At 36.9% G+C, this 72,089-nt stretch overlaps 3 protein-coding genes and 2 long non-coding RNA genes across 8 annotated transcripts; 2 read left to right on the top strand and 3 right to left on the bottom strand.

The window, feature by feature from the left end:
• The first annotated feature begins 28,684 nt into the window (after positions 1 to 28,684).
• LOC137743294 (NAC transcription factor 56-like) lies at positions 28,685 to 30,707 on the top strand. The gene is made up of 3 exons (XM_068483162.2): positions 28,685 to 29,007; positions 29,149 to 29,456; positions 29,607 to 30,707. The coding sequence occupies exons 1-3, from the start codon at positions 28,785 to 28,787 to the stop codon at positions 30,180 to 30,182; spliced, it is 1,107 nt and encodes a 368-aa protein (XP_068339263.1). The 5' UTR covers positions 28,685 to 28,784; the 3' UTR covers positions 30,183 to 30,707.
• A 3,312-nt stretch (positions 30,708 to 34,019) lies between these two features.
• Positions 34,020 to 35,207, bottom strand: LOC148693205 (uncharacterized). Its single transcript, XR_015953510.1, has 2 exons — positions 34,906 to 35,207; positions 34,020 to 34,734 (listed from the first exon to the last, which is right to left on the bottom strand). It is a non-coding gene; the product is annotated as an uncharacterized LOC148693205 (long non-coding RNA).
• Positions 35,208 to 36,778: 1,571 nt separating this feature from the next.
• LOC148693204 (uncharacterized) lies at positions 36,779 to 43,296 on the bottom strand. Of its 4 annotated transcripts, none has more exons than XR_015953508.1 (4): positions 43,050 to 43,296; positions 42,675 to 42,799; positions 42,274 to 42,388; positions 36,779 to 40,190 (listed from the first exon to the last, which is right to left on the bottom strand). It is a non-coding gene; the product is annotated as an uncharacterized LOC148693204 (long non-coding RNA). The 4 variants fall into 4 exon arrangements; XR_015953509.1 differs by lacking the exon at positions 43,050 to 43,296 and adding an exon at positions 42,881 to 43,043; XR_015953507.1 differs by lacking the exon at positions 43,050 to 43,296 and adding an exon at positions 41,154 to 41,283 and having other exon boundaries at positions 42,675 to 42,868.
• Positions 43,297 to 60,126: 16,830 nt separating this feature from the next.
• LOC137742707 (uncharacterized) lies at positions 60,127 to 60,743 on the top strand. Its single transcript, XM_068482647.2, has one exon. It carries the CDS (start codon positions 60,206 to 60,208, stop codon positions 60,536 to 60,538), a length of 333 nt encoding a protein of 110 aa, XP_068338748.2. The 5' UTR covers positions 60,127 to 60,205; the 3' UTR covers positions 60,539 to 60,743.
• Positions 60,744 to 60,855: 112 nt separating this feature from the next.
• Positions 60,856 to 64,867, bottom strand: LOC137742706 (uncharacterized). The gene is made up of 7 exons (XM_068482646.2): positions 64,129 to 64,867; positions 62,967 to 63,107; positions 62,760 to 62,873; positions 62,476 to 62,649; positions 61,878 to 61,993; positions 61,226 to 61,310; positions 60,856 to 61,123 (listed from the first exon to the last, which is right to left on the bottom strand). The coding sequence occupies exons 1-7, from the start codon at positions 64,756 to 64,758 to the stop codon at positions 61,118 to 61,120; spliced, it is 1,266 nt and encodes a 421-aa protein (XP_068338747.2). The 5' UTR covers positions 64,759 to 64,867; the 3' UTR covers positions 60,856 to 61,117.
• Between the last annotated feature and the right edge of the window lie 7,222 nt (positions 64,868 to 72,089).

Raw genomic sequence — 72,089 nt, 5'->3', positions numbered from 1 at the left:
TATTACATGTCGGTTGGGGTTGAAGTTGAACATCCAGTACCCTATGTTCACACCAGAACGGCCTAGCAGAGGCATTCATTATGTGCTTATAAAAGATTGCTCGATCGTTGGTCATATGTACCAAGCTCCCAATCACTGCTTGGGGCCATGCAATATTGTACACAGCCATGTTGGTCTGCCTAAGGCCTATTGCGACCCAACCATATATCACCCTTAAGTTGGTTATCGAATACGAACCCGACATATCGCATCTGCATGTTTTGTGCGGTCTATATGCCGATTTCGCCGCCCTTACATAAAAAATAGGGCATCAACGAAGGATGGGAATCTATGTCGGATATGATTCTCCTTCAATCATTCATTACTTAGAACCTTTGACATGTGATTTGTTTACTGCTCGTTTCACGGATTGTCACTTCTATGAGACAATCTTCCTGTCGTTAGGGGGAGATAAGAACGTCAATGTTCATGATAAATGACGCAAATTATCGTGGATGAGTCCCACTTGTCTTATTTAGATCCCTGTATTGCTCAGTCTGGAACTGAAGTGCAATGTATATAAGATCCTCAGAGCATGCCAAATGCTTTCACCGATCTAGCGTGAGTGACAAAATCACATATTCCAGCTGCGAATGTGCCTACAAAGATGGATGTACCAAATGTACGATGGACTTCTTTCCTGGAGGCCCGGGACACCACTTTGGCCGATCCACGTACATTAGCAGCTAGCCAATCCTCTGCCCTTACACAAAAGCTTAGCAGACCTATTGGTTCAAAGGATTCACACCCTCGAAAGAGGAAACCCATGACACAGACCCTTGAAAAGCCTATTGTGAATTCGACTGTCGCCTACTTATTCTATCCAACTCATGAGGAAATTCTAGATTACAAAAGCGTCATTGAAGAGACGAATCCACCTCACCATAATCGTGAGATTTCGGTCCATTATGCTAGCTTGGATGATGTTTGGTGTAGAAATGATATGGTTGTCAACGATGCGTTAACATATGCAGTAACTACTAAGATTATGTTCAGTGATGACATTGAACCATGTTCCGTTGATGAATGTTAACGTAGAACCCATTGGTCCAATTGAAAAATTAGTAATCTAAATCGAACTCGATTCGTTTGCGAAATGTAAGGTGTTTGGACTTATAGCTCCTACTTCTCCACATGTGAAGCCTGTTGGCTACAAGTGGGTTTTCGTTCAGAAACGTAATGAAAAGATCAAAATTATGCGTTACTGTAAACACGAAAATTTTGTTACGAACGAAACGAGAACATGTGTACAAAATAGATTTGTATTGATTTGAATTTGTAGGTTACAATCTCTGTTTACAATTTTCCTCTGATTCAGTCATCAAATTTAATGTAGATGCATAGGTTGTTGATCCAAGGTTCGCGATGCTTAGATGGTCTTCACCATAAAGATGCAGCAACGGTGATGTTGATGTATGACTTCGTTGATTTAAGGGTCTTGGTGACTTGATCTTGAATCAAACGTCATTACAAGTTTTGAGCTTGCAACAAAGTCTTGAACGAATCGGCACAAGTGCTTGTTGATTCTTCAAGGGAGTGCTTCGACTTCGGTCAAATGAAAGCTTCAACTTTGGTTATGTGTTCTTCGAAGAGAGCTTTCAGCCTTGAATGTAGAAATTGTCGGCCTTATGCTTGTCTTGGGACCTTGTATTTATAGACTTCTTAAAGCTTGCCTTTGGATTGATTTGGCTTTGATTTGTGTCTTGATTCGTCCATGGAAGAATTTAGGCCTGTTTTGTGTCTTAATTTCAGCCACTTTCCCTTGCCTTGGCTGAATTATAGGGCATGTTACCTATTTTGTGAGCAATCGTCAATTCTTGCTTGTTTTATGAAGATGCTTTAGCTTTCTTTCCGGTTTTGGGAGCAATTAGGGCCCCTTACTGATTTTAAGGAGAGATTCCCCCCTTTGCCGAAATTTGGGGAAGTTTTATTCTTCATTTGCTTGATTTGTGCCACATGTCATTGATGACTTGTCTATTTGTGATGAGTCATATACCACGTGGAGCTTTGTGATGTATTATTTGCATGCAACATAATTTACATGTCTACAAATGCCCCCACTTCAAGGTGCGTTGTAGGCATGTCCTTATCACATGTAGGAAACGTGTTTTGAAGTCCCACATTGTGAATGTTCTAACTCAAGGGTTGTCGAGACTTGATCTTGAATTAGTTTTCTTCTTCAAGAGCTATAGAGGCGTATTTCTTGAACGAGACATTTCTTCAAGGGCCATTGAGGTGTATTTCTTGAATTGTCATGATGAATTTTGTCAAGGGCCGTTGAGGGTTGATCTTGAATGAAATAATTCTTCAAGGGTCGTAGATGCTTGATCTTGAATGAAAATTTGGAAATGGATAAATCGGCACATACTTATTGTGTGTATTTATTTTCCATAATTTTGACAAAATACATTTCGTGTATTTTGAATTTTTTTTTCTTGTGGTTGTAGGAAAAAAATGTTTTCCCTTCCTTAAGTAGGAACCTCCTTCAATTTTGGTCATGAAGGTGATTTCCTTCAAAATGTTGGAAAGCTTTGGTGATTTCCTTCAAGGTTTTGGAAAGACTTAATGCTTGTCCCTGGGTAAGTAGGATTTGCATTTTGTTTCCTTTCCCTTTTTCTTTTCCACGGCAAAGAGGGTATTTTCCCTTTTGGTTTGGGAAACTTGAAGACTTGTCATTGGTTTCAGAAACACGTCATCTGACTTGTATCCCAAGTTTAAGGTCGATTTCTCTTCTGGAAAATTCTATAAAAATATGAAAACATATCTTTATCTCTTATCTTTTCAGGCATATATCGCACACCACAAGAAAAAATCGGGAAAGCCTTCAACCCGTCATTTTCCCACAGCTGCGCAGTTCTAACGGGAAAACACTTCTGCGGGATTAACTTTGAAAATTGGAACATTTGCCTTTAGGGAAAATTATGAAATTTGGACACAACGATCATCGGCCTCTTAGCTTCCTTGCTCAATTGGCCTTGTATCAAAACTCCTCTGGAAAGTTGAATTATCATCAAAAACATCCTGCTTGCGCAGATTGGCTGAAACTTGCCATTTTTTGCTTGGAATTTGCTTCTTTCTTTTGGTTGGAATGTACTTCCTTTTGCTATTTGGTATGTACTGTGCCTTATAACATTATGAAGTAATTGACCCCTATTTATAGGATAATTGGGTGTGTGTTTTTGCCACAAAACACCTTTGATGTGTGCTTGCTGCTGTTGTTGTCGTGGCTGCTTGCTGCTGTTGTTGCCATGGTTACTTGAAGCTTATTACAGTGCGTTACTTTTTACCACGTGGTGCTGTGCAAAAGACTACAGCGAGGTTACGATGTGCAATGCCTTTTGGTCATAGTTTTTCCTTCAGTGGTGACATTGCCGTGCAGTGCAAGAAACTGCTTGCGTAATCGCTGCGGGGTTGTGTAGTGCGATTGCGTAGCATTTTGGTTTTCTTTGCTATTGTTTGAAGGATCTCTTGTAGTTGACCTCTTGATGTGCTGCTTAAGCTTTGTGGTTGATTTCTTTTCATTGTTATGACTTTGTCATCATCAGCCTTCAAAGCTCACGAGGTTTGTCTCGCATGTTTTTTGCTTTAGTGAAGCGATCTTCTTTTCTTTCTTTTTTCTTTCTTGCCGTCCCACCTGGTGCTTATGTTGTCTTTTTTGTTTGTTGTAGCCATGGTATTTTTCAAATGCTTTAAGAGCAATACCATCATTATTCTTATGAAAGAAGGCAATTCGCAAGATTGGGGAATGACATTGAAATTTTATGCGCCGTTGACTGGCCCTAAGGCATTTGTTCTTCCTGCAAAAGACAACTCAATGCATATCAAGTCGTGGTCTTCTGACGTGTCTTGGAAGATGACAGATTTTGGTCATCCGAATACGAAGAAGAAGGCATGCACGTCGAGGATTCTTATTTTGAATCCTTCACACCATGTTCATGACAATCCACCTGCTTTGTTTGAGCTTCTTGGCGATCATATCCGTAGCGGAGCTATGACTTGGAATAGCATCTTGTCGACTACTGGAGAAGCCGTCTTTGTTTTTTGCTTATTTTGTAATACGGCTTTGTAGCCAAATTCTTCTTTTAAAGAAATAAAGTATTCACATTTTTGAATTTGCTATTTATTCTTCAAAATGTTTGTGTTTTTGTTGATGATGTGACTGTACTTAAAGTTTTGAAGTTTCAAGTTGCCTACGTGCCCTAGTTTAAGGAGATATCAAGTCATGATGTAGTTCAAAGGGGTGATGGATTGTTTTTTATGGTTTTGGCAGTGATTTTGATTTGTTTTGCCGTACATAGTTTATGCTCTTGCTAGCCAAGAGCATTGGGTGTCGCCTTTTAAGCTTGTGCAAACAATGAGCATTGGGTGTCGCCTTTTAAGCTCATGTGAACAAGGAGTATTGTTGTCGTGTGCAGTTTAGGCTCATGCTAGCAAGGAGCTTTGTGTTGTGTGCAATTTAGGCTTGTGCAGACAAGGGGCATTGTGCCATTTACAGTTTAGGCTTGTTCAGGCGAGAAGCATTGTGCCTTGTGCAGTGTGCAGTTGAGGCTCATGGAGGCAATGAGCTTTGTGTCGTGTACAGTTTAGGCTTGTGTAGGTGAAAAGCATTTGTTTGGTTTAAGGGTAGTAGCGCTTCAAGAATCTACCATTGATGGGTCCGAACTTTAAGCTGTTGGTGTAGACCCCTTGTATTACGTAAGGTTCATCCCACTTTGATGTGAACTTGCTTTTTGTTTTGTGAGTTGTGATGATAAGCCTTCTTAATGCCAAGACAAGATCTCCAATTTGGAAAGACCTTGGGCGAACCTTCTTATTGAATGTTTTGGATAACCGTGCTTGGTAACATTCCAAGTGTTGTTGAGCTTTGAGCCTCATTTCGTCAAGTGCTTCCAACTCTTGAAGTCGTAGCTTTGCGTTTTCCTTTTCAGTCAAGCCTTATTGTATACCCATCCTTAGTGAGAAGATTTCATTTTCGAGCGGCAGAACAACTTCCACGCCATATACGAAAGAATAAGGTGTAGCTTGGGTAGAAGTCTTATGTGTCATCCTATATGCCCAAAGTGCTTCGCTTATTCTTTCATGCCAGTCTCTCTCTGTTCGGCTGATCACCTTCTTCAGGAGGTTGCACATCATTTTTTTGAATGCTTTCGCAAGACCGTTAGCCGAAGCATGACACATGGAAGACTTGTACTACTTGAACTTGTATTTCTTGCAAAGCACGTCCATAAGTCGATTGGAGAACTGTTTTCCATTGTCGATGATGATGTAGCGAGGCACACCATATCGATGGATGATATGTTCTTTGATGAAATAGATGATAGTTTTCTTCTTGACTTCCCTTAGGGGTATGGCTTCAGCCCACTTGGAAAAGTAATCATTTACGGCTAGGATGTAGGTTTCTCGTGCAGATGACTTTGGTGTGATTGGTGATACGATGTCCGATCCCCATGCATCAAACGGCCATGAAGTAACTGTAGGGTGTAATGGTTCAAGCGGTTGATGTATGAAGTTGGTGTGGAATTGGTAGGCTTTGAACCTTTTGGTGTATTCCAGGCAATCATTCATCATGCTTAGCCAGTAGTAGCTCATTCTTTTCAGCTAGAACTGTAGCTTCGGTCCAGATTGATGCGCCCCGCATACATCTGAGTGTGCTTTTTCCATGGCTTAATTAGCTTATTCCTCACCTAGGCATCTTAGAAGTACTCCTTCAAAAGAGCGTCGGTAGAGTGTTCCTTTGTAGTAGAAGAAGCGAGGTGCTCGTCGACATATTTTAGAACGGTGTATAGGATCGTCTGAAAACTTTCTATGCTCCAAGTAGTCAATTAGTGGTTATCATCACTCTTCAGTGTCGATTGGAAGTACTGAGATGACGTTTGTATCATCCAGTAACATTTCAATGACGAGCAGGATCACTCATCTTTGGCAAACTGGCACGTTCCTAGCTTTGTCTTCTCCTAGCGCTATATTTGAGGCTAAGTTAGCGAGAACGTCTGCCATTTGATTTTCTTTTCTTAGCACATATTCCAGCATCATGGCTTCAAATTTTTGTAGCAGTTATGTTGCTAGCCAGAAGTATGGGATGAGATCATCTTTCCTTACTTTATATTCAGTCAAGAGTTGATTGATTATGAGTTTGAAGTCGCCATACACTTCTAACATTGTGATTTCCATGTCGATCGCCATTTAGAGTCCAATAATCAATGCTTGGTACTCAACAATGTTTTTGGAGCATAGCTTGCTTAATCGGAAATAATAGGTTAGTATTTGTCTTTGTGGTGACATAAATATTACTCATGCCCCCGCTTCGTCTGCTCGTGCTAATCCGTCGAAGAACATTGTCCACGTCACGAAGATGTCAATGTAGAACCCTTGTCAGGCAAGTCGTCCGAGATTTTCCAATCGGCTAGGATTGGATGATCATCAAGGAAGTTCGATAGGGCTTGTCCCTTGGCAGCTTTAGCTAAGACGTAGATGATTTCGTGTTGGTTGAAAAGCAATGCCCATTTAGCTAGTCGCCTTGTCAGAACCGGTTTGGACATAATGTACTTTGACCAAGTCGGCTTTAGCACCCAAGTGGATGGTGTAAGCATACATGTAGTGTTTAAGCTTTTGGACAGCAAAGACTAAGGCAAGGCACATCTTCTCGATTGGTAAGTAGTTAAGCTCGGCACCAGTGAGAGTTCTACTTAGGTAGTAGAGTGTTATTTCCTTTTGGTCTTCATTTTCTTGTGCCAAGAATGTTTTAATGGAACCTTCTTGTGGAGCAATGTATAGGATGAACGACTTTTTAGGTACAGGTGCTCCTAAGACATGTGGGCTTACTAGGTACCGTTTTATGCTTTTGAAGGCATTGCAGCAGACGTCATCCCATATGAATTGAGCGTCATTCTTCATAAGTTGACTCAAGGGTTGACAGCGTCCAGCAAGATTAGAGATGAAACGCCTAATGAAGGCTAGCCGTCCTTGTAGACTTTTCAGCTCGTGTAAATTCCTTGGCTCGGGCATTCTTTAAATAGCCTTAATCTTCGAATGGTCCACTTCAATGCCATGGTGCTTGACAATGAAGACGAGGAACTTCCCAAAAGTGATGCCAAATGCACACTTCAATGGGTTCATTTTGAGGTTGTAGTGTCGTAGTTTGTCGAACACCATTCGTAGATCCTTCAAGTGATCGGATCTCTTCTTGGTCTTGACAACTACGTCGTGTACGTAACATTCTACGTTTTTGTGTAGCATGTCATTGAAGATCTTCTAGATTGCATGTTGATATGTAGCCCCAACATTATGCAAGCCAAAGGGCATTACCTTGTAGTAGCAGATACCTTTTGGAGTGTGGAAGGCTATTAGTTCCTCGTCTTCGGGAGGTATGTGGATTTGATTGTACCCAGAGGAGCTATGCATGAATAACAGTGCCTCGTGGGCCTATGGTTATGTCCACCATGATTTTGATGATTGGCAAGGGAAAGTCTTTATTCCGGCAAGCATCGTTAAGGTCGCGGAAATCTACGCAAACACGTATTTGTCCAGATTTCTTAAGGACAATGATGATGTTGGAGATCCATTTAAGGTATTGTACCTCTTGAATAAAGCCTGCTTCGATTAGCTTGTCAATAAAGCCTGCTTCGATTAGCTTGTCAATCTCAACCTTAATTTGTGGGATAAGCTCGAATTAATAGCTCCTTTAAGTTTACTTTATCAATCGCATTCCAGGCTTAACTGTAAGACGATGCACGACGATGTTAGGGTCAAGCCCGGGCATTTCCTTGTAAGTCCAAACAAAGACGTCTTTGTACTCTAATAGTAGTTAGTAGTACTCCTCGATCTCGTCCGCACTTAGTAGTGCACTTATGAAGATAGGCTTCAATTCCTTGCTTGTGCCTAAGTTGAGCTCCTTGAGATCATCAACCGTGGCATGCCCCTATCCTCGAGCTATGGTGGCGCAGCAGTGACGTCTTGCTCTTCTTGGATTGTGATGTGGATGACTTTTTGGACCTCCTCTTCAGTGCCGTCATTTTGGGCTTGTTGGCGTGAAGATTGGCCAATGTAGATGATGGTACACCTTTTTACCTTCAGTTGTCCTTTTGTATCAACTTCAAGGTTTCTTAGCGCTTTATCCTTGAAGGAATCGAGTTTTGAACGTCGTTTTTACTGCTAGACGGTCGGGCTTTTCTTTCTTTAACATTGTTTTCCTCTTCCTAGAATGCTTCTTGGTTGCTTCAAATCTTTCCAAGGTTGACCATCGTGGAGGAGAGCTAGCTGTGTTGCTTTGTTTCTTAGGTTTCGATAACCTTTCGAAAACAGAGCTTCGAGGTCTTGGCGTGTTAAGCCGTTTGAAGATGGAAGTTCGGTATTGACTACCAATGCGATCAAATGCTAAAATTCTGGGTTTTGAATGATTCAACCCATCGAAGACTGATGTTCAAGGGTTGGGTTTAAGCTCCTCTTAATTTTGTTCAACACTCACGATGATGTGTTGAGCACTAACGTTTTTCGCTTTGCTTGAAATCTCAGTGTATTTGGTGTGAAGCCAAGTCCAGCTTAGTTATTGTCAACTCCGTAACCATGCTCTTTCAACTTCTTTTAAGTCTCGGTAAGGTTACGTTCTTTGTTGTTGACAATGTTTGTATTCTTCTTTCCAAGATTTGAAGAAGAGGCCATATCGTACCTAGCCTTTGACATAAGTTTGTAGGCGTTTGGGTTGAAACCTTCTTCGATCCTCTTTGTTAGAAAAGACCTTGGTTCCGCCCCCTTTGGCAGGGGTTTTACAAAACCTTGTGGTGGTTTTGAAACTTTAGCATGGCCTAGCTGTGTGTCGGTTTTGTCTTAAGTAATTTTATATCGTCCTTGTGCAGCTATGTGTCGGCTTTGCTTGTTCCAGTTTCGAATGGGGATTGCCCATTCTTTCTTCTTAATATGGGGACGTACCAGAAGACAGGTTTATTCGGTCATGTTGAAGGCACCACGCTCTTTTTGGTTATTATGGGTTTGGTATACTCATCATCATCTTTGCTTGAAGATGGCACGGCTTCCCCTTCTTGCTTCTTGGGCATGGCTTGCCATTCTTATTTCTTAAATGTGGCTTTGTCTGTGGATTTGATCTCATTTGGAAGAGCTTCTGGTACCATGTCTACATCCATGTAGAACCGCGAAGTGTGATTCAGCTTCGATGAATGGCTTGGTGTCGCCTTGTATCATATTTACCCCTTCTCAGTAGAGCTTTAGGCATTGGTGGAGGGTGGACGACACTACTCTATTCTCATGGATCCAAAGCCTTTCTAAGAGCAAGCTATAGGAAGTGTTTGCATGAATCACGTGGAATAATGTGCTTGACTTGAGTTCACCAATGGTCATCTCCACTCGGATCATGTCATCGTTCTTTGTCCCCCTTGGTCAAAACCTTAGATTAGGAGATGGCTTTGGGATAGTTCATCCACCTTGATGCTGATTATGGTCATTGTTGACTTTGGTATATATTTATGGCTGACCCACTATTCACAAGCATGCGGTTGATTTGTTCTCTCTCATGTACCCCGAAAAGAAGACAAGACGATTGTGAGGCTTTGATCCCAGCAGCAAGTCTTCGTCAATGAAGTTGATTGCATCATGGGTGGCATAACATATGGCATATTCATGTGGTCGAAGCTTTAAACCTTCGTCCTTGCTTTCTTGCACGTTGTGGTCGTCTGGACTCGCCAAGATTGCTACTAGTGCTTTTCGCATCTCCTTAGGTAATCGTTGTGCCTTATCGACGCTAAAGTGTGCCGGTATGCTTTCTTTGGGAGTGGGAGTTTTCTCTTTCATGATGTCGATAACTTTACCTTTTGAGGGCTCTTCTATCTCTATTTTAACTATGTGGCAGACAGCGGTAATGCAATGTCGAAAGAAGTTATTCGGGAAGTACTCGTGCAAGGAGATGGGAATGCGTGGCTCTTGCTCCATAGGTTCCCCAACGTATGTTGGCTTAGTAGCTCTTACGTTTCTTTTAAGCTTCCTATTGTTGCTATGGCAGTGCTTTCTCCCTTGCTCCATATTTAGTTGTGTGGCTTGTGGTTTTGGTTCTTTTTGTAGGTCACCAATGTCCACCCTTCTTCATCGTCGATAGGTGCATCTTGGTCGTTTGCCCCCAGCAATGGTTGTGCAGAAGGTGTCGTGTGGCTTGAGCGTGGACTGGAGTGGTCATGCGTCACTTGGAAAGGCACGAAATTGAATGGTCCAAACATAATCGTAGTAGTGTGCTTTACGGTCGTGTCTTCAAGGTCAAGCTCAATCTGTCTTTATTGTGCTAGCTTCATAAGGACCAAGCACTTGCCAACAGGATGGCTTACGATACGATGGTATTTGCAGTACCTAGGATCGTTAACGCGATTCATCTCTTCGGGGCGTTTTTATTCAGGTAGTTCGATTACCTTCTTTTCCATCAAGTCGTCTAACATTGCAACCATGTCAGAGTCAGGAAAAAGGTACATCTTCTGCTATAATTCCCTTAAGGTGTTTTTGTACTTGTCTTGGGTGCAAGAAAGCTCACATTTTTTTTATCTCATTCATTTTGTTCTTAGAGGATATCTTGACGAGAACGGATGAGGTTTTGATGGGGGTAATGTTAACGGTAAAAGCTTCATTGGTGGGCTTCTTCTTAGTCTTGTCTACCTTTGGGGCAAACACCTTATTCTTCTTGAAGTCGGTGATCGGCTCATTCTTTTCATGATCGGCGTGACTTAGCTCTATGTCGTGGGAACGAGTTGTCAGCTCCTCAAATGTTCTTTATTTTATGCTTTAATGTAACCCTCAGTGCATGCCTTGAACACACATCTCAATGGTAAAGGTTTCAGAAAGCTGATTTGTGCAATCCAGACTTAATGAACGCCACCTATTGATGTAGTCGATGATAAGTTCATCCTTCCACTGTTTCGTACTCGTCAACTCTAATATGCTAATGGTGCAACGAGTGATGTAGAAGTAATTGAGGAATTCCCTCTCAAGCTGGTCCCAGCTGTTGATAGACTAGGGCTCGAGGTTGGTGTACCAGTCAAAATGTGTTACCTTTTAGCGAGCGTACAAATTGCTTGATAAAGTAGTCTCTCGCCATCCCAACGTTGTTGTAAGTTTCGATGAAATGGGCAATATGTTGTTTGGGATTACCCTTTCCATCGAATTGCATGAATTTTGCCGGCTGATAACCTATTGGTATCCTCAAAGCGTCAATCTTCTTAGAGTAGGGCTTTGAATACAGCATGGAGTCATGCAAGCTTCCTTCGTACTGTGCATTGATTGTGTTTGTGATCATCTCTTGCAGCTGCTGGATAAAGAAACATCCCATGAGCGTAGTAGCTCGGTCCACCTCCAGCTTTTCTTCTGTTTTTTCCACCAAAGGCTCATCTTCTTCATCGGTTTCTTTCTTTGGTGGATCAACCTTTGGGTCAGCTTTCTCGTCATGCTATGCCTTAAGACGGTTGACGAGTGCATCAATCTGCAAGTCATTTTCCTTCGCGGTCCTTGTCAACTTTGCAATTGCTTCGTTCATTTGGGCCAGCTGCTTCTCGATGGACATCACATCAGTAGTCATAACGTGCATGGCTACAGGATACGAACTGCTGCTTAAGTCGACATCAGAAGTCAATGACTCAGAGTACCTCCTCAAGCTTTCTTCCCTTAGCGCCCTTAGCGAGGCCAGGGTGATCACGGGCTCGTGCCTCGGATGCTCTTGCTTATTTGGTAGAGTTGATGTAAGGGTGGAAGGCACGACAGAGAGAGCTCTTGCCTTGCTTCGGGTTGTGACACCCAAAGTATGACCACTTGCTGCAAAGATGTTCTTGTTCTTCGGGTTGATTGTGGGAATAACTTGATCCTTTCTTGATGTCATGTATGTTTCTTGTGGATTTGAAGATAGAGATGAGAGGTAGAGAGGCCCCATTGGGCGTGCCAAATTTGTAAACATGAAAATTATGTAACGAACGAAACCAGAACACTTGTACAAAGTAGATTTGTTTGATTTAAATTTGTAGGTTACAATCTCTATTTACAATTTTTCTCTGATTTAGTCTTCAAATTTGATGTAGATGCATAGGTTGTTGATCCAAGGGTCGCAATGACTTAATCTTGGACGAACAATTGAACGATTGCTTCAAGTTTTGAGCTTGAAATGATGCTTAGATGGTCTTCACCTCAAAGTTACGGCAAAGGTGATGTTGATATAGGACTTCGTTGATTCCAGGGTTTTGGCGACTTAATCTTGAATCAAATGTCGTTACAAGTTTTGAGCTTTTAACAAAGTCTTGAACTAATCGGCACAAGTGCTTGTTGATTCTTTAAGGGAGTGCTTCGGCTTTGGTCGAATGAAAGCTTTGGCTTTGGTTGTATGTTATTCGAAGAAAATTTTGGCAGTGTATTAGTCTTTAAAGATTTGGTAGAGGTTCTCTTTTTGTGAGAATTTCGGTCTTAAATGTAGAAATTGTCGACCTTATGCTTGTTTTGGGACCTTGTATTTATAGACTTCTCAAAGCTTGCCTTTGGATTGATTTGGCTTTGATTTGTGTCTTGATTCATCCATGGAAGAATTTAGGCATGTTTTGTGTCTTAATTTTAGCCACTTTCCCTTGCCTTGGCCGAATTATAAGGCTTGTTACCTATTTTGTGAACAATCTTCAATTTTTGCTTGTTTTACGAGGATGCTTTAGCTTTATTTCGGGTTGTGGGAGCAATTTGGGCCCCTTGCCGATTTTAAGGAGAGACTCCCCCCCTTTGCCTAAATTTGGGGAAGTTTTATTCTTCATTTGCTTGATTTGTGCCACATGTCATTGATGACTTGTCTATTTGTGATGAGTCATATGCCACGTGGAACTTAATAATGTATTATTTGCATGCAACAAAATTTACATGTCTACAGTTACAAAGCTCGTCTTGTTGTGCAAGAGTTCTCACAACGCCCTGAGATTGACTATGATGAAACTTATTCACTCGTTATAGATGTGATTACTTTTCTCTACCGTATTAGTTTGGTAGTTTCCAAAAAATTAAGTATGCAGCTAATGGACGTAGTAACTGCGTATCTCTATGGGGATCTTGATATGGAAATTTATATGAAAGTTCTCAAAGGACTTACATTAATTAGATCAAATATTTCCAAATCCGGAAACCAGCTCTCAATTCGGGTGAGGCGTTCACTCTATGGTTTGAAGCAATTTGGAAGAATGTGGTGTAACCGTCTGAGTGAGTATTTGACTAGTCAAGGATATGTGAACAATGAACTATGCCCTTGTGTGTTCATTAAAAAATCACAATCCAGTTTTGCGATTGTTGCAATATATGTCGATGACATGAATCTCATCGGAACTCTTGAAAAGCTCCAGAGAACTATTGCGTACTTGAAGTCGAAATTTGAGATGAAAGATCTAAGAAAGACTCGATATTGTCTTGGTCTCAAGATAAAGCACCGTTCAGATGAAATCCTAGTACATAAATCGAACTACACCCAGAAGGTGTTACGCCGTTTTAACGAGGATAAAGCAAAGCCTTCGAGTACTCCTATGGTCATTTGATCGCTAAATGCAAAACGAGATCCCTTTCGTCCAAAGGAGGATGATGAAGAGATTTTGGAGCCTAAAGTTCCTTATCTAAGTGCGATAGGCGCTTTATTGTACTTAAATCAATGCACTAGACCCGACATCTCCTTTGTTGTTAATCTTTTGGCAAGATATAGTAATGCACCAACACACAGTCACTAGACTGATGTTAAAGACATCTTCCATTACCTTAAGGTAGTACAGATCTGGGCTTGTTCTATCCTTACGGATCCTTGAGTGATGTTGCACCCCTTTATCTCGAGTTGATTCTTACCTTATTGGTTATGCCGACACAGGATACTTACCTGATCTGCACAAGGCACGCTCTCAAACAAGTTATGTCTTTACCGTTGGAGGCATCACAATCTCTTAGAGGTCTACTAAACAGACCTTAGTTGCCACTTCGTCTAACCATGCTGAAATTCTCGCCTTACACAAAGCAACTAGGGAATGCTTATGGCTAAGAGTAGTTGTGGGCCATATTCGAAGCTCTTGTGATCTTTACCCCATCGTTGACGTCTCAATGATGATCTATGAAGACAACGCAGCATGCATCGAATAGCTTAAGAAGGGTTACATCAAAGGAGACAACACCAAGCACATTGCACCGAAATTCTTCTTCTCATATCAATAACAAGAGCATCAGAAGATTAAAGTCATACAAATCCGTTCACAAGACAATCTGGTCGACCTCTTCACCAAATAACTACTAAAGGCAACGTTTTAGAAGCTTGTTCAAGGAATTGGTATGCATAAACTTTCTAAGTTGTAGCATTATTAGTTCTCTTTGGAATTATGTCAAACTACTAGCTTGATCTTAATGTACTCTTTTTCCCTACGATTAAAAGTATTTTCCCACTGGGTTTTTACTACCTAACGAGGTTTTGACAATGCACCCACCTTGGGTTGATCTATCCCTGATGACGTCCCGTAGACGTTTCATTTGGTTTTGCATTACTCACGCATTTTCCTTAGACTATGGATTTTGTCCATACTCGGATTTTTACCATAGCCATAGGGTTTTTTGGGAGACTTACTTCCTTATGCAAGTTCCTACCTTATTGAGACTAGTGTGTTCCCAGAAGCAATGTCAACGAGTCAACTTCCTCAACTTCCTCAACTCTACATGATGCCGAATCTACTTGAGTGTGTTATGAACTTTGTATTTAAGTGTGATTGTGTAAATCCTAGATTATATTTGATTCTAGTTATTCTTCCCTATTAGGACTTGTATTCCTTGGAGGAGAAGGATTTCTTCTTCCCGTTATTACTATAAATAAAAGCACTGCGTAGGGGGAATAACACATCATTTACACAACCCTACAAACACATCTCTCTCTATATTTTCTCTGTGCCGCCGGCCTCCTTTTCCTTGTCAGTTAAATATAGGCCACAACAGGTTCATAGGGTATATTTCATTTATATCTCTATTTATGACAATGATCTGCGACGTAAGCATCATTTTGCGGCTATAATCTCGTGCAGAGAAAACCCAGCTTTGTGTTTACCAATCGGATAAACATTCATGATCCTTTCGTTGTGGTCTGGTGATTCATGATACTTTTGGTCGATCTACATAGTTTTACTGACATCAACACCATGTATATCTTTGACTATAATTTGATGATTCCAGTTCAATGACAATTACATTATCTAGCTTGCTTGCATATATATATATGTGAGTGTGACAAGCAATTTAAAGATGATAAAGTGTACGTCACAAATGAACCAAGTAACAAAATCCAACCACGTACATAGTTAAAAATGTTGTAAATGTTGTAACTTCATGAGAATTTTTAGAAGGGTTTTGTGAAGGGTGGTCGAAAGTTGGTCACTACAAGTCACTTAGGCCAGGTAAAGGCTGATGCATGCGACGCACAAAGGAATCTTGTAATCAAAGAAAGCTATGAATCCACTTCCATTCCATCCTTTCGTATGTGATGGCCAACTTAGAAACGCAAATCCACAAGCTAGCGAGCAAGATAAAGCCATCATTTTAATTTCAGTGTGATTATGATGTTTTACCAAAAGCAAATGTGATTAAGGTCAAAATTTTAAGGGCCAGTGTGTTTTTGCACGTTGTGTAGAGCTCTCACACATGGACTTTTCAGAATTTGGCGTTCTCTACCCAACGTATGCGATTACGTATGATGAATTATAATATGCTAACTAACAGAGACTCTAGCCAGTTTTCTTTCACATGTGAGAGAGGTCATGCAATTGTGACTTTGCCCAAGTCTGTTAGAGGGGAAGGAGAAAATTAGGCCTTTAATGTGGAATCATGCTCGATCTCATCATCGTAATAATATAAACATATTTGGCACTGGCAGCCCTTATCCTCACAATTTATATTCTTCTAGAGAGCTTAACATATCTTTATCAATCATACATCTCTCTTATGTTGAGAGGATCCCACATTAGAGATTCAAGTCTTTGAGTGGAATCAAGGTGGATGACAAAGTTGATACGCTCCACTTTTAATGTGTATTAATAAAAAGTAAATTCACTTGTTACACTTAGAGTAGAATGGTAAAGTGATGCGACCGTGTTCAGAAAATTACTCAATTTTTGGATGATTTGGGGAGGGGGGGGGGTGTTTCCATTTCCAATCTAAAGGTTTTTTTTTTTCGGAACTAAAATGATCTTTTAATTTTAAAGCATATCATATTAAAATATCAATTTTAATAAAGATTTTAAGAAAAAAAATATCAACTTTGAGGGAAACTACCAATCCCTTCTCATTCTATTTGGATTAAACCACAAATTGTGGGCAAATACACTTGTAAGCATATGAACATTATATTGTTGTCCCATTGTACACGACCCACAGGTCATCGATGCCAGTGCCAGACATTGTTGCCGGTCACGGTCATTGTGGTCGAAAAATTGCAAAAGTAAAGTAAAAAAAAAAAAAATATGTGCAACCTTTCATCTTCAGTTATTTATAACCTAGCAAGTTTTATTGAATGGCACATTGCGACCGAAAAATTTGATCAACTAGTCGCAGGAAAAAACTGAGAGGTCAAAAATGTGATAGGATTGAGTGGCAATCATGTAATCATTTTGAATATGGTAGTATTTATAGAATTTTGTTGATTGACTTTTCCATTGGTATTTAAACTAAAAACATGATATTTTAGCTAATTTTTTTTTTCAAAATTGTTTTTTAACCTAAAAAGATCCTTAATTTTCTTCCCTTTTTTTTTTTTTCAAAACTTACAAAAACATCAAATACTTTGGGAAAATTTTGGAACTTAATATTTCAAAATTCTTTAAATGATAAATCAAAATTTTAATTATCTCCAATAAATTGAGAAATCAAAATTGAAAGCCCATACTAAAATTACTTAATGAAACTATCATACACTAACAAAGTGAGGAATTTAAGAGAACCAATTAGTGGACTTCCTTTATGGGTGATATTGGAATGATGTGAGACTAGTTCTCACTTTAGTTTCCATGGGAAAACTCATTTTGTTTTTTTAGTCATTAGATTGTTTTTATTTCAACATCATGTAAAACATTGTCGGCAATTTATGCTTGAAATTTCAAGTTTTTCAAATTTTTATGATATATTCGAACGTCAATTCAATATAATTTTTTTTCCAAATTTTAGAATTTCATATGTCAGATTTGAATTGGGTGTTCAAAATAAAATAATTTTTGTCTGGAATCAAAACTTCTAATCCAACTTACACCCCTATACTATAGAAATATATGTTGTATGGCTTGTAACATTGCACTAAATGGGTGATATATGAATCTACATATTTATTCACTTTCTCTCTTCCGCACCCTACTTTTCCTCTCCCTATTGCAACTTTCATCACATTGTAGTAACTGTTACAATTGCAGAAAAACTTTGAGGAAGAAGCCTTAGAACTTAGAGGTGATCGCAGAAGAAGAAGAAATAGAGAGAGAAAGAAAGAGAATCAGATCTTAGAGAGAGAAAAGGTTATTGTATTTCTTGACAGTTTTTCAACAGAATTACAAAGATTGTTATATGGTTTTTACACAGCTTTTTCCTTAAGCTAAAGACTAACTACCTTATAACAACCTATGTTATTTCTTGACAAGTGTCACTCAATTTAACCATTGATTCATCTTCCACATGGATATTGGTTTTCTTCACTTCACTATGCTTACATCCCCCCTCAATCTCATGCTTGAATGAACTGAGCATGAGATTGCCACAATGCAACTGAAATAGTGGTGTAGACAGTCATTTGGTTAATATATCAGCTGACTAATCTGAGGAACATACATGCTGAATCTAAAGATCCCCTTGTAATCCTTTCTCTGACAAAATGATAATCAATTTCAATATGTTTTGACTTTGCATGAAATATTGGATTTGTAGATAGTGTTATAGCTAAGACATTGTCACAATGAATCATAGGTGGAAACGTTAATGGAATATGTAGATCACAGAACAACTACCTTATCCAGGCAAGCTCAGCAGCAGTGATAGCAAAAGCTCAATACTCAGCCTCTGTGGAAGACCTGGAGATAGTGTGTTGTTTCTTTGAAGCCCACGAAATTGGATTTAAGCCAAGAAAGACAATGAAACCAGAAGTAGACCTTCTGTCATTTGGATCCCCAGCCCAGTCTGTATCACTGTATGACTGCATATAGATAGGTCCTGATCGAAATTGAATGCCATACTCTGAAGTGCCTTTGAGATACCTGATTATTCTCTTGACTGCAATAACATGAGACTTCATGGGATTATGCATAAACTGACAAGCTTGATTGACTGAGAAAGCTATGTCAAGTCTGGTGAAGGTGAGATATTGCAATACTCTAACTATGCTTCTGTATTGCTCAAGGTTGTGATAAGATTTGCCATCATCTTTGAGCAACCTATGATAGGGAAGACATAGAGTGGCACAAGGTTTGCAGTCTTGTAGATCAACCTTATCCACTAACTCTTTTATGTACTTTGACTGAAAGACAAACAACCCATCAGAATTGTAGTGTATTTACAACCCTAAGAAATAGTTCAAGATTCCCAAGTCTTTCATGTCAAACTCATTGGTAAGATCTGCAATGACATCTGAAATCAATTGAAGATCACTTCTAGTGAGGATTACATTATCAACATAGAGTAAGAGAACAACCATGCCTAGTGGTGCATGTTTAACAAATAAAGAATGATCTGCTTGAGACATTTGAAACCCCAATCCTGGTAGAAAATTTGTAAATCTCTCATTCCAAGCTCTGAGAGCTTGTTTTAAACCATAGAGTGGCTTTTGAAGTTTACAAACATAATTTGAAGGGTGGGTAGAATTTTGAAAGCCTGAAGGTTGTTCCATATAGACCTCTTCTTAAAGTATACCATGCAGAAATGCATTCTTGACATCCAATTGTCTGAGAGTCCACTTAAATTGAGCTGTCAATGCAAGAATCAATCGAATTGTTGATGGTTTAACCACTGGACTGAAAGTCTCTCCGTAATCTATACCTTTTTCTTAACTATACCTCTTGGCAACAAGTCTTGCCTTGTATCTAGATATGGACCCATCTGCATTTCGTTTTATCATGTACGCCCACTCACAACCAACAAGGTTTTTATGCTCGGGAAGAGGAACAAATGACCATGTGTTTTGAGAATGAAGAGCATCAATTTCCTCTTGCATTGCAGATTGCCATTCTGGTATTTTTGCAGCTGCTTTGAATGTGCTTGGTTCTTTTGGTGTGGAATTTGCAGCTACTGAGGCAAAATAGGCCTTTCTTTTGATAATTCCACTATTTGACCTTGTCTGCATTGGATGCAGATTCATATAGACAGGTAGAACAATAGTAAGTTGTTCTTGTTGGAAATCAGGATCAACAGGAATAGTTAACTATGTATTAGTATACTGATAAGGTTCTATGATTGGTGAAACTGAATGCGTATCTGAAGTATTAACATAGATGTTTGAATAGAATCTGAGGCACTACATGATTGTGTTTCCAATAACTCTGAGGCTGTAGATGCATTCAAAGATTCTGTGGCACTAAATGATGATTGATTTAAAAACTCTGAAGCTCGAGATGAAGATGAATGCATAAGAGATGAGGGTAATATGACCTGATTATGTAGAGAGATTGATGGTATTGATGGTGCATGTAAATGCAGGGTTGACACAGATGGTGGTTTTGAGATGGGATTTGTAGCAAATAAAAATTTTGAATATGGAAATTGTGTTTCATCAGAAAAAAAAAAAAAACATGCCTAGAGATATAAATCTTACTTGTACTCCCATCTAAACATATAAAACCTTTGTAGTTTTCTGCATACCCTAAGAAAACACAAGTTGTTGTTTTTGGTTGTAATTTAGAACTGCTATATGGTTTCAGTAAAGGGTAACATGCACATCCAAAGACTCTAAGATGTGTAAGGATTGGATGTGTGCCAATCAACAACTTGTTGGGAGATTGCATTTTCAAGGTAGCACAGGGCATTCTATTAATCAAATATATGGTTGTAAAGCAAGCAAAAAACCAAAATTTGGATGGAAGTTTAGCAGCTTGCATTAATGTAATAGTAGTTTCCAAATGTGCCTTTGTTTCCTCTCTGCTAAGCCATTTTGCTCTAGGGTATATGGGCAAGATTTTTGATGAAAATTTCCTTTTGATGCTAAGAAATTTTGAAATTGGTGACTTGTATATCCATCACCACCATCACTTTGAAATGTTTTAATATTTGCAGAAAACTGAGTATTGAGAAAAGTATGAAACTTAACAAATATTGCAAAAACTTCAGCTTTATTACTCATTGGAAAAACCCATGTGTATTTGGTACATTCATCAATGAAGCTAACATAGTACCTAGATCCTTCAAATGACAACACAGGGACAGGTCCCCACACATCACTATGAATCACTTCTAATGGAGTTACAGATTTAGTTGCAGGAAAGGAAAAAGATAATTTTGTAAATTTTCCTTCCAAACAAGGTGTACAGATGATTGGAAAAGTGTCTATGAGGGTAGAAGCCTTTGTATGTTGTACCATTGCAGAAGTAATCGCATTTGATGGATGTCCTAATCTCTGATGCCATAAGCTTGTATGAACAGGTTTGGCTAGATAGCATGCATGTGAGTGTAATACAAATAATGGCTTCTGTGGAGAATGGAATGGAATGGGGTAATAACTAGCATTACATAGTCCCTTGAGAAGTATTCTCCCTATGATTTTGTCATGAACCCAAAAGGAAATATCATCACATATGAATCTGCATTTGTTATCTTTGCAGAGTTGATATATAGACAGTAAGTGTTGTGATAGCTTAGAAACATGCAACACATTTTTCAATGTAAAAGTGTGGCTACGTAATTGCAGTGTTGATGTATCAATGTTAGAAATGGTCAAACCTGCACCACTAGCAGTGGTTATTGTATCAATGCCTTGATATGGAGTAGATAGATTCAAATTTGCAAGTTCTGAGGTCATGTGAGATGTGGCACCAATATATGTAACCCAAAACTGTTCAAGTGGTGCAGAAAGATTATAATTGGCATGCATTGTAGTGAGATTGACTAAGGGTGGTCTTCCTTGGTATGCAAAATTGTTTTTGTGGTAACATTGAGTTGCTGAATGCCCAAACTTACAACAGATTTGACATTGTATGATTGCACCATTTCCAGTGGATGATATATTGTGCCTTTGAAAATAGTCTGCAGCTACATGACCCTTCTTGTTGCAAATTTGGCAAATAGGAATCTCACTTGGATGATCAGGACAGTTGTGTTGAAATGGTTTTGGGGCACCAAGAATTCCAGGACCGAAAGTTGTACGATGGAGAATGAAATCTTGGACCATTATTGTATTGAAACCTGCCTCTTCCTTTTCCTCTATAGTTAGAATCTTTATATCCAGTAAAGTGAGATGGATTGCCACTCAAATTTCCATAGCTATATGGAGAGAATGACCCTTGACCAGAATTAGACCCACTGGAACTAAATGCTCCATTGATATTGAAACCTTGGCTTGAGGAGTTGATATCAAAGTCCTGAGATTGAGATGGAATTTGTTCAAGACTAAGAGCTTTTCCTTTTGTTGACTGATTACTAGCAACCATTGCAGACCCAAATTTCATAGAATACTCACAAGACTGTTCAATTATTGCTTCCTCAGCAAGAAGCTGTGATCGAAAATCTTTCAATGAAATCCCATTTTCTCTTCCTTGAACAACACATCGAAAGTTATTGTCATCAGCTGATAACCCTTTAAGAGCAAGAATGATTATGTCCTCATCTTCAAAAAAAAAAACACCTGCTGCAACAAAATGATCTCTTGCATCCTTGATTTTCTGCAGATAAACATATACAGAATTAGACCCCTTTTTGAATGTTTTGTAGCTCTGTCTTCATTTGAAAAATTGTGGCTTTTGTGACTGCAGAGAATCGTTCTTTAAGACTTGTCCACAACTCATGAGAACTTGTACTTCCAAGAATGCAGGAAATCGCATGGATGACAACTTCCAAACATGTGCACAAGCATCATGCACGTGTATAATGCAAGATTACTTTTCCTATATGGTTCAGGGATATGTGAAAGCATAACTATGTGATGACTTTTCCTAGCTATATGGTTCAGGGATATGTAACTATGTAGCTATATGGTTCAGGGATATGTAACTATGTGATAACTACATCAAGTTATCAACCCATTAAGAAAATTATTACTCAATATTACGGTTTGGTGGTATTCTTCTTCACTTGAAAGTGAGAGGTCTTAGGTTTGAATCTCGTGGATGGTGAATTCGATACCAAATTAGGCTAACCATTGTGTGGCTTAGCCGAACTCCCTCTCCCCTTAGTGTAAAAATATAGATGTGCTAAAAAAAAAAAAAAAAAACAACTAATAGTCTAATAGTAAAAATTCAATTGAAACTAATCAATGATCCTCTATTGTGAAAAAATTAGGATTCAGTCCCTAGTCACCAAGGTTCATAGACTAAAACCTTATTGGTTTTCAGTTTTTGGTCAAAGTCCATTCCCTTTGTACACCTCAGCATTTTACTAATAACATACTTCCATGTCATTTTTTTTATTTTTTTACAAAAAGAATTTAATTTATAATTTCTCCCACATTTCACGTTCAAAAGGTTGAATAACATTTGTTACTGAAAACCCAAAATTCTCTCACTCAATTTCAACATTATTATATGGAATATTTATATTCAAATTTAAGTTTCGCCAAAAAAATATTCAAACTTATTTTTTCTCCATGACCATCATTTTGCAAAATCATAATATATAATTTTATTCGGTACATTCTTTGCTCTTGTTCCTTAATCCATGTACCCAACTTTAATTCTATATATACTACCATTATAACTTCTTTTTTTCTAGATTTTTTGTACCCGTGTCTAACTTTTTCGTATAAGATTTATATAGTATGTACCCTTAAGTAATTTGGTCTTATTGTTTGCTTCCAGTTTTCTATCCTTTAACCATTTTTGACATTAAGAATTTATATGGGTACATTGTTTTTATTTTTTGTTACATATGGGTTTTAATGTTGACATTGTATATGGGTACATTCTTGTGAATTACTATATAATTGTCTATAGGTACATTCTTATGGGAACATTTATCTTTTATCATGACATTTTTTCTTATTAATTTACAACTATTATTTTCATTCAATGAAAAAAGCAATTTTTTTCGTAACTTATTTTCCGCATTTTAATCACCAATTTTTCATTGGCCTTAGGTTTTCTAAGGGTGGAGTTTGTTGTTTAGTCCCATAAACGCTAAATTTCAAATCTTATGGGATTTATATCCCATAAAATGTGGTAATTTATTTATTTAATTGCTTGAAATGTTCCGACAAAAAAAATTGCTTTAAAGGATGTCTACATTACAATATTTAATATAATGTTTAATTTAAAATATAAAATAGTGGACATGGATCATTAATGCTAACATGCTGAAGTGCACAAAGTTAAGAATTTTAATCAAAATTTAAAAACTAATAAGGATTCACTAGTGACCACATCTAAAATGTCTCTTTAATTAAATACTTGCTAATTATTCATACAATTAGCTAGCTAGGTATTTGCAATCATTACTGCAGCCCAGAAAAGTATATGCAAGCATCGAAATAGTTGGATTAGCGAGCTAGGTATTTGTGACGATCAATTGAATGGACTGGATTTTAGCAAAGATCTGTAAATTATCTCTAGTCTTGTCCTTTGTACTTGCAAAGGAAAACATGAATTGTATATCATTTTTGCTACCAAATTACAAGTGGGGTCTCAATGTCCTTCTGTAAACACAAATTTTCTGCAACAAATAAAATAAGAATACGTGTACAAAATAATGAACTGCATTAATGTAAAGGTTGAGAGTTACAATCTCTTTGATCCGAGGGTCAAAGTAACTCGATCTCAAACCCATGAATGCCGTAAGGATTTGGCTTGTGGCAATGAAGAAACCGACACGTGTAGTGGTGCTTGATGGTTCTTTTCGGGTGTGGCGAAGAATGCGGAGTGCTTTCTGAATCTTCTGAGTCTTTAAGAGTTTTGGAGTTTCAGCATTGGGGTATGTGGATGTGTTTCTGAAGGGTCCCTCATTTGTCTTGGAACCACGTATTTATGGGCTCTGAAAGTCTTGACTAAGGCTTAATTTGGTTTTGATTTTAGACTTGATTAATTGACAAAAAAAACCGCTTGGTTCGTGATTTGACTTCGTAAGATAATCAAATAATCAATCACATTTCGTCCTTTGTTTGACATTTCATTTGTTCATCAATTAACTTGTTTGATTTAAATTAAAACTAATTAGAGAATTAATAAAGATAATTCCTTAATTACACTCCACCAAATGTCAATACGTGACACCTTTGGTGACTCATCCAATTTTTTATGAGTCATATGTTATGTATACGATTTGTGAGACACATGGAGTAATGCCACGTAGGCCCTAGCACGTCGAAATTAAATATGTTGGTGAATATTTAATTCACCAAAATTTACATGTTTACAACTTTCCAAAGAAAGTGTACGTGTGTGTGTGTTGTTTTACATTTTGTAACTATTGCGTAAATAACTAAATAAGCAACAGTTGCATATTTCATTCTCCTTTAAAGATTATGTTTTTTTTCTTTATATATAGAAGTTTATTTGACATATAGAACAAATTAAGGAGAAAGTCAATCAAGAACATTAGTTCATTTGCGCGCATATGTCTGGAGGACGCTCAAATTACGTAGACATGAGCAAAACCAAGGTTATAAAGTTGAGTTTAATTAAAGAGTGAATAAGAAGAAACTATATATGTAAGGGATTTTTTTTCTTCTTTTTATTGGAGTTATGTAATATTTAAGTATAGCATGTTGATGAGTGTGATAAATTTATATGGTTTTATAAGAATCAATTGGGGGATTTACTGGAGATTATGATATTTTTTCAGCAATTTGATGTGTCCTGTGTTCAAAATATCCTTGTCATCCTTAGTGTAAGTTAGTGTAAAACATCATTTGTACTAAAGAAATTCAAAACCAAAATAGAAATCGTGAGGGTACTACGATATAATAGAGTGCTATTCAAAGGCGTTACCTTCGTGAATAATTCTCAACAAAGGATGCAGCTTAAAATTGGGTTATTTGAGATGCATAAAAATTAAGGAAGGAAATGACGTTTAATTAAAAAAGTGTTGTAGGCATAATTTACTGAATATTTTGGGTTTTTTATTTCGTCAGATTAAGTATCTTTGGCCAAAAATGTATTCCCATCGGGTAAAATTTTGTCGGACAAACAATAATTTTTTATAGTATATGTTCCTTGAGAACCCACGTAAATTTATTTATTTCACATCAATAGAGAATCAAATTGTTGTTTGATGAGTTAATTTTCATATCAGTGTTGTTTGATTAATTAAGATTGATGATTAAGATGATCAAAATTAGGGATGGCAACAGTTCGGTTTGGGGACGGAAATGTTATATCCATCCCTATAACCACAAAAATTAACCATATTCATAATCGCAAATTAACCATTGGGGATTATCCATAACCATACCCACTGGGGTAATGGATTTTACATCGGTTAACGGTTATATCCTTCTTCGTTAAAAACAAAATATTATATTCATCCAATTGGTGCACAATAATTTAGTAGATACTAATTTCGTCATTAAACAGTCACGTCTAATAATAAAAAAACATAACAATGAATGAATTTTGTAGAGTATAAAAATAAGAGTATTGAATAAACCATTGATGATGTGAGCTGTTAATATCTCCCATAAGCATTATGTTGGTACATAATGAATATAATATAGGGTTTGATGCATAAGCATGATGTTGATATCTCCCATAAACACTATATATATATATATATATATTATTCGGTTCAGATTCGGGGACGGATACGGATTGAGGACCCCTATAACCATATCCAAAACCATAACCGATTAAAGTTCATGGTTTTTCCCCATATCCATTATATACCCAAATTTTCATCCCCAAATCCACTCCATTCGGGGGCTATCCACGATTATTTGGTCTCACGGTTTGAATTGCCATCCCTAATCAAAATTGAGAGGGGGTTGGAGGCACCGTGCGTACGTCCGTGTGATTTAGTGTGAGACTTCGTGTCTACATTTATACGTTTGTTATGTGAGTGTGAATGAATGAGTGGAGGCGTAAGAATTAATTAAGATGCAAAGATGTGATTGTGTGATGTTAGGATTTGTCTGATGATAAGAAGTTTTTTAGTGTGCTGGGAACACAACTTTGTAAATTAAGTGTCTTAATTAATTAGTTTGATTTTTCTTTTTAAGTATCTAACCGCTCTTAGTGTACCAGATTGTATTACTAACATACTGAAAAATTCATCTCCGATGACGATGATAAGTAATATTGGATAGCAAGAAGTGATCACACACATTGGGTCCCTTTTGATGTTGACGGAACCAGCATTCAGACCCCACCCCCATAGTCCCCCATCATCATTTTGGCCTCAATCCATTAGAGTTCTTGAGCCATTGCGGCTTGGTTGGTACGTGGTCAAACACTCTCAAAGGTACTCTATGGCTCTCCCAGCAGCCAATCCATGGTAAGTTATCAGCTCTCTCTTATTGTTTGCACTGGATGGTAGAACAAGTCAGAACTTGTGTAGGGTTATTCCTGCCACTTGAGCAACGTTAAGTAATAAATGTTTTGGTTATGTAATTGAGTAATGCTCGGAGATTAAATTTGTAGATAAAATTTGCAATCTAAATTATGTGTCATCAATAGGAAATGAGTATGTTTATCAACGTGACCATGTTAGATAATAAACGTTTTGGTTTATGTAATTGTAGTATTTTGTCACTTAATATGATCATGTGACAATGTTAAATAATAAATATCTTGATTATGTAATTGTCATACTTTGCCACTTAATATGACCACGTGAACCTCCTTATGAGCATCCGTCTCTACAACAAATATTGACACCCCCATGATATTTCTTGGTGTGAAAACCTCTGCAACTGATGCACTACCAGTACCATGAGTTTCTGGTAATTCCAAATCACTACAAGATACCAATATAACTCATCAAATGTTGGATGGATGATATATTTAATTTCACTTTTTTTATCTAAAAAATTAAGTGCTTAACTACCACACCCGTTATGTAACATTACACCTAGAAGTCAATTGGTAGTACTAAATTTATAATATTCCAATTAATACCCTGAAAGGAAATAATTTTCTAAACTTTTTTTTTTTTCCAGAAAACACATCATGCATGGAAAAGAGACTCCTAGGGTTTGATATATGACATCTTAACACCACCTGAGCCCATGCATGATACATACCAGTATTATTAGGGTATATAGCTAGGGATTATATGTCCTCATGTGCACTTCACAAGACCACAATTGTTTACATGACACCAATATTGTATTATCATTTAATCCACATTTTCATGTAATTAGCACGTGGGTCACATTCAAATAATTTATTATTCCCAGCTAAATCAACAAGATTGAAAATTATTTATACAATACTAGTATATGCCCACACAAGTGTGTGTGAAATATTTTACTTTTGTTTTTTAAATTGAAGGAAAGAAGAATAGATTGAGAGAGAAGAGGAAGTGAAGAGAGTGGGAGGGACATTTATTTTTTATTTGTTTACTTAAAAAAAAAAATTAGACATGATACAATCACTTGTATGTGAGGTTTAAAAAAACAGCAAAATTTTGTTTTGTGAAATTATGTTACTATTCTTAACTCTTTTGTTGTGATAGAAGACAAAAATATCTTTTTACCCTATATTTTGGTTAACAAAAAAAATATTTATTAATATGTAGTTTAGATAAGCATTGTATACATATAGCAATCCATGTCATCTTAATGAAATTTGTTTATCAATGTCATATTTGTTATAGTATTGACAATATTTGACTCTCAATCTACTCACTTTTATTTTAAACGTCGTACATATTATCTGTCATCGCAATACACGCACATATTCCAGCCAGGTGATGGGTTTTTATACATCACGTTATAAAACTAAAACGAATTTCGACCCCTACACTAAGCGATGAAAAGATTGAAGTGAAAATTTTGTCCAATTGATCTCAGTCTCTCCAACGGTTTCTTGGTGAAGTGGGGTCCTTGGCAAAAATTGGTGGTATTTTGCTCAACAAAAGCATGACATCTGAAGCATAAAGCTTGTTCCCACCCCAGACTTATCCGTCTACATCATTTTGTTACCTTGTGTGGTCTGTGGGCCCCACCTCACCTCACATTACACGTGTCGGTCTCTCTCACGTTTGTGAATTACACGTGTCGGCCTATCAACGGCCCACCTTCCAGTTCGCGTCGTCCTAGGGTTTCCATCACCTCCATATCCCCTTGTTCTCACTTTCTCTCCCTCTCCCTATGCTAACCACCAGAAAGTCACTCTCAGTCCCATGCGCAAAATTAGGCCACCTCCTTAATCATGATTAACGCTGTAATTACACATCTCATAAACTGTCTAATCTACCCTTGATCCCGTTACGTGGCCTTTTACCATTGGTTCCATTGTTTAAAAACCTTGCAGGCAACTGCAGCTCGATATTCTCCTTCACATACTTAAAACAGGGGCCCTGCCAGTCTGCCACCTCCAAACGACATTCAAAGCTTTATATGTAAATTGTGTGATATGTAATATGTGCTTGGCTGCAAAGGAACCCTCCGAACCCATAAACCAAAGATGGAGAGCACAGACTCATCAACGGGCTCACAACAGCAGCAGCAGCAGCCGCCACAGCCACCACCTCCTCCGCAGCCAAACCTCCCACCTGGGTTCCGCTTCCATCCGACAGATGAAGAGCTAGTTGTCCAGTATCTCAAGAAAAAGGTCACCTCCGCTCCCCTTCCTGTTTCCATCATCGCTGACGTCGACCTTTACAAGTTCGACCCCTGGGAGCTCCCAGGTATGCACGAAATTAAATTTCTTGCATACGGCAGGTGTATATAAAATTCTTTCATATAACATGTGTATATATGTTACCGACAACAATAATACTGATTATATTATGTGTTTCCTTCTTTTTCGTTTTTCTTTCTTGGTTCAGCTAAGGCTACGTTTGGAGAGCAAGAGTGGTATTTTTTCAGTCCTAGGGACCGGAAATACCCGAACGGAGCCAGGCCCAATAGGGCGGCGACTTCCGGGTATTGGAAGGCGACGGGGACTGATAAGCCGGTGCTGACTTCCGGCGGTATTCAGAAAGTTGGTGTGAAAAAAGCACTTGTGTTCTATGGAGGAAAACCCCCGAAAGGAATTAAAACCAATTGGATTATGCACGAGTACAGGCTTGCTGATAACAAGCCCAACAACAAACCACCTGGGTGTGACTTGGGCAACAAGAAGAACTCCTTGAGGGTAATCCAGAACTAAGCACTTCCATAATAATTCACTAATGATATTTAAATTTGGTTTTTGGACCCCATGGTATAATTGGTACGTACCTTTTATTTGTTAATTTAATTTGGAGATTAATAAATTAATTAATGTGTTTGTGTTTATGTGTAGCTTGATGACTGGGTGCTGTGTAGAATTTACAAGAAGAACAACACACATAGCCCGATGGATCATGAGAGGGAGGATTCCATGGGGGACATCATGGGACCGTTGATGCCACCATCTATAAGTCATGTGGGCCACCATCAGGATATGAAGCTGCACCTTCCAAAGTCTAATTTGAGTTATGGACCGCCTTTCATGGAAAATGACCAATTTTTTTTTGATGGGATAATGAGCAGCACCGACGGATCGGCTTCTACTCCTCAGCTGCCACTAAAACGGCCAATAGTTCCATCCCTGTACTGGAATAATCAGGAGGAGGATGATCAGACGGCTGCTGATCCTTCATCAAGCAAGAGAATACAACTGCATCAATTGGTCACTGGTACTAATTCTAATGGTGATGGGATTAATGGTGGTGCTACTAATAACAATTCTACTTCCATTGCCAATCTACTTTCCCAGCTTCCTCAGACTCCATCATTGCACCAACATGCAGTATTGGGGTCACTTGGCGATGGTCTATTCCGGACGCCATATCAACTGCCTGGGAGGAATTGGTATTCTGACTCCAATTTGGGATAGAGGGTTGATGAATTTGATGATTATGGCACGCATCATTTAGTGCTTTAGATCAATGGTTCGATTGGCAAAGGTTTGAAGATTACGATGATCATGTTAGATATATTTATGCTCTTGTTAATTAGGGGATCGTATATGAGGTATATATAGTTTGTATAGATCTTGGATACTTAGAGGGGATTGAGATTTTGTTTCTTAGGAAATTAATCAAACGGTCCAGATGATGATGAAGAGTGGCATCAGCAAATTCCTTTGACAAAAAGGTAGCTGCTATTCAGGTGAGGTGTGTTCTGCTGATAGAAATATAAATCTATATTTATTTTTGCTCCTTTTATTTTTTTCTTATGTAGAGACGATGAGAGAAAAGGAGGATGAGGTGCTTGCTTTTGTTGTAGAAAAAAAAAATATTAAATATGTTATATTTTTCTGTAGAATACATTAATATACACTTGTATATTAAACCTTATTGTCGAACTTCTATTTCTTCCCAATTATATTTATAAACTAAAGAAAACAAAAATTGTACTACTGCGTTTTTATTTCTTTTACATCTTTATATTTTAACTTTCATCTTGATCATCAACCTCATATATATGTGCTTGTAGTTCTATACATGATTAATGTGTTGTGATCAGACATAAATTATGCTAGGTATAGCTAGTTAGTAGTTTCTTGCTTGGTTTTTGGCTTTCTCTCGCATCCAACACCATGAACCCTATAAGGTAAGGATCTCTTCTTAATACACCATTTTCTTCCTCTCCACATCTACTTAAGTAAATTGGAAAAAGAAAGAACATGCAATCTGAAAGTGAAGTCCGTATTATCTATACGCCTTTGTGGTATTAATTCTTCCTTTTCATTTTTCCAGATTTTCAAATGACTTTTTTGAGGTGAAGCAGTAACAGTTTTATATGTATAATTTCACATGTACGCTTCGCATATTCAAGTTAGATTTTACGGTAATATCATACACAAAGTAAAAAATTAAAAAACTATCACCAGTACTAGACAGTATTACAAGAAATTTCTTCTTAATAATTGGTTGGAAAAGAATTATAAACATGTAACTAATTTGAAGTATGAACATGGGGTCCCATTGCTTTTAAACAAATCACGCATGATTTGTTGTCAGATCAGATATTATCATATCGGTATTAAGGTTAATCATGATTTGTTGTCGTTAATTCTTTTAGTCACGGTTAACTTCGATAGTCATAGTCTAATTACTTTCTGCACCATTGTCCGTTGAGTGGTTCAATGGTGATTAGACTATGAATTGTGGTCTGTCGATTTACTATTGGTTTTGAGAGAATTTCAGCATTAAATAATTAAGTATTTGTATTCGCTTCCGCGCTCGTCGAAATCTTTTTATCCGATTTCTCGCATAATCCCAGGCTCCAAAACGTGCTCCAATATCTTCAATCACATTCAGTTTTTCATTTTTACTCTATCCATATTATGAAATTAACTAATCAATTACATGAAATCACTCATTTGAAAATAAGAAATACATATAATTAAGATAATTCAAAGAAAACAAATTGGAAAGCTCAAGTTCTTTTTTTGTCACATACTAAGGCACCATTGTGAAATTTTGCATGAAATAATTAGCTTTTAATATAAGCGGTATGACATTTTCAGAAATGAACTGAACAAATTTTCCTTACAAAAGGGAACTTTATATCTTTCTTATGTCTCTTTTGGGGGTGAAAGACTGAATATAGAAATTAAGGATAAATTGTAGATGTGAGATTAGTTAAGTTTGTTTTTTCTTTCTAAATGCTAGGCTTAGCCAAGTTGGCTAGACTAAGTGTACTCCCCTCTAGATCTGAGTTTGAATTCTTCTCTTGTAGTTTGGATAAATTTAATATAAAATATTACTTGTAAATAAAAAATATTACTTGTAAGGATTAATCGGAATTGTTAATTAATTAAAGTTATTCTTGATTGATGCTTGTGCGAATTACTTTTGATATCAAATATATATAAGTGGAGATTGTACCAGGTGACAACCTTTATAATTATTCTGGTTAGTAATAGAAAATCGCTTTTATTCTTAGTACAAAAATTCATATTCGTTTGTTTGTGTTTGTGTGATTCAACATCTTGAGAGAGATACCCCATATTAATTAAGCTGCACAAGAAGAAGCTAGCCTGAAATTTCAAGTATGGCGTTGAAGAGAAATATGAGTTTGCTTTTACCTTGATTTCCTACACCAAACCTCTGATTTATTTTTTTTATTATTATTTCTTTTTTCAATTCATGATATTTCTATCTCCAAAAAGATTTTGAAGATATTTGAGAGAGTGTGTGTCATTTTCTTTCATTGGACTGATAAGACGTGGTTAAGTATATTCCATCACCTTGAGTTCGCACAAATTGACAATAGAGGCTACCTTACAAATGGCTTTTCTTTTGTGCTGACTATATACGGGACCATTCTTGCAAAATCATCTACAGGAATCATTATCTTAAAACCACACAAATTAAATACCCCTTCATTACATACCTCTCTAAGGAAAGAGTACAAAACAACTTTATTAAATTTCGCATCATTGCTGCTTAATTTGGTGTAGATCATTACGATCATGAAAATGCGCTATTATCTTCTTTGATCCCATTGTGGAAGATGCTTTCGCAAACCCTAGAAACCCACCACACATCTCGTCCCATATATTACAATGTTACATTTTCCTAATTGAAATTATTTTCTTTCAAGATTTCGTAATGAAACATTAACATCTTTCGCTAGAATATTAAATAACCAATCAGATGCACTATTTGGATTAACAAACCAAACCATCAAGTGAACCGCTCTCTATTACATTAACAAGGAGCAGAGGAATTCTCAACTGACTCCATATGTTTGGCTGTCTAAACTACATTGAAGACAATGCCATCAATAGTTTTCATTTCCCAGTTCTTCCCGGAGCATCCTGTCTCATATGCTTTCTCAAACATATATACTTATTTGACAATTTTTTTATTTTTTATATACAAGCTAATAGCGGAGAGGAGAATTGACCTAACAATGACCTCTCGTGCAAAGTTAAATATTCTTGTGTAACATTCTTATGTGCAAATATTTACAATCTTGGCCTTGGAAAATGTTCATAAGAAAAGAGAGCAGACACTTTTTCTTCATCATGCTTTAAAAAGAAAGCAGATCTAGAATTTAAAAGCTGTATGATTAAAATTAATTATTGGCCTTCATTTTCAAGACTTTTTCATGATAGAAGACAACAAACAAAATTAAGTTGAATAAATCAATCAGATAGACAGAGAGAAAACCAGTTTGGCTGAATTTATGTGTGGGGCAGTTCTTGATTGATCTCACATTATCTAAGCCTCTATCTACCAAAAAGAAGATCCTGCCGATGCTAAAAGTTAGGTTGCAGCCTGAGTTTATTTGTTTTGGCTGGTAGAGTGAGTTTTGATGATAACCGAATGACCTAATTCGAATGGTTTTTTATTTTGAGGATTGCAACTTAGCAATTCTATTACCGTGAAGAGTAATAATGTCAGACTGTAAAAGAAAATGGCTTTTCACTATTAATAAAATTAATGTAAATTACATTTTAGCGTCTCAATTTTAGGTCACATAATTAATAAATCCATACATCATTTGTTGAACATTGCAATACTATACATCAACTTACTAATTCGTTGCGATGCCAGATCTCCTTCTCCATGTCCATCAATTTGTGTATTAATTGTTGACACGTCAAGCGCGGGGCCACTCTCTCGCCCAATTGGAACACTGAGCTCAAAACAGTCATGGAATTAGGGTTTGTGAGTGAAAGAATTGCAGAAAGCAAAGAGTTGTAGAGATAAAAGAATAGCAGTTGAAGGTTTCTTTTTCTCATTAAAAGGTAATGAAACAGTACATTTTACTATTTATAGTAGTTACAATATCATCCTTATCTGATAACTACCAAGCTTACAAAGTAAGCAACCTCTTATACTAATGACGCTTGGCACTATCTCTATCGTACACTTGGCAATTTTGATATAAGCCTCTGTTATTACCCCCTTCAAGCTTAACCTGGATCAGCAAGGTTAAGATTGATACAATGTTGTATGAAAACTGGGCTGTTAAGACCCTTGGTGAGAACATCAGCAACCTGTGCCTTAGTAGACACATAGTGAACCAAAATATGTCCTTATAGAACTTTCTCTCGAACGAAATAGAAATCGGTATCAAGATGTTTGATACAAGAAGAAAAATAGGATTAGTACTAAGAGCCAATGCAAAAACATTATCACAATTCAAACTAGGAGGTGAAGGAACAAAGACATGAAGATCTCTGAGCACATTGCAAATCCAACAAACATCAGTTGCACAATGAGCAAGAGCTTTATACTCAGCTTCAGTAGAGCTATAAGATATGGAAGATTGTTTCTTTGATTGCCAAGAGATAGGATTGCACCCAGATAAACTACATAACTAGTTATAGATCGCCTTGTATTGATATCGGCGGCCCAATCAGCATCAATATGTAGAAATGTTGGTATCAGATGAAGCATGATAGGTTAATCCACAGTTGACAGTACCTTAAAGATATCACAAAATTGTTTTAACTAATAAAATATGAGTTTCAATAGGATTTTGCATATATTGACACACAATATTGACAAAATAAGATATATTAGGACGTGTAAATACCAAGTACTATAAAGCACCCACAATGCTTATGTAAAATGTAGGATCTTCAAGAGGAGTACCTTCTGCAAAAAGTAATTGAGTGTGAGGTTTGGATGGAGTAGAGGTAGCTTTACAATGTTCCATCCCAGCCTTTTTTATTAGGTCGTTGATGCATTTGGACTGATGAACAAATAGATCACCATTATCTTTATACTGAATTTGAAGACCAAGAAAGTAAGTCAGTTGTCCCATATCCTTTAATTCAAACAATTCTGCAAGTTTATCAACAACTTGTTGCACTTGAGCAGTGTCAGAACCTGTAAGAAGTCATCAACATAAAGAAGAAGAATCACCACAATGGTTTCATCAGACTTGACAAACAACCTAGTGTCTAATTGAGCAAAAACATATCCCAGAATTGGTAAAACTTATGTGAATTTGCAGTGTCAAGCCTGAGGAGCTTGCTTTAAACCATATAAAGATTTAATCAACTTGCAAACATAAGTAGGATTATAAGAATCAACAAAGCCCTGAGGCTGATGCATGTAAACTTTTTCTTGTAAATCACCATGCAAAAATGCTTTTTTAATGTCCAATTGTCTAAGTTGCCAACGATTACTAGTAGCTAAAGCAAGAACAAGTCTCACAGTAGAGTGTCGAACAACCAAGCTAAAAGTCTCAGAGTAGTCAATGCCATGCTCTTGAGTAAAGCCTTGAGCTGCAAGTCTAGATTTATATCAAGCTACACTACCATTTGGATTTTTTTAAGTTTATAAACCCATTTGCAACCCACAACAGACCTATAAGAAGGAGAATGAACCAAATCCCAAGTGCCTTGAGACTTCAAAGCATCAAACTCTTCCTGCATGGCCTTTTGCCAATGAATATTGGAAGATGCACTTCTAAAGTTCTTAAGTTCATCTAAATCAAAGACTTGTGCCAACAAAGAATACCCAGAAAAGCAATAAGATTCAAGTTCAATGTGCAAAGATTGCAACTTAGGCAAAGAAGCAAGATAAGCAGTATAGTCTTTCCTTGTAATTGCGCCAGTTTGTAACCTTGTTTGAATAACAGTTCTAGATATATCAGAATTAGAAACCTCATTTTCAGAAGATGATGAACAGGAGGAAAAAGGAAGGACTACCTGAATTGGTGCAAAATTGTGGACAGGTAACAGGGAAAAATGATCCTGAGGAGTAGCCACATCATGAGTTGAAGAGGACAATGTTTCAGATTCCTGACTAGGAAGAGCAAAATTTGAACTAGGAATTGATGCTAACATAGAGGTACTTTGAGAAGTGGAGCTTCAATCCTCATAAGTGATTTGAATGGCCGAAATTGGGATAATAACTATAATTGGATAAGCAACCTGAGTAATAGACTGTAAAGGAAGCTTAGATTGTTGTAATTGCCTTGTTAATTTTGCTGGAAAAATGGTCTCATCATGGAGAACATGTCTAGTAATCAACAATTTCTGAGCTTGAAAGTGGTAACAAATAACACCTTTGTATCCAACTGAATAACCAAGAAATACACACAGTGTGGACTTGGATTACAGCTTATTCTTGTTTTATGCTCGCAGTACCAAAAATTCTCAAATGATACAACTCAGGTGGCTTCTTGTATAATGCCAAAAACGAAGAATTCATATGCAAAGATTTGCAAGACATTCTATTTATAAGATAAACTGCATGCACACAAGCATGAAACCAAAACTCTTGAGAAATACTTGTTGAAGAAAGTAAGGTGATGGCTGTCTCAATAATATATCTGTGTCTTCTTTCCACAAAACCATTATGTTGAGGTGTATAGGGACAAGAGACTATGTGGAACATCTCATTTGAATCCAAAAAAGCCTTAAATTGCTTACTAATGAATTCACCACCCCCATCAGATTGAAAGCATTTGACACGAATAGCAAATTTTATTAAAATAAAATTGTAAAAATTCACAAACACTGAAAACACATCTGATTTATTTCAAAGAGGAAAAATCTATACAAATCTTGTATTGTCATCCACGAAGGTTACATAATATTGATATCCTTCAATGGACATAGTTGGAGAATGACCTCAAATGTCAGAATGGATTTTCTCAAAAAGAAACAAACTCTTATTAGATTCAGCAGGAAATGGCAACCTAGACATTTTACCACAAATACAATCTGAACACACATGATATACATCATCTACTACATATGAAATCTTAGACCTATCCAACATAAAGGACAAGACTTCATTGGTAGGATGACCCAACCTCTGATGCCAAAGTGAAGACTTGATCCGTTATCCCAGATAAGCAGAAGTTACAAAAGATTGTGAAGGAAAATGCATTAACTTGACATCAGGAATTTGAAACAACTCATGTGGCCTACTCTTGCCTTTGTAAAGGATTTCCTTGGTCACCTTGTCCTACACATAAAACCAAACATCATCACAAATAAACCAACATTTATTATCCTTGCACAACTGCTTAACAGAAAGCAAATCTTCAGTTATTTGTGGAACACGAAGAACATTAGACAATTTAAGTATACGAGAATGAGGTCATATGATAAGAGGTCCCTGTATCAACAATCTAAACATCATGAAGATTAACTTGTTGGGTAGTCATGGCACTAAGAGATAAAGATGGCTGAAATGATGCTAGAAAACCATTGGAAGAAGACGGCTGATATGAATAATCTTCCTGAACTTGAAGAGAAGGTGGTGGAGGAGCTTCTTGATATGCAAAGTTACTGTGATGATAGCATTCCATGGCTATATGCCCACATTTGCCATAGATTTAACATCCGGACAAGTTAGAATTGGAATTGGAACTTCGATAAAACAATTTGAAGCTGTATGGCCTCTACGCTGACAAATTTGACATTCAGGTTGCATATTGAACCTTGAATCAATATTCCCAGACCATTGTTGTCTAAACCCAGAATTAGAATTCCTACCCCTGTTGCATGACTTAAATCCACCTATTTGCTGACCATCATTATTAATTCTTTGATTATAAAATGGTTGAGGGCCATTGTTGAAACTAGGAGGAGTGCTACTAGTATAACCATAACCAAAACCATATGGAAGTGGAGGTGATGGTTGTGTTTGCTGGAACATAGCAGGTGGTGCTGGAGGAGGTTGAAAATGCTGAGATGGAACTTGACTAAGCTTAAATGATGATGTTGAAGTAGTACTTGAGTTACCGTGCCAACAATAACTGAAGAAATACCATAATTGAAATTAGACTGAGAAGAAGAACCAGCTTGTCCTCCTTGAGAAGATGACGAACCTTGCAAATACATAACAGCCATGGAATGAGATTGAGTATTTTCCATATTGTCAATATCTTTCTCTGTATTCAGAAGTCGAACCCTGAATTCTTTAAGAGAAATATATGTTTCTCGAGCCAAAATTACAGTCCATATGATTGCATATTCTCTAGGTAAACCTGCTAGAGCTGCAATTATCATATCATTATCAGACACTACCTCTCCAGCAGTAATAAGCTGATCTCTTATGAATTTGAGCCGAGATAAAAACTTGTCAATTGAATCTGTGCCCTTTTGAAGAGTCTGAAACTCAGTTTTAAGCATATTAATTATGGACTTGGAAACAACAGTAAATATATCTTGAAAGATAGACCAGGCTTCATATGCTGTCTTAAAACCAAGAACATGATCAATTGCATCACCAGTTAATGTGGCAATCAAGAAACTAAGAAGTGTCATATCAATTCATACCCATTCCTGACATGCAACAGTAAGTTCTTTTGTCACTCATGTTTCAATGTTAAGAATGAACTTGAGAGGACAAACAGAGGTACCATCAAAATGATCAAACAATTGATAACCCCTGAGAGCTGACCGAAATTGGTATGCTCATTTAGAATAATTGGCATCACCAAGTTTAATGGTTATCATTCCCAAAACACCTTTATTCTTGAACTGAGAAGTAGCCATCTTATCCAACGTAAAGAAAATTCAATCTATGAATGAATCTTGCTATCAAACAATCAATACCATATGGCATCGGCCTTTTCAACAAATCGTGGCATTGGCCTTCAATTTTATCCCAGAAAAAAATAAGAAAAGAAAAAGAAAAGAAAGATTCGATCACATATACAGCTCGGCCTTCAATTATATCACAAAATTCAATACGCAAGCACTAGTATAGCATCGGCCTTCAAGCAAATCATACAATTGTACAAACTAGGGCAGAAAAACTGAAGAACACAACTGAATTAAAGAACCTAAAAACTACATATCTGAACCACCACCATTGAAAAACTTTGAACACGAAGCAACCAAGAATCCTCAAAAAACACTTCATCAAGAAAATAGAAAAGCAAGAACACTGAATCGAAGAAAATTATGACCCCGCCGCCAAAAAATTACAGAAATCGCTCCGATCAAGAAATCCAAGAAATCTCGAAAGAAATAAAATTGAAAGATCATACCAAAGCACGAAAAAAGTGCTCTAATCAAGAACCCAGCAATTCCACAGTTGAATCGCCTGCTCTGGATACCATTAAAATAGTCATGGAATTAAGGTTTGTGAGTGAAAGAATTGCAGAAAGCAGAGAGTTGCAGAGATAAAAGAATAGCATCTGAAGGTTCCCATTTCTCATTAAAAGGTAATGAAATAGTACATTTTACTATCTATACTAGTAACAATATCATCCTTATCTGATAACTACCAAGCTTACAAAGTAAGCAACCTCTTATACTAATGACCATTGGCACTATCTCGATCGTACACTTAGCAATTCTGTTATAAGCCTCTGTTATTATGATGCCAAGACTAACAAATAAAATTAAACAAAAAGATACACGGGGCGATTATGCCAAGACCCACAAAGATAAAACAATTAACAAAAATGATAAAGGACAAGACGGAAAGTCATGTGCATGGGCAGAGGCTATAAAATTTGGAATCGTAAACCACCAGTATTGAGCATAAATCTCTACCCCAAATAAAGTTAAAGCATTTGCAACCTGATTTCCTTCTCTATAAATATATGTACACATAAATCGCATATGACAAAGTCGCCAGAGACAATTCTTTAAATCCACCATCAGAAACCAAGAGACTGCATTAGGAGCCTTAAACCAACATGGAGACTGTTTCAATCCATGAATGTTTTTCAACCATGAATGTTTTTCAATCTCTGACCCAAGCTATATGTACAACCTCAATGAAAGTAAGAACTTTTGCATCAACTGAATTTGCAAATGTTGCATTTGATGCAAAAGCGCCAAGCACCAAGCACCCCACCCTCCGATGAGAGAAAAAATCCCCCAAATCTAGCACATTCGTTGGCACAAAACCTATCGATATAATCTTGAGCCACTCAGTCATCGACAATCTCTAAATGCCTGGAATAAAGGATGGAGTCATAATAGAAAACAGTGAGATACTTAATATTAAGAAAATAGGCAACACTAAAGAGGATAAGCTACCATTCGAAGAACACACTAGAGCTAAGTCAAGAAATTGAACCACTAGTCAACACCTAACATAACCAGGGAAGCATAATTGCCCCTCAAACCGAATTTGATTACCAAGAAACCAAATGCCCCATACAAAAGTACAAGTTATCATAATCCAAAATTTTCAAGTAAAGCCATAAAAAGTTGTAAGAAAAGTTTTTGAAAAAAGTTGTAACGCTGATTGTACCACTAGATAGAGGTCACGAAAAAGCTCCAACAACCAAGACCAAAGAACCACAATCCCAGAACATTCTAAAAAGATATGAGAGATGGACTCAACAACTGAATACAAAATGAACAACAAGAAATCTTCGAAACTCCCATATGTTGGAGAATCATATCAGTGAGGAGACAACCTTGTAAGACTTTCCAAACATTTAGCTTTTTCCTTGGTTGTATTCAATGAGACCAAATGGTTTTCCCCAAGGCACTTGGATTTCAAAGTTAAGTAAGTCAGAATAAGCCTCTTCAGCTATAAGAATACTAGACAAAGAGCTAAACCAACATAAAGATCCTAAAGATGCCTTGAACGGAAAACAAATAGATGTAATTAAAGCAACTACTACAAGAAAAATAGTAATGAAATCCAGTGGCATTCTCTATGAGAATCGCATAAATGGTCTCTCACTGGGCTTTGATTGTATGAGCAAAAGCATTAATGATGTCAATATAGGAAATCAAAGTCCCGCCCAACCAATTATCAGACCAAAAAGAAACTTAAGAAACATCGCCACAATCCAAGTCAAATGTGAAGAAATAATAAGGAGAACCTTTTAACACAAAAGGAACCAAAACTCTATTCATGAAGCGAGAACACATAAAAATAACCACTAAAGAGAAATAATTCACCGTATCCCAACGATGCTTTAGCAATAAGCAATTTAGAACCGCCAAATTCTTTAACCGTAAGCCACCAAGATGTTTTGGGTGTCAACTAATATGCCAGGAAATTAGAGGAGTATCACGAGAGTCCGGATACCTGACCAAAAAAAAATCCTTATCCAACATTGGACTTGATTTAAAAGAAGACAAGGCCAAGCGTACATTTGAAAACTATAAATCAAAATGCTTTAGATGACAGACATGATAAGCTGTAAACGACTTGTTTGAGAAAGCATAAGACCTTCTAAACCGAGAGTTTACATTTTACTTTATTCGCAATGTCCTGAAAGTAACTCCGCATAAGCCGGCCTTGGAAGACTGGAACACCCAAATATTTGGAGGGGAAAGAACCCACTTCAATGCCAAGAAGATTCTTGATAGATCTCTGCCTTGATTTACCCAAGAACACCAAAAATTTGTTTTGTTGACTACATGGCCTGAGTTAAACCCATATTCCATAATTAATCTCATAAGGTGTATAAGATTTGCACGGATACCATGCAAAAATGTCAAATATTTGGACCAACTATGCTCCAACACGCAGCATAAAATAGCCATTGAAACCATCAAGGCCTGGAGAACTAGAAGGATCCAAACTTTCAATTGTTGTGTACACCTCATTTGGAGTAGCCGTTCTAAAGAAAGACATATTCTCTTCATTAGTTATCAAATTAGGAATTACTCTTTCAACTATCCCAGTATTCTGTATCGTCGTCTGAGGATAACAAAGTCTTGTAGTGTGTCACAATGTGATCTTATATGGAGACAGGATCATGCAATAGTTGGAAACCAACACGAATTGATGTCAAAGATTGATGAAGCTTTTTGAATTTCACTGTAGAGTGAAAAAAATTTGTATTCTTATCCCCAGAGATAACCAAAAAATTCAAGATATATCCTTCAAAACAATTCTTGTAACCTAAGAGCCTTATGTACATGCCCTTGGGATTGCGTTTCTTTGCAGATCTTTCATCAGATAGGCCAAGGGAAGCAATTTCCTCACGTATTACGTTCAAATCATGCAAAGAACTATCCACAACAGAGTTGACATCTCCAAAAGAAGACGAATTCCATACTCGAAGCTTACCTTTAAGAACTCGTAACTTAGCTGCTAGGGATGACATTGGATCGCCCAGAAAGTGGAGCACAGCCCATGTGTTCGAAACAAAATGAATAAGCTTTGAGCTTTCTAACCACATTCTCTGAAATCGAAAAGGAACTCTTAGCACCATAGATACCCGGCTTAAAGACCAAAGAAGTGGGCAATGATTTGAACATATACGAGATAAATACTGCATTCGAAAAAAACCTATGAATTAACCCAATAAAAATTACCAACACATCTATCCAAATGCATTCAACATTCCGTCATTGGTCTTTTGTTGGAAAGTGAAAGGGAGACCCTTCGTTGGAAAGTGAAGCAAACCACATGCAGTAAACATAGCTTGAAATTCCGAACAAGAAATATGACTAGGGAGAAAACCTCACCTATTTTCATGGGCACCCAAAACACGATTAAAATCTCCAAGTGCAATCCAGATAGTGACCGTGAGAAGAGGAGATCGATGGCCCTGAGTTCCTCCCCTAAAACTCGTCCGTCAGAATAAGTGGTCCTGGCATACACAAGAAAAAACACAAAAATCAGAATCTAAGGCATAAGAGAGAGTCAGATGTTGTGAAGAAGTCGAAATAACCTGCATAGACAAGTCTAAACACACAAAAGTCAAAGATTGGGCCCCAAGGGACCTTGATTATTAGCAGCCGCAGAGACTAAACGCAAAGAATGCCAAAAGAAATAATGATAAATAGCTGACAAAGCAATAAAAGGTTCTGAAATAAACACCACCGACGCATGATACCCACCAGTTTCGTTAATACCCGATGAGTGGAAGCATTTCCTAAACCCCGAGCATTTCAATATATAATTTTCATTTATGTTTCTTGCTTATCACTTGCTTCCTGGTGGTGGCTGCTACAGACTTAGTTGATTTTTTTATTTTTTTTTATAGATCTCTGCAATAAATTCTTAACTTTGGACGCTTTGAAACCAAAATGAAACCCTCTTCATCCGCAGAATAATCTGAGTTAACAGGGGATCCCCCGAAGACATGAACTTTGATAGAATATTAAGGTTTGTGGACGTAGTGGTTCTATCCACTACGTAAACATAGGGTATCTTTTGTAAGCAGGTTAACTGCATGGTTCAATAAATCCTAGTTTTTAGGAATCAGTTGTTGTTGTTTACTTAGAGACTTAGTCATTTACCACGTTTAGGATTATGTTTAACGTGGGCTGCAGTTTTTCCGTTCCATTTGTTTGTAAGGCTTATTTATAGCCAGTTTCTTGTTAGTTGTTTAATAAGACAATCCTTCCAGTTCGCAGAGATCTTTTTCAGCATATACTTAGGTTTAACATTTGGTATCAGAGCCCCACCCTGGGGCTCTTGATCGAAGCTTGAGAGATCGTAATCTTTTGAGTGTAGAAGTACGTGAACATGGCAGGAGAAGGAAGTGGTTTTGTGCAAGCATCCATCCCGAAACTGGAAGGGCATTACGATCATTGGGCAATGCTTATGGAAAATTTCCTACGTTCAAAGGAATATTGGAGTCTTGTGGAGCATGGAATCCCTGCAGTAGCAGAAGGAGGTTCACTCTCAGAAGGGCAACGAAAAGTGTTCGAGGAGCACAAGTTGAAAGATTTAAAGGCTAAGAACTATCTGTTTCAAGCAATCGACCGAGCTGTTTTGGAAACAATCCTGAACAAGGACACGGCTAAAGAGATTTGGGATTCGTTGAAGCAGAAGTATCAAGGAACTGCTCGAGTCAAACGAGCACAGTTGCAGGCTCTTCGAAAGGAGTTTGAGATGCTACACATGAAGACAGGAGAGACTGTGAACGAATTCTTTGGTCGAACGTTAACCATAGCCAACAAAAGAAGGATCAATGGTGACAAACTGACGGATGTAGAAGTCATTGAGAAGATTTTGAGATCGATGACTCCTAAGTATGACTATGTGGTTTGTTCAATTGAGGAATCCAAAGACTTGGACATTCTTTCAATTGACGAACTGCAAAGTAGTTTGTTGGTTCATGAGCAGCGGATGATTGGACATGTTGTGGAAGAACAAGCTCTAAAGGTGGTTCACGAAGAGAACTATGGTGGAAGAGGCCGTGGTCGCGGAGGCTATCGTGGAAGAGGTAGAGGAAGGGGCAGACAGATGTTTGACAAGTCAACAATTGAATGCTATAACTGTCATGAGCTAGGGCATTTTCAGTATGAATGCCCCAAGAGAGACAAGGAAGGAAAAGTCAACTATGCAGAAGCAAGTGAAGAGATGTTGCTCATGGCATACGTGGATACTCAGGAGATCAAAGAGGACATCTGGTTTCTGGATTCTGGTTGCAGTAACCATATGTGTGGAAAGAGAGCATTGTTCTCGAACTTTGATGGAAGTTTCAGAGAAACGGTGAAACTGGGAAACAATACTAGCATGGCTGTGATGGGGAAAGGGAATATTCGACTTCAAGTGCATGGAATAATTCAGGTGATCACGGGAGTGTTTTACGTACCTGCCTTAAAGAATAATCTCCTGAGTATTGGTCAGCTTCAGGAGAGAGGTCTTGCTATTCTCATTAAATAAGGAAGGTGCAAGATCTACCATCCTGAACGAGGACTGATCATAGAGACGGTCATGGCTGCAAATCGCATGTTCATCCTTATTGCTCAGCATCATTTCAATGAACAGGCATGTTTCACAGCCATTACAGATGATCTAGTTCAGTTGTGGCACTGTCGATATGGGCACTTGAGTCTTGGCGGATTAAAGACGCTACAACAGAAGCAAATGGTGAGCGGACTACCAGAAATAAGGGACTCCTCAAGAGTGTGTGAGAATTGTCTGATAGGCAAGCAATCAAGAGATCCTTTTCCAAAGCACAGTACGTGGAGGGCTGATCAAATCTTAGAACTTGTTCATGCAGACATATGTGGCCCGATACAACCTACATCTAACAGCAAGAAGAGGTATCTACTCACATTTATTGATGATTTTAGTCGTAAGACTTGGATCTATTTTCTAATTGAGAAGTCAGAAGCTTTTAAAACCTTTAAAGCATTCAAAAGCCTTGTGGAGAAAGAAACAGGTGCAAGTATCAAAAGTCTACGCACGGATCGTGGAGGGGAATTCACATCTCATGAGTTTGCTGAATTCTGTGTTGAGAATGGGATTCAACGTCAACTCACAGCAGCCTACACCCCGCAGCAGAATGGAGTGGCTGAACGCAAGAATAGGACCATCATGAACATGGTTCGAAGTCTATTGATTGAGAAGAAGATGCCAAAGACCTTTTGGCCAGAGGCAGCAAACTGGACCGTGCATGTGCTCAACAGAAGTCTCACGTTTGCAGTCAAAAATAAAACTCCCGAGGAGGCATGGAGTGGGACGATACCATCAGTAAGTTACTTCAGGATTTTTGGATGTATTTCATATGTACATGTTCCAGATAATAAGAGGACTAAGCTGGATGACAAAAGTCTGAAGTGCGTGCTGCTTGGAGTCAGCGAAGGGACGAAGGCTTATCGACTTTTTGATCCAGTCTCGCAGAAAATCATAATTAGTCGTGATGTTCGTTTTGATGAGAACAATAGCTGGGATTGGGAGGAACATTATTCTGAAGCTGTCTTAGCAGTGTTGGAGTGGGATGACGATGAAGATGAACCAACTGAAGATAATGATGTTGATAGTCAGGGAGAAGATGGCAATGATTCTGGTGAGAATGACAATAACACAGGCAGCAACAGTGACTCGGATCAAGTCTCGGAAGTAAATGCATCCAGTCCAGAGGAAGGCAGAACTAGGGCTCCGCCAATATGGATGAGAGATTACGTAACAGGAGAAGGATTATCTGAAGAAGAGGACATGGTGCATCTGGCATTTTTAGCTGACAGTGATCCACTTCACTACAATGAAGCTGTGACAAGTTCGAAATGGAGGAAAGCTATGGATGTTGAAATTGCAGCCATTGAAAGGAATAACACCTGGGAATTAACGGATTTACCTAAAGGGGGAAAGAAGATTGGAGTCAAGTGGGTTTACAAAACGAAGCTTAATGAGAATGGAGAGGTGGATAAGTACAAAGCTCGGCTGGTGGCTAAGGGGTATGCTCAGGAATATGGGATCGACTATGCTGAAGTATTCGCTCCTGTGGCCAGGTTGGAAACTGTTCGGATCGTGATTGCACTTGCTGCGCAAAAGGACTGGACAATTCATCAATTGGACGTGAAAAGCGCTTTTCTACATGGGGAGGTTAATGAAGAAGTATTTGTAGAACAACCACCTGGGTATGTACTGAAGGATAAAGAGCATAAAGTTTACAAACTAAGAAAAGCTTTATATGGACTTAAACAAGCCCCTCGTGCTTGGTATAGTCGTATAGAAGTTTATTTCTTGAAGGAAGGGTTTGTGAAATGTCCATATGAGCACACCTTGTTTATCAAAACTGGCGATGGAGGTAAAATTCTTGTTGTTTGTCTATATGTTGACGATCTCATTTATACTGGCAATGATGAATACATGTTCACTGAGTTTAAGCAGTCAATGATGAATGAGTTTGAAATGACTGATCTTGGCAAGATGAGATACTTTCTTGGAATCGAAGTTTTGCAGCGGAAAGAAGGAATATTTATATGTCAAAAGAAGTATGCACAGGATGTGTTGAAAAGGTTCAATATGGAGAATTGCAACTCAGTACAGAATCCTATTGTTCCAGGTACCAAGTTGACAAAGGATGACACGGGTGAAAAGGTCAACAGCACTGTCTACAAACAAATTGTGGGGAGTCTCATGTATCTTACAGCCACTCGGCCTGACACTATGTTTGTGGTAAGTTTAATTAGCAGATTTATGGAGTGTCCAACAGAAATGCATTTGGCAGCAGCAAAAAGGGTTCTGAGGTATTTGAAAGGCACGATTGGTCTCGGGATTCAATACAGCAAGGGAGGACATGCTGAGCTCAGAGGTTTTTCAGATAGTGATTATGCAGGCGACTTAGATGACAGAAAGAGCACATCGGGGTATCTGTTTATGTTGAGTGCAGGAGCTGTGTGTTGGGCTTCGAAGAAGCAACCTATAGTTACATTATCAACAACTGAAGCTGAGTTTATAGCAGCAGCTTCATGTGCGTGTCAAGCAATCTGGTTGAGAAGGATAATGCAAGAACTATGTCAAGTCCAGCGAGGTCCTACAACAATTTATTGTGACAATAGCTCAGCAATAAAGCTCTCTAGGAATCCTGTCATGCACGGTCGAAGCAAACACATAGATGTGCGCTTCCATTTTCTTCGTGAATTGACTAAAGATGAAACTGTGCAGCTGGTCCATTGCACCACTCAGGAGCAAATAGCAAATATATTCACTAAGCCTTTAAAGACTGATGCCTTTCTGAAGATGCGTGGGCTTATGGGGATGCGTTTGGAACCAGGTGTAAACTGATTGCACTGCAATTAGTTTAAGGGAGGATGATAGAATATTAAGGTTTGTGGACGTAGTGGTTCTATCCACTACGTAAACATAGGGTATCTTTTGTAAGCAGGTTAACTGCATGGTTCAATAAATCCTAGTTTTTAGGAATCAGTTGTTGTTGTTTACTTAGAGACTTAGTCATTTACCACGTTTAGGATTATGTTTAACGTGGGCTGCAGTTTTTCCGTTCCATTTGTTTGTAAGGCTTATTTATAGCCAGTTTCTTGTTAGTTGTTTAATAAGACAATCCTTCCAGTTCGCAGAGATCTTTTTCAGCATATACTTAGGTTTAACAAACTTGAGGATCGAAAGGAATAATCTGCTTCCGAGCCTCCTCTATAGCATTCGTGATAATTTGTTTTTGAGCCAGCAACAATTTACCAACTTTATCATGTAATGGAAAAGAATCACCCTCAATCTGATTGTTGTGCTTCAAAGAAGAGTCATCTAACGCTATTTTTCCTGTATTAATCTTTTCCACCGTATTCACCACCGGTTTTTTAGGATTTACTCGTTGGCGGCGAGAAGTTTGTGATTTGTACCGCCCATGCTTTTTGGGTTTCTCAGATTTAGATAGCAGCATTTGAATTGTTTTCTATAACGCCAAATCCTTTTGGGTAAATTACACAAAATTACCTCAATTATGTGTCGCATTACAATCTCATACATCATGTTTTAAATATTGCAATGTCATACCTTAATTTATGAATTCGTTGCAATGTCATACCTCCGTTAATTAATTTGTCAAATTGACCGTTAAGTGATGACGTGACAAATGCAGAGCCCATATTTCGCTAACGTGGCAGCCAACTCATGTCAATGGTCAAACAACTAATAAAAATATTTAATTATTAAAATTATTTTAATTCATCTATAATATTATTTTTTTTAAATAAAAAACCCAGCCCCACGGCCCTCAAGGCCTCACCCCTCCCATCTCATTCCTTCCTCAGAACCCAGAACCACCATCCCACCCTGCTCTCTCTCGCCATGCCTGAACCCAGAACCACCATCCCACCCCTCTCTTTCTCCCTTTCACGCTACAACAGCGACCTCGTCGGCTCCGCCATCGTCAGCAAGCTCCAAACTCTAGGCTTCACGAATCTTATCCTCCGCACGCACTCCGATCTCAACCTCACCCGCGAAGCCAACGTCGATTCCTTCTTAGCCCTCACCACCACCAATGTCGACGGCATTCACGCCAATAACACGGATGCGGCGGATTTCATCACCGTCAATCTCTAGATCTAAACCAACGTCATTGACAGCGGCTACCGACTTAAAGTCAAGAAGCTCCTGTTCCTTGGCTCCTCCTGCATTTACCCCAAATTTAGCTAGCAGCCTCCATTCTTGCTTGTTTGCTTAATTTGGTTTCTTTTTCTTTCTCTGATGTAAGTTACATGGCCCTTCTTTGATTTTCTTGGCTGAATTTGGTTTGGCCTTTTATATTAGCACCCCACAAAATGTTGAACGTACCTCATATTAAATTTTAATACTAAATGATTTATGCATCCTACTATGCAATGACAATTTTGACCATATTATGTTTTTTAAAAAAAAAAATTCTAAATACACCACAAATCACTTTTATTCTTTATCTTCATCAACTATCAAAATTCCTCCCACTCTTCATTTTTTTTAAGGAATTTTCACAAAAGGGCTTGGGCTAAGTTTATTTTAACCAAAAATCATGCTATAACTTTATTTAATGAAAAAGAATTAAATTTTAATGAAAAACCCATAAATTTTAATAAAATGACAAAAAACTTAAATTTTAATGAAAAAGACACAATTTATAAAAAATAAATAAAAATTACGCGCGAGACTTGTACACTGTTTATGAAAATGAACACTATTTATGAAACTGAACACTATTTATGAAATTGAACGGTACTATACTATTTATTGGTCCAATTTCATAAATAGAGCCTAGTTTTTTGTCCACTTTTATAAATAGTGTCTAGTTCTTGGTCATATTTCATAAATAGTGCCTAGTTATTGGATCCACTTTCATAAATAATGTATAGTAATTGATATAGTTTTATAAATAGTGTCTCTTTCTTGGTCCGGTTTTATAAATACTGTCTAGTTATTGGTCCACTTTCATAAATAACGCCTAATTCGTGGTCATGTTTCATGAATATGGTCTAGTTCTTACTCCAGTTTCATAAATAGTGTATATTCCAGTTTCATAAATAGTTTCCACCTATTGGTTTAGTTTTAGAAATAATCCCTAATTCTTATTTTCGTTTCATAAATAGTATCTACTTATTGGTCAAGTTTTATAAATAGTATCTAATTCTTGATTCAGTTTCATAAGGTTTGAAACTTATGTTGTTTATCCCCATTTTGTACTTGACCATCTCCTACGTTATCCCACTTTGTCACTCTTGTCAATTATGTCGTTTACACCATGTGACGGTATTTTTTTATGCGAATACTCTTACAACTAATTCATTGTTTCAGTGACACAATCGATGGTATAGATAATTGTTTGTTAAATAGTTATCACATAGTGTCACTGATTGCAAGAAGAATCCCTTCTCTAATACAAATAACATATTTTATGGCACAAATATGCCATCAATTAACGTTCCGTCTTAATAAAATAAAGATATGTGAATAAAAATATACACATATATTTATCTTTTTGTCGTAAAACATCAGCTTAATGACGTATTCGTACTGTGTACACATAAATTTCTCCTCTTAACATGTAGATGTCCAATGCATAAAAAATCATAGCCAAAAATTGAAGCACCAAAACGAAAAACAAACAAAATTTTGTCTGCCATATAAGAAAAAACAAAGGCAATTTGCTGATGTGGTGTCTTCCTAGTTGGTTAAGAGTAGTTGGACCCACCATGACGTACCAAGTGGAAGTTGTTTGATGGAGTTTTGGGGGGTGTTCGTGGAAGTTGCCTGATGGAGTTTTTTGGGTGGTGGGGGCAGTGGTTGAGTAGGGCTGGCAATTTCTGATACGACCCGATAACACGACACGACACGAAATTAATAGGTGTTCAGGTCGACACGATAATGAATCGGGTCGTTATCGAGTAACCCGATAAGCACCTGTTAAGATAACGGGTTGATTTGGGTATACACGTTGGTAACACGATACACGATAAGCAGAATATTATTTTTATAATCTTAAAAAAATACTGTAATAATTATATACATTAATTTAACAATTTTATACCCTTAAAAACTATAATAAATAAAATATATATATATATATATATTAAATTAACTATAAAGTCTATAATAATTATAATAATTATAAATACTATAATAATTATACCCCAAAATATTAACTATCTATAATAATTATATAATTATATATATATATATATATATATATATATATATTAAATTTTGAATTAAATTTTATAAAAACTATAATAATTATTAATTAATATGCATGATGCATGATGCATCCATTGATTTGATTCCATTCCATTCATGCCGTCCTTTTTGAAGAAAAATGGAGGGAAAATGAAAATATAAGAAAAGTTGAAAATGAAACAAAAAAGTGAGGGAATTAGGGAAAGATGCTAGATGGAAAAGTAAAAATTATAAGAAAAGTTGAAAAGAAAACAAAAAAGAGAGGGAAAATTGAAAATTAATAGAAGTGGTGAAATTTTTTTTTTTTTTTTTTAAGTTATTAACTTTTTATCACACATATGACATATCTCACTATTTTTATAATGACACACGTGATGTACTACTCTGTGTACCAGTCAATTATACGTACAAAATAAATAAATTTAAATCTACTTAATAAATAAATATATATATATGTATATATATATGTGTATTTGATGGGATACGAATTCTCCGAAACTAATTTGATGGGATACGAATTCTCCGAAACTAATTTGAACAATCTCAACCGTCACACTTGTTTGTATATGCTTTGAGATCACATCAACAAAAAATCGCAAAAAACAAACATTCAGAGATCAAGTAACGGGACAAAGCTTTTCCACGGTTATAAACGAAAAATCACGATTTAACGGTTATTTTAATTTCGATTTTGATGATTTTTTATAGCTACACTCATTGACCCTATATGAATACAATGAATGAATTCGATCTTCAATTTAAAATATTTACACAAGTGGATACTACAAAATCTTATGTTATACTTGATGAAAGTATAAATAAACTCTAAATGTTAGTTAATCTATTGTTTTTATGGGATACGAATTCTCTTAAACTAATTTCAACGATCCCAACCGTCAAACTTGTTTGTATATACTTTGAGATCACATCAGCAAAAAATCACAAAAAATAAACATTCAGAGATCAAGTAACGGGACGAGACAAAGCTTTTCGACGGTTATAAACGAAAAATCACGATCTAACGGTTATTTTAACTCCGATTTTGATGATTTTTAACAGCTACACTCCTTGACCCTATATGAATACAATGAATGAATTCGATCTTCAATTTAAAATATTTACACAAGTGGATACCACAAAATCTTATGTTATACTTAATGAAAGTATAAATAAACTCTAAGTGTTAGTCAATCTATCGTTTTGATGGGATACGAATTCTCCAAAACTAATTTCAACGATCCAAACCGTCAAACTTGTTTGTATATGCTTGGAGATCACATCAGCAAAAAATCAAAAAAAACAAACATTCAGAGATCAAGTAACGAGACAAAGCTTTTCGACGCTTATAAACAAAAAATCACGATTTAACGGTTATTTTAACTCTGATTTTGATGATGTTTTACAGTTACACTCCTTAACCCTATATGAATACAATGAATGAATTCGATCTTCAATTTAAAATACTTACACAAGTGGATACCCCAAAATCTTATGTTATACTTAATGAAAGTATAAATAAACTCTTAAGTGTTAGTTAATCTATCGTTTTGATGGGATACGAATTCTCCAAAACTAATTTCAACGATCCAAACCGTCAAACTTGTTTGTATATGCTTGGAGATCACATTAACAAAAAATCACAAAAAACAAACATTCAGAGATCAAGTAACGGGACAAAGCTTTTCGACGGTTATATACGAAAAATCACGATTTAACGGTTATTTTAACTCCGATTTTGATGATTTTTTACAGGTACACTCCTTGACCCTATATGAATGCAATGAATGAATTCGATCTTCAATTTAAAAAATTTACACAAGTGGATACCCCAAAATCTTATGTTATACTTAATGAAAGTGTAAATAAACTCTAAGTGTTAGTCAATCTATCGTTTTGTTGGGATACGAATTCTCCAAAACTAATTTCAACGATCCAAACTGTCAAACTTGTTTGTATATGCTTGGAGATCACATCAACAAAAAATCACAAAAAACAAACATTCAGAGATCAAGTAACGGGACAAAGCTTTTCGACGGTTATAAACGAAAAATCACGATTTAACGGTTATTTTAACTCCGATTTTGATGATTTTTTATAGCTACACTCCTTGACCCTATATGAATACAATGAATGAATTCGATCTTCAATTTAAAATATTTACACAAGTGGATACCACAAAATCTTATGTTATACCTAATGAAAGTATAAATAAACTCTTAAGTGTTAGTCAATCTATCGTTTTGATGGGATACAAATTCTCCAAAACTAATTTCAACGATCCAAACCGTCAAACTTGTTTGTATATGCTTGGAGATCACATCAACAAAAAATCACAAAAAACAAACATTCAAAGATCAAGTAACGGGACAAAGCTTTTCGACGGTTATAAACGAAAAATCACGATTTAACGGTTATTTTAACTCCGATTTTGATGATTTTTTACAGGTACACTCCTTGACCCTATATGAATACAATGAATGAATTCGATCTTCAATTTAAAATATTTACACAAGTGGATACCACAAAATCTTATGTTATACTTAATGAAAGTATAAATAAACTCCAAGTGTTAGTCAATCTATCGTTTTGTTGGGATATGAATTCTCCAAAACTAATTTCAACGATCCAAACCGTCAAACTTATTTGTATATGCTTGGAGATCACATCAACAAAAAATCACAAAAAACAAACATTTAGAGATCAAGTAACGAGACAAAGCTTTTCGACGGTTAAAAACAAAAAATCACGATTTAACGGTTCTTTTAACTCTGATTTTGATGATTTTTTACAGTTACACTCCTTGACCCTATATGAATACAATGAATGAATTCGATCTTCAATTTAAAATATTTACACAAGTGGATACCACAAAATCTTATGTTATACTTAATGAAAGTATAAATAAACTCTAAGTGTTAGTCAATCTATCGTTTTGATGGAATACGAATTCTCCAAAACTAATTTCAACGATCTAAATCGTCAAACTTGTTTGTATATGCTTGGAGATCACATCAGCAAAAAATCACAAAAAACAAACATTCAGATATCAAGTAACGGGACAAAGCTTTTCGACGGTTATAAATGAAAAATCACGATTTAACGGTTATTTTAACTCCGATTTTGATGATTTTTTACATCTACACTCCTTGACCCTATATGAATACAATGAATAAATTCGATCTTCAGTTGAAAATATTTACACAAGTGGATACCATAAAATCTTATGTTATATTTAATGAAAGTATAAATAAACTCTAAGTGTTAGTCAATCTATCGTTTTGTTGGGATACGAATTCTCCAAAACTAATTTCAACGATCTAAACCGTCAAACTTGTTTGTATATGCTTGGAGATCACATCAACAAAAAATCACAAAAAACAAACATTCAAAGATCAAGTAACGGGACAAAGCTTTTCGACGGTTATAAACGAAAAATCACGATTTAACGGTTATTTTTACTCCGATTTTGATGATTTTTTACAGGTACACTCCTTGACCCTATATGAATACAATGAATGAATTCGATCTTCAATTTAAAATATTTACACAAGTGGATACCACAAAATCTTATGTTATACTTAATGAAAGTATAAATAAACTCGAAGTGTTAGTCAATCTATCGTTTTGTTGGGATAGGAATTCTCCAAAACTAATTTCAACGATCCAAACCGTCAAACTTTTTTGTATATGCTTGGAGATCACATCAACAAAAAATCACAAAAAACAAACATTTAGAGATCAAGTAACGAGACAAAGCTTTTCGACGGTTAAAAACAAAAAATCACGATTTAACGGTTATTTTAACTCTGATTTTGATGATTTTTTACAGCTACACTCCTTGACCCTATATGAATACAATGAATGAATTCGATCTTCAATTTAAAATATTTACACAAGTGGATACCACAAAATCTTATGTTATACTTAATGAAAGTATAAATAAACTCTAAGTGTTAGTCAATCTATCGTTTTGATGGAATACGAATTCTCCAAAACTAATTTCAACGATCTAAATCGTCAAACTTGTTTGTATATCCTTGGAGATCACATCAGCAAAAAATCACAAAAAACAAACATTCAGAGATCAAGTAACGGGGACAATGCTTTTCGACGGTTATAAATGAAAAATCACGATTTAACGATTATTTTAACTCCGATTTTGATGATTTTTTACATCTACACTCCTTGACCCTATATGAATACAATGAATAAATTCGATCTTCAGTTGAAAATATTTACACAAGTGGATACCACAAAATCCTATGTTATATTTAATGAAAGTATAAATAAACTCTAAGTGTTAGTCAATCTATCGTTTTGTTGGGATACGAATTCTCCAAAACTAATTTCAACGATCTAAACCGTCAAACTTGTTTGTATATGCTTGGAGATCACATCAACAAAAAATCACAAAAAACAAACATTCAAATATCAAGTAACGGGACAAAGCTTTTCGACGGTTATAAACCAAAAATCACAATTTAACGGTTATTTTAACTCTGATTTTGATGATTTTTTACAGGCACACTCCTTGACCCTATATGAATACAATGAATGAATTCGATCTTCAATTTAAAATATTTACACAAGTGGATACCCCAAAATCTTATGTTATACTTAATGAAAGTATAAATAAACTCTTAAGTGTTAGTTAATCTATCGTTTTGATGGGATACGAATTCTCCAAAACTAATTTCAATGATCCAAACCGTCAAACTTGTTTGTATATGCTTGGAGATCACATTAACAAAAAATCACAAAAAACAAACATTCAGAGATCAAGTAACGGGACAAAACTTTTCGACGGTTATATACGAAAAATCACGATTTAACGGTTATTTTAACTCCGATTTTGATGATTTTTTACAGGTGCACTCCTTGACCCTATATGAATGCAATGAATGAATTCGATCTTCAATTTAAAATATTTACACAAGTGGATACCACAAAATCTTATGTTATACTTAATGAAAGTATAAATAAACTCTAAGTGTTAGTCAATCTATCGTTTTGTTGGGATATGAATTCTCCAAAACTAATTTCAACGATCCAAACTGTCAAACTTGTTTGTATATGCTTGGAGATCACATCAACAAAAAATCACAAAAAACAAACATTTAGAGATCAAGTAACGGGACAAAGCTTTTCGACGGTTATATACGAAAAATCACGATTTAACGGTTGTTTTAATATATTTTTATATGGTATAGTATTATTATTTTATTTCTTTTCATAATTATTTTGGTAAACTTCTCATAATTTGAATGATTTTTAATGTTTGGTTTTTCAATACTTAGTTTATGCGGAAGAGAGTTCTGACGTGGAAAACCTTACTGAAAACATCTTCAACATAACTCTTCAAGGCAATAGATCAAGCCAAAGTTTCAATACAATTTCATGATGATCGATGTAAATTGAAGATTTTGTAGATAGAGGTGTAAACTTTTGAGAAAGACTTACAATCTTGAAAACAAAAACTCTTTCATTTTGCATATCTTTGCACATTTAATATTTGTAATAGATTAGTAGTGTATGTATTATTTTTTTATTAGGCTCTTATTTTCGAGTGTAGATATAGTACTTAAACGACAAATGTTTTAATGTTTTGAAGTAATATTTATGTGGCAATGTGTGGTATGTGCAAATTTAAAAAAAAATAATAATTTTTTTCTTAACGGGTCATAACGGGTCGGGTCACTTTACCCGTTGGGTAAAGTGACCCGACCTATTAAGGACCCGTTAAGATAACATGTGTGACACGACACGACCCGTTAAGATAACAGGTGTTACACGAAAACGACACAAACACGACAGACACGACCCGTTTGCCAGGCCTAGGTTGAGGGACGGGCACTCAAGGCGATTTGGATTTTTTTTATGTTTTTTTATTTTATTTTATGTCCTTATTATTAAATAAAGTTAGTGTATGATTTTTGATTAAATTGCAAAGATTTGAAGCCCTTTTCATTGGTTTCCTTTTCTTTTCTTTTTTTTTTATGGTTATTTTCAACTAGGTTTATCTAACAAAATAGAAAGTCCAGAGCATTTAGGAAGCATGAATACTACAAATTGGATGAACACAGATATCCGATAGCTATAAAATTTGTTAGCAAACCATAATTTTTCATATGAAAATTGCTTACAAATTGGTGAGAGCTTTTGGTTTCATTACACGGGCCAAATATTGCTTCGTAAGATACTACATCAAATAACAACTTAAAAGTTCACATGTATCAAAATCACCATCGAAAATTAATAGGCTACACAGGGAAGCCCTTGCCTGAACAACAGCGTAGAACGAAAAACAAAATCATAAGACGTTTAATTTCTAAGATGTTAGAGCGTGATTCAGATGGTGAAGCGGAAAACTCGAGTCATAGTTCAATGAGCCAACTAAGCCGTTTAAAAATGAACAAAAAATAACAGAGTGGAACAAAAAAAAAAAATCATAAGACGTTTAAAAATGACTGTTACAAGATACGAAAAATGTGGGGTGTATAGAAAAGGTGGGGTGTATGGAGAAAATGTGAGGTGGATGTTGAGAATGTGGGGTATGAGGGTAATATGGGGAAGTATGTGGGGTGTATTAAAATAATTTTTAATTAAAAAAGTAAATGTATGATGTATTAAGTATGTGAGGTTTATTCAACAATATGTTAGGTGTTAATATAATAAGCCATTTTTGCTTTGTTTGTTGTGTTGCCATTTACGATTCAAAAATTGGGTTTGATTCCTTTTGCAAAAATGGTGGTGATGGGTTCATGCGTGGCAAGAGAGAACTGAGGGGAAAGATGGGTTGGGTGGGGTGAGGGCCGTGAGGTTGATTTTTTTTTCTGGATTTTTTTAAATAATATTTTTAATGAATTAAAATATTTTTAATAATTAAATATTTTTATTAGTTGGCATAAGTTGGCTGCCACGTCAGTAAAATATGGGCTCTGCATTTGTCACATCATCATTTAACAGTCAATTTGACATATTAATTAATAGAGGTATACATTGCAACAAATTCACAAATTAAAGTATGACATTGCAATGTTTAAAACATGATGTATGAGATTGTAGTGCAATCAATAATTGAGGTAGTTTTGTGTAATTTACCCTATCCTTTTTTACTTGTATTTTAACTATAATGCTACACCCGAATTAAAACCTCACAAACTCAAACCAAACCAACTCAAATCAAAATTATCATCCGGTGAGAATCTTCAGTACCAGATATAAATGAAGCTACATTCCTACTTAAAAGGTTAAGAATTATAACTAATTCTCAACCACATTTAGGACATGATTGAATAGTAAAAAAATCCATGGTTAAGCGACACATTAAAATCATTTTCATTATGTTTTTATGCTGTTTGGATAATGAACATGCACAAACTGACTTAAAAGTCTTCATTAAAAAAATGTGGCATAGAAGTCTAACTTAGCAATGACATTTGACAGTTGATTCCGAAGTTGTTCTAACTTCCAAGCAGAAAAGTACCTCGGCCAATTAGAAAGTAAAATTCAGTCCCATGTTACCCAAAGCCTCATGTTTAATGCATATGGTACAAAACTTGTTGGCAAGTACGAAATTATATCATGCACGCATGTTTCATCTTTCATGCATGATTATGTACTCGTACTAGTGACAATCGATCACACAGTTGTGTTTAGTTGTTAGTCATTGATTCATTGTGAGGTTGACTTGTACATTATGAGTTCACTTGTATCATCTGATGACCACTTACGCAACAATTTTTGAAGAATAATATTTGTATCTCCTTATGAAAGAATGCATGCATATCACCCATGGCAAATAATATATTTTTACTGTAAAAATTTCATAATTAGAAGCGTATACTTTTTTAATCTACATTTGAAAATCATTTCCATAATAAAAATTATTCAAATCGTAGTTTGTTTTGCCATCTAAATGTATTGAACAAATTAATGGTGTGTGTTCTAAGTAATTAACATTGTCATGATAAACTTTTTATTTATTTGATATATTTAGATGATTAACGATCTGCAAATGATCAAACGTGTCTTTATAAGGATGATCTCTAAATAAAAATTAAAAAAATTGAACGAAAATTTATACGATAAAACCATGTTATCCCAAGGAAAATGATATCTACATTCCTCTCAATAGAGGGATGCAACCCTTGATTATACTATGTGAAGTGATATATGTTTACACCATTGAATCTGAATTCTTGTCGGATCTTTTTTGTAAGAATTCTAAAAATTCGTGAATTATGTCCGTTTATCTATATTGTACGATTATAAATCATTTTAAATATTTTTATTTAAAATTAAACATAAACAGTACCTGATAAAAACTAACTGCATAATATACGATAAACAGACATGATTATCGGATCTTCAATATTCTCACCAAAGAGGATCCTGTTGGTACACGATTTTCCACCTCATGCAGAACTTTCTTACGTATGGGTCATACCAAACACATGTAAGGTGTTTGACACGTCCCATGCCCTGACCATTCTTCAATTGACACGTCCCATGCGCTGACTATTCATCGATCATACTTTGACAAGACTTCCCTATTCAAATGTTTCCGCTCCTGTACATAAATAATAAAAATAATAAAAAGTCCGATATTGTAGACCAAGTCTTCATTTGATCTCTGAATTCAGATCCTCTCCGAAATGTCTTTTGTGAAGATTCTAAGAATCTGTAGATCATGTTTTTTTATCGTACATTATGTAATTAGAAATTATTTTAAATTATTTTATTTAAAATTGAATACAAACATTACTCGAAGAAAATTAACCACACGATATACGAAAAATAAATACGATTTACAAATTTTCAAAATCCTCTTAAAGAGAGGATGCGGAGAGAATCCTGTTGGTTAGTCTCCAAAAACCAAAGAGAATTACAAGAGATATAATATGTAATCGGCTGGTCAAACACTCAGAGCCCAACCATTTTGAACTGGGAAAGTCTTCCCCCTACGGTCACTCATATACAACCATATAAGCATATCATATTATATATCTCCACAGCCCAAGCACATTACTCGTGATACATTCTACATTCAAAAGATCAAATTACTTGGTGTTCAAAAAGGTGTTAAAAAAAAAAAGATCAAATTACACAGACCACCATTCTTCTCTTCTCCTTTGGCTTTCGACTTCACAAAATGCGGAAGAACAACCCTCGCTACGACTACATTGGAGAAAGGCCACACACACTCGCTGCCCGAAACAAGAGTTGTATGGTGGCATCATCATCATCAGTATCATCCCCGAGGCCTCGAAAACAGGTTTGTACGTGCTCGAATCGTCCTGGGTTGAATAGGTGTAGCCGGCACGGGTATGCAGTGCCGCCGGGAGGCGAAAAGTGGTGGAGGAACTATGGAAACAAGGAGGTTTTGAGGAGGGCATTGAGATCTACTCCAAATCGTAGCTTAAGTCTTCGGTGGTGGAATTTCCAACCAACGCCCAGTCGGCTTTCTAACATGTCTACGGCTTAATGGAGGAGCTAGCTAAAGCTGCTAAACCTTTCTGTTACTATTCAGAAACCGATTTTGCTCGATCGGCATGTTGTAATTTATTAATTGCTGTTTTTGTTCCATAGAGGATGATTAATTATATACCAATCTGTGCATATTAATTTTGACTCTGAAAGATTCTTGTTCGGTCAATGCATCTCTCCTGCAAATATGATTAATTCTTCCACAGGTTTTTTCCACAAGTACTCTGTAAGTAAAAATAATCAATCTCACAACGAGGCTCGTGCTGATAGGCTAGTAAAAATAAGCAATATCGCCAAATCAAAAGACACATCAAGAACGTGAAAACACATCTCAATTGTGAAAATTTTATCCAACTTTCCCCAAACTATACAGATCACGTACATGTGCATGTTCTGAGATCGGTGCAGTATATATACAATAAACAACCAGCCAAGGCATATTTCCACATCGCTAGGTATTTCACCTTTGCAGTCGTGGTCCATCATGGAATCGATCTTTTAGTTTTTACACACACTCATTGAGCAATTTCCCTCATGTATGTATCCGTCTCTGATCTTCTAGTCCTTTTCAATTTGTTTACTCCTGATGCAAGGGGGAAGAAGTAAAAAAAAAAATGTAGCACATTGTGTAATCTGCGGCTCTTATATACGTAAGGAAATCAGTGTAAAAGGGTTTGTATAATACCTCAAGAGGACCTGTGTCTGAGAAACTGGAATTTGCTTCAGCTGGTGCCTCGGAAATTCTTGCTTCTGATTTTTCATTTGAGTAACTAGCAAACAGAAATTATCAGTAATGTTAGACGTAAAATCTATCGAAGACATGACGCTGCAGCACGAAATTAGACACCTAAACCCTCAAAAACAAACTTTGTAATTACCTAATAAAACCTTAGATTTAAACATTCCAAAAATATTATGGTTGAATGTTTCCTATAGAAATTGAGAGCAATACAAAATGTGACTAGAACATAGCCTGAGGCACATAGAAATATATACCACCCCACCGCTCCCCCTATATACTATCTGCCATATATTTACATATCACATTTGCCTCAAATTTGTATTTTTTTTTTTTTAGCTTAACTTCTCCAATCAACTTTTGTATGAAGAAAACATCGACTACGGTGTGTTGATCGATCCATAGGCAGGGGAAGAATTAGAGTAATTTGTTCTAACCCGAGACATAAACGAAAACAAGGATAGAACAAATTAGAAGGAAAACATGAACAATTTTAGCGAGGGTAGTTATTAAGCTCTTATAGGAGGAAAGTAAGTCATGATCATCAATCTTTTCCACTCACTAGTGAAAGTACAAATTATCAATATTAAATACTTACGTTGAGAGTATAGTCACCCAGATTAACTCTACACAGTCCACCCATAAGAGCCTTTGTTCGACAGGGATCACACCATAGGTAACAAGATGCGCAAATGGCCAAAGCTTCCACCCTGCCTGCATAACAAATTACATTACAGAAATATGTCAATTGGTCAAACAAACATTTCTTTTAACCTTAGCTTTAATCAAGGAATATGTAACTACTAAAATTAGTAGCACTTTTGACACATGTGACATGACTCGGACCATAAACCACGAGCACTTCTTATTTCGCTGAATAACCCTGCTTTTCGTTGCGTGCTTTGGACTTCAGGAAGGAAAATGCATGTTTGGGAAGGAAAAATCACATTTTGGAGTTTTACGATTGACAAAAAATCACATTTTTTGATTGACAACTGACAGAACCTTGCTACAAAATTAGTATAAACTAACAATTCAAGTTCAAATTTATTAAAGACTTTGGACGATCTTGACTTTTCAAATGTCCACAAGATAGAGGACAGAGAATCAATTAAATTTCAAGTCGTTTGACTCTAAACACTGAAGAGCGCATGAAAAGATAGTACTTCAAAACAAAAAGGCAGAAGTTCTCTTACTGTCAGCATTGGCCAAAATGTTGCTTTAAGTTCACTAAAAATACTGATGGGAGATTCAAAACGCAAAAATCCCAAAACTGTAAAGTAAATGCTGTTCCAGATCGCTGCCCATACAGTTTGGTCGAAGGCTACTTTGGCAGGAACCACCCACCAGTCTTGGAAAGGAATAAGCTCCTGAAACAAGTTTAAGTTAGTTTAAGGAGCCCAGGAAATTTGTCTTATGGATAAAAAGAAGAAAAGAAAACGTTGAGTTCTGAAAATAAATAACTGCAGAAGGAATTTACCTCGCATAACTGGTAATAGTAGTGAGAGAGGGAACCATGGAGAGTAAATCCAACAAGACCTGATCTGAGCATTCGCGTTCGATCAAATTCAAGTAGAGGTTTTCCTTCAAAGCACTACAAAAATGATCAGACAAGCAATATGCACGTCAAGGACTAACTTCACCAACTGGAAGAATTAAAAAATTTTACTTCACAACAGCAACACACCTGTGCAATCCAGTCCCCTACAGAGTACACGACACCACTAATCACCATTTTGGCTAAAACTGGGTTAGTCTTGAGAGCTTCCTCATAAGCAGACCAGTTGTGTTGAGGTGCATACCGTAGGATCTCATATAGAGTCCAACCCTGAAATGAGTACCAAACACATAAGTCCCATTGACAAATTGTTAAAAGTGCAGTGCACATGTAAATAGGAAATTATACAATCAAGCAGAGCCAGCCCTATATTAATAAATAGTTTAAGACATACAAATCACAAATCACAACCTATGATGAAATCTCCTATACATAACTATGAACTAATCAAGAAATTTCCTGAAGATAGCTATATGAATTAGTCGGACAGGACCAACTAACTGCTTCATAGTCATACAACTCTAATCATAAGAGACAAGTCCTCTTCACCAAATTCAACTTCAGAAATGGCAGCACTCTCCAAGTCTCCCAGCAATCATTTACATCCAATTCTGTTTTCTTTTTCCCATCCATAACAAGCAACTCACTTATCTCACCATGCTTGTTCCATCCATACCATTCTATGACCTTTTTACTCCCCCATGATTGTCATTTTATAGTGCAAAACCATCCTTGATTCGACATAACAGTTTCATATCACGTTTCCTTCGGATTAACAAGTTTGCATAATCACAATCCTTCAAAAGCAGTATCCACTTCATTAGTTCCATGTAAGTTATAGAAGAACATCCCTCACTCTCGCCTCCTTGTGGATGATCATATAAAGATAACAACAGTTAATCTGAATATACAGCATCAATCCAGCATATTCACAACTCATCATAAGACAGACAACCTGCTCCACACAGACATAGCTGATACAACTCAAGTTTAATCCACCAAGTAACTGAGAATTCTAAATCTTCGGACTCAAAGTCAAAAAGCACTCAGGCAATTCAAACCTCGGTGTAAAAGTGGCCAATGTTAATTACCAAAGAAAAATAAGCAACCTTAAAGAACAAGAAAAGCGAAAACCGAACTTAACTAAGAACCAACATCACCCAAAACCCATCTTCCTTTAGCATAATTCAATTCAAGTTCTCACACACAATCACATGAAAACAAATAAAATGGCAATTAATCTCTCTAAACAAAATAAAATGGAAATTAAATACCAAAGAGATTGACTTACATGCCAGTAATCCTGATCGACGGTGATCAACTTAGTGAGAGCAAAAGTACCAGCTGCAAGCACAACAGTGGCATTGATAGTCCTATCTACCAGCCTCTCAAATTCCTCACTCTCCCTCTCACTTCCAACCCCAGAAGACCCAAAACCACCAGCACCTTCAAACGAAAGCCTCCCCTCACTTTCTCCGAACCCGCCCACCTGACTCACTAACTCCCCCTGATCCCCGCCGTCGCTATCCGCCCTCCTCGCCGCCACCGCCCCTTCCTTCTGGTCCGTACAGTCGGTGCTCTGAACCGAAATCACATCACACTCTTCTCGCTCGAACACCGAGTTCAGAAGCCACCTGCTTTTCTGTTTGTTTCTCGGGAAAGATGGGTTTTTTGGGAGTTTGCAGGTGGGAAAATTGGAGGTCGAGATGGGTTTTGGATGTGCGGTAATGGGTTTTCGGGGTTTGTGGTTTGAGTGAGAAAGGAAGCTCTGAGAAGCTATACAGTGGATGGTGGCCATGGCTGACCGTTGGAACCGAGACGAGAGAGACCGACTTGAGTTGAGTCTGAAATTTGAATCTCGCCGCGTCGTCGTAATGGCGAAATCCGATTGTTTTCGCATGGTAGTTGTGGCGGGGTACATATGATCAAGTGCGTGTGCGTTACGTTGTATGATTTGAGTTTTTTTATTTTACGTTGGATTCGTAGGGACTTCGAGATGGACGGTGGTAGAAGTTCTCAGGTTGATGTTTAAAGAGAGAGGTTTAAGCGTGTAAGGTTGTAATTGTTGGATAAATATCACAATCAATGATAAATTTATAGATGCTAATAAATAATAAATGTGAACAACTAACCTAACAGAGTATGAATAACGAAATAATATTAAACAGATAAACTGATGATCGAGGCTTGCGTATCGCAATGTTCTTGAACATATATTTCCCCCATACTCAGTGCTTGTAGTTCTACGGACGTCTGTTTCACCATGATTCAATGATCAAGTTAGAATTCCAGCACCGGAAACTGACTTCTGGCGAATTTCTTTGTGATTCTCTCAACAAGAAGGTTTAGGAATGTATAAGAAGAATTTGATATTTTCTATGTTCTAAATACCATGCAAATGGATGTATATATAGTAGGATTATACATGTTCGCAACAGGTATGAAAATGGAATGTGACTGTTGGGAGACATCTTCTCATAGGGGTGTTTGCTATGTGCGTTCTTTCACCACACTTTAGACTTCATCTGAAAGGATAAAAATAAATAAATAAATTAAATATGAAATTAATTAAAAATAATTAATTAATTAATTTAATTATTAGAGCTTGAGCCTTGGCCCATTTTTTGATAATTAATTGATAAATAATTATATAAGAGACAAAACCTTATAAAGTGCGAGGCATATTCTTTGCCCTTCTACTTTCAGTATCCTCCTGTTTTGTATGGTCACGGTTAAGCCACGTCAACGTTTTATATTTTTTTTTATAGAGATAATAAGACAAAAATGAATAGTAATATAAAATGTTGACATGGCTTAACCGTGACCACACAAACAGGAGGGCACGGGAAGTGGGAGGGCAGACAATATGCCTCCTATAAAGTGAGGGAACTTTTTTGTAGTGACCACTGTAGGACAATGAAATTCTACTCAAAATTTCCAACAGTAATTTGGGGAAAGAATGTGGTGTAGATCAATTTGCAGATGTAAATTTTTTGAGGGAGAATGTGGTGATGAAATGCAATCCACGTGAAAAAGGGTAATTGTTTGTTTAACCAGAAAAAATATAAAAAATTAACGAGAGATTCAACCAATTTTATTCTCCATGATCCATCACTCCAATCACTTTTTATAAGGGACAATGCCTTATAAAGTGAAGGAACTTTTTGGTAGTGACCAATATGTGACAATGAAATTTTACTCAAAATTTCCAACAGTAATTCAGGGAAAGAATGTGGTGTAGGGATGTTTGCAGATGTAAATTTTTTGAGGGAGAATATGGTGATGAAATGCAATCCACGTGAAAAGGGTAACTGTTTGTTTAACTAGAAAAATACATAAAATTAACGAGAGATTATATTCACACACTCCAAATTACTTCTTCTACATTTTTTTAATTTTTTTAATATTTTCTACACACCACTAACACTTGATAGAAAAGTATTAAAAAATTAAAAAGGTATGTAAGAAGTAATTTGAGGTGTGTGAATATAATCTTCCAAAATTAACAAATGTTGGAGTTGCAAATTATTGAACGTTGACCGGTGTATTTCCTAAAGGACGCTGTCGTTCTACTCTTTTTCTTTTTATTTTTTTGACAAAAGCTTCATTAATAAGAACAACCAAATACAAGAGGGATTAGATGGGTACAATTTCTCCGGTGGATGAGGATTATCTCTGGATCCTCTTTGTGGGTATTTTAAGGATCCTCATATTATGGTTGTTTATCGTACATAGTGCTGTTAATTTTCGTTAGGTTCCATTTATGTTTAGTTTTAAATAAATAAATTCAAAATAATTTCTGACTGCACAATGTACAACAAACGGTTAGAATGCGAGGATCCCTAGGATCCCCACAATTTGGATCTGGATGGGACCCAAATCCTTCTCCAGTGACCAATTTCTTGATCTGAATATAATTTGCATAAGATACAAATAATTTTCAACCCCTATACGACTACCACAATAAACCACCACAAACAAGAATTTCGAGTATGACTGTCATAAATACGGCAAACGCGATAATCCGAACACCAGTATCCAGACATAAAGCCATTGACAATGATATTACATAATCACACAAGCGACACAAATAGATCACTAAAGCAACACAAAATTACTAACCTAACCTTCTCACGGTGCTACAAATGAAACTTAAACCTAAACTAAAACCAATGACGTGTCCACAGGAGAAACAAGAGTACAATCATGGCAGGAGGCGTGGGTTGCAACCTTGCAACTATATGGGCGTGTTGGTTCCTAGGACAAGAAAAGTATGGGGCTTCGGTTGCAGAGGAGATACCACAACGCGCCAAAATCACAGTCACATTGTCGTCACCGCCACCACGAGCCCATAGTAACTTGCATAAAATCGTTAGCACCAAAACCCGCCAAGGGTTTCCGTCAACTGGAAAAAGATAAGATTTGTGAACACCGAAGCCACATGGATCACAACATAGCAAAATTGGAACCATTCATTCATCATTAATATTCCAATAGCTATCCGCATACTGAAGCAACAAAATGGGTAAGTTGCAACAGCAAAGTCCACAACTTGGAGGGCATGTGCTTGGCAAAGAATAGTGGTGTGCGGAGCAGAGGAAAGTCACGCCAAAGCCACTGACTGATAGAGAGCCTCAATGGCTTCAGATTTGCACAGCGAACCACCACGTGCACCCGCACTATACCACCGTCGTGAACACGACGAACACACTCATTAGTGAAGGAGAAATAAAATTAGGCCATTATCGATGGGAAAGATAATAGCCAGACTTCACCCAACTAGATAGAGGTGTTGGAGACGCCGATAGGGGAATAAGAAATGAGATATTAGAAGAAGCATGTGTGCTGTTACAGACAGCACGGCAAGCATGTGTGCTGTTACAGACAGCATGGCAAGCATGGGTGCATGTTATTGCTGAATCTGGAAAGGGAAGAAGCATGTGTGCTGTTACAGACAGCACGGCAAGCATGTGTGCTGTTACAGACAGCATGGCAAGCATGGGTGCATGTTATTGCTGAATCTGGAAAGGAAAGACAGCAAGACAGCAAGGTTGTGCATGTGATTGCTGACTCATGGACAGCAGGGAGGTTGCTGCATGTGTGTTTTTGCATCCGAAGCTTTCTTTGTATTGTGTATAAATATGCCTTCCCATAAGGCTTTCTAAGATATGAAATACATTACAATTCAAATCAGAAAATTCAATATGGTATCAGAGCAGGAAAAATAACTTGCTTCTGCATTTCTTCCAGCTGATCGTATTCCATCTCCGACATGACGGAAGAGAATTCTTATTCGTTTGGAGATGAAAATTCCCAGATACCTTCCTCCTCAACCGTGTTTGAGGTGGATGTCAATCCAAATCAAAGATTAAGCTCGGTCTTGTTAAATGAGTTTAATTACTTACCTTGGTCGAGAGCAGTGAGTCTTGCCCTAGGTGGAAGGTCCAAGCTAGGGTTCATAAATGGAAGCATCGAAGTTCCTGATGTTTCTTCACCAACTTATGAAATCTGGCTTTGCAAGGATCAGCTAGTTATGTCATGGCTCCTAAATTCCATGGAACGTAAACTAGCTGAAATATTCAGTTATTCTGAATCATCATTCAAACTATGGGAGACAGTCAAGGAGATGTATGGCAGCCAGAACAATGCTGCACGCACGTGTGTTTCAATTGAAGAAGAACATTTCCAACATACAACAAGAAGGAAAGCCCTTTGTTCAACTTCTAGGCAGCATGAAGAGCATGTGGAATGAGCTGGAAATGTATCGGCCTCACACAACTGAGGCGTCTTTACTACTGAAAAGGGCTGAAGAAGACAAGATATTCCAACTCTTGTCAAGTCTCGATTCAGGATACGAAGACCTACGAAGCCACATACTCATGAACCCCGAACTACCTTCCTTCACCAGCGTATGTGCAACAATCCAACGTGAAGAAGTACGAAGGAAAGTCATGAACACTGGCACAAAGACCAGTGTAACTGAAGCAAGGGCTTATCTAGCCAACGAAAGAAAATACAAAGTGAAGAATCCACACTTAAAGTGCCAACACTGCAACTATACTGGTCACGTTAAGGAGACATGCTGGATTTTACATCCAGAATTAAAGCCAGAGTTCATGAAGGATAACAAGGGCTCACAAAGACTGAACCGTGCACCACATAGAGCCAACAATGCAACTACCTCAACCTCTCATAGGTCTGATGCACTCAAGAGCTTCACTGCAAATCCAGCTGCACTCATAAATGAGTTTGCAGTGTATCTTCAAAGCAAGAAAGAAAGGATTAAGAGTGACCAAACGGTCGGCTTTGAAGATGGAAATTCAACAGCTTTGCTAGGCAAGTTTGCTGGATTTCTGACAGAAACACAACACATGGCCCAAGATGACATGCAAGGTATCATGACTGCTTTTAAAACTGCTCTTAATGTAAATATGATGCATGATTTGTGGATTGTTGATTCGGGTGCCACAGATCATATGACCAACCATGTTTCTAAGTTTCACAAGTTTGAAAAATTTTCAAAACCGTCTCAAGTCTCAACTGCCAATGGTAAGAGTTCTAAGGTTTTAGGGAAGGGAAATATCAACTTAATATAGGACAAAATTGAGTCAGTAGCCTTATTTGTTCATTCTTTTCCATTTCAACTTCTATCTGTGGGAAAAATCACCAATACCTTAAATTGTTTGGCCATTTTCTCTCCTCACAATGTCATTTTTCAGGATTGCCTCACCAAGAAGACGATTGGTGAAGGGTTTTACCTAGATGGCCTCTATTACATATCAAAAAATAGTCCCAGAGGATTTCAAGCCAAGTCCAGTCCATCCCAAGATAGTCAATTGTGGCATCAACGTTTAGCTCATCCTTCCCAACCTGTTTTGTCTTCCTTGTTTCCAAACTTAGGGAATGATTTAATTTCGTGTGAAACATGTCATTTGTCTAAAGCCACCAGATTGTCTTTTACCTCATCCTTATCTAGGACTAGTAAAGTTTTCGAACTAGTTCACTCAGATGTATGGGGACCAACGTTTGAATCTTTTGATGGTTATAAGTATTATGTAACTTTTGTCGATGATTTCTCTAGAGCCACATGGTTGTACCTTTTAAAGTCTAAGAGTGAAGTGATTGAAGTTTTTAAGGATTTTCACAATCTTGTTAAGAACCATTTTTCCTCTCAAATTCAAACCTTAAGATCTGACAATGGCACCGAATATATGTCCCATATCATGTCATTATATTTGAGCAAGCATGGTATCATGCATCAAACAAGTTGTGTCGGCACACCTCAACAAAATGGTGTAGCTGAAAGGAAAAATCGTGACATTCTGGAAAAAAACAAGAGCATTAATGTTACAAATGAACGTACCAAAGAGATTTTGGTCACAAGGAGTCATGGCGGCTGTGTACATCATCAATAGACTTCCTAGCCGAGTCTTGGGGTTTAAATCTCCACTTGAAGTCATGAAAGGAAGAAAAATCGACCTTTCACATCTTAGAGTCTTTGGCTGTGTCTGTTTTGTTCATATACAGTCACACCATCGAGATAAGTTGGACCCTAGAGCTCTCAAATGTATTTTTCTTGGTTATTCATCAACACAAAAAGGATATAAGTGTTATGATCCTCAACTAAGAAAAATAATTGTATCTAAAGATGTACGATTCCATGAAGCTAACCCTTTTTTCAGCAAATCACATGAAGCCACAAGTCAGGGGGAGTGCATCTTAGACCTAATTCCTCTACCAAGAATCTGTACTTCCACACCTCCCATTGAAGTCAATAATGAAGGTACTCATCCTGATAATTCTGTGCATGATGATGACTCGGTGCATGATGATGACAACAGCAACATAGAAAATCCTCAAAGTGTGGATGACAATTTGAACGAGGATGAGACAAACCTCCTAGTACCTCGACGCAATCCTCGGCGTGATAGACAACCTTCCACAAGGTTTCAAGATTTTGTCACATATAAACCGAGGCGTCCAATTTCAAATTGCGTGTCGTATCAAAAGGTAACTCCATCTCATGCTGCCTTTCTTAACAACATTTCAAGTCACAGTGAGCCTCAAAACTTTTATAAGGCTAATAATCAAGTTGTGTGGAAAGAAGCAATGAGAGATGAACTCAAAGCACTAGACCAACACAAAACCTGGAGCATCACCAAACTTCCACAAGGAAAAAAGGCAGTGGGCTGCAAGTGGATCTATAAGATCAAGTTTAATTCTGATGGTTCGATTGAGAGGCATAAAGCCAGGCTGGTGGCTCGAGGATTCACTCAAACATTTGAGGTCGATTACAAGGAAACATTTGCTCCTGTTGCAAAAATGAACTCAGTAAGGGTTCTATTGTCTGTTGCCGTCAATAACGGTTGGTCTATGTATCAAATGGACGTGAAGAACGTCTTTCTACATGGTGATCTTGAAGAAGAAGTCTATATGAGATTGCCACCAGGACACCATCAAAGCCAAGAGCCTAATTTGGTGTGTAAGTTACATAAGTCAATTCATGGACTGAAGCAATCACCACGTGCTTGGTATGCAAAACTAAGTACCGTTCTTCATAGCATTGGTTTCAAAAGGAGTAATGCAGATTCATCATTATTTGTTCGCACAAGAGCTGCAAGCAAATTAGTTGTGTTGATATATGTGGATGACTTAATAATTACAGGTGATAATGCTGCTGAAATCACCACACTTAAACAGTCACTTCAACAACAATTTGCGGTTAAAGATCTTGGGGTGTTGAAGTATTTTCTTGGAATCGAAATGGCATCTTCTTACAAGGGACTATTTCTTAATCAACGAAAGTACGTCATGGACCTACTTAAAGATGCCAATATGAGTGATGCCAAGCCTGCACTTACCCCTCTTGATAGCAAGCTCAAGCTTGACTTGGAAGGCACGCCACTCTCGGATATCAGCTTATATCAGAGGCTTGTCGGCAAGCTGATCTACCTAACGATCACCAGACCAGACATCTCACATTCAGTAAGTATTGCCAGTTAGTTCATGCACTCTCCCACCATCGAGCATCTAAACCTTGTCAAAAGAATCTTACGTTACTTAAAAGGGTCTGTTGGTCGTGGCATCCTCATGGCAAAGAATGACAACACTCAAATCATGAGGTACTGTGATGCTGATTGGGCAGGAAACGCAATCGATCGCAAGTCCACCACTGGTTATTGTACCTTTGTTGGTGGAAACCTGGTCACGTGGAAGAGCAAGAAACAAACTGTCATCGCTAGATCAAGTGCC

The sequence above is a fragment of the Pyrus communis genome, chromosome 11, assembly GCF_041283825.1.
Source record: "Pyrus communis isolate YQ-2024b chromosome 11, ASM4128382v1, whole genome shotgun sequence".
Lineage (NCBI taxonomy): Eukaryota > Viridiplantae > Streptophyta > Magnoliopsida > Rosales > Rosaceae > Pyrus > Pyrus communis.
The sequence above is the reverse complement of the archived record's forward strand: the minus strand, read 5'-3'. Positions and strand labels throughout refer to the sequence as shown.

Excerpts from the sequence above, each read along its gene's own strand:
- LOC137743294 (XM_068483162.2), top strand. The coding sequence starts at position 28,785 with ATGGAGAGCACAGACTCATCAACGGGCTCACAACAGCAGCAGCAGCAG. Across the intron at positions 29,008-29,148 it reads CGACCCCTGGGAGCTCCCAG|CTAAGGCTACGTTTGGAGAG; the intron begins GTATGCACGAAA and ends TTCTTGGTTCAG. Across the intron at positions 29,457-29,606 it reads ACAAGAAGAACTCCTTGAGG|CTTGATGACTGGGTGCTGTG; the intron begins GTAATCCAGAAC and ends GTTTATGTGTAG.
- LOC137742707 (XM_068482647.2), top strand. The coding sequence starts at position 60,206 with ATGCGGAAGAACAACCCTCGCTACGACTACATTGGAGAAAGGCCACAC.
- LOC137742706 (XM_068482646.2), bottom strand. The coding sequence starts at position 64,758 with ATGTACCCCGCCACAACTACCATGCGAAAACAATCGGATTTCGCCATT. Across the intron at positions 62,874-62,966 it reads TAGGGGACTGGATTGCACAG|TGCTTTGAAGGAAAACCTCT; the intron begins GTGTGTTGCTGT and ends TCATTTTTGTAG. Across the intron at positions 61,994-62,475 it reads CATTTTGGCCAATGCTGACA|GCAGGGTGGAAGCTTTGGCC; the intron begins GTAAGAGAACTT and ends TTTGTTATGCAG.